Source organism: Primulina eburnea, chromosome 15 (assembly GCF_022965805.1).
Source record: "Primulina eburnea isolate SZY01 chromosome 15, ASM2296580v1, whole genome shotgun sequence".
NCBI classification, from domain to species: Eukaryota; Viridiplantae; Streptophyta; class Magnoliopsida; order Lamiales; family Gesneriaceae; genus Primulina; species Primulina eburnea.
In genome coordinates, this window is record NC_133115.1 from 9,794,342 (window position 1) to 9,866,430 (window position 72,089).

At 35.6% G+C, this 72,089-nt stretch overlaps 6 protein-coding genes and 1 long non-coding RNA gene across 8 annotated transcripts; 3 read left to right on the forward strand and 4 right to left on the reverse strand.

Annotated features, from left to right (window-relative positions):
- Positions 1–7,187: 7,187 nt before the first annotated feature.
- Positions 7,188–9,584, reverse strand: LOC140815445 (uncharacterized). The gene is made up of 2 exons (XM_073174553.1): positions 8,572–9,584; positions 7,188–7,968 (listed from the first exon to the last, which is right to left on the reverse strand). The coding sequence occupies exons 1-2, from the start codon at positions 9,582–9,584 to the stop codon at positions 7,188–7,190; spliced, it is 1,794 nt and encodes a 597-aa protein (XP_073030654.1).
- An 8,375-nt stretch (positions 9,585–17,959) lies between these two features.
- Positions 17,960–19,820, forward strand: LOC140814904 (uncharacterized). Of its 2 annotated transcripts, XR_012114202.1 has the most exons (5): positions 17,960–18,449; positions 18,515–18,657; positions 18,748–19,330; positions 19,465–19,613; positions 19,703–19,820. It is a non-coding gene; the product is annotated as an uncharacterized lncRNA (long non-coding RNA). The 2 variants fall into 2 exon arrangements; XR_012114201.1 differs by having other exon boundaries at positions 19,465–19,746.
- A 5,096-nt stretch (positions 19,821–24,916) lies between these two features.
- LOC140815446 (uncharacterized) lies at positions 24,917–25,821 on the reverse strand. Its single transcript, XM_073174554.1, has 3 exons — positions 25,725–25,821; positions 25,324–25,661; positions 24,917–25,234 (listed from the first exon to the last, which is right to left on the reverse strand). The coding sequence occupies exons 1-3, from the start codon at positions 25,819–25,821 to the stop codon at positions 24,917–24,919; spliced, it is 753 nt and encodes a 250-aa protein (XP_073030655.1).
- Positions 25,822–28,318: 2,497 nt separating this feature from the next.
- Positions 28,319–29,906, forward strand: LOC140814447 (xylulose 5-phosphate/phosphate translocator, chloroplastic). The gene has a single exon (XM_073173447.1). It carries the CDS (start codon positions 28,472–28,474, stop codon positions 29,753–29,755), a length of 1,284 nt encoding a protein of 427 aa, XP_073029548.1. The 5' UTR covers positions 28,319–28,471; the 3' UTR covers positions 29,756–29,906.
- Positions 29,907–30,958: 1,052 nt separating this feature from the next.
- LOC140813846 (uncharacterized) lies at positions 30,959–34,556 on the reverse strand. Its single transcript, XM_073172609.1, has 3 exons — positions 34,276–34,556; positions 32,433–33,087; positions 30,959–31,748 (listed from the first exon to the last, which is right to left on the reverse strand). Exons 2-3 carry the CDS (start codon positions 33,038–33,040, stop codon positions 31,076–31,078), a joined length of 1,281 nt encoding a protein of 426 aa, XP_073028710.1. The 5' UTR covers positions 33,041–33,087; positions 34,276–34,556; the 3' UTR covers positions 30,959–31,075.
- Positions 34,557–53,356: 18,800 nt separating this feature from the next.
- Positions 53,357–56,795, reverse strand: LOC140813808 (protein neprosin-like). The gene is made up of 7 exons (XM_073172555.1): positions 56,380–56,795; positions 56,195–56,281; positions 55,835–56,086; positions 55,411–55,575; positions 55,275–55,328; positions 54,999–55,145; positions 53,357–54,032 (listed from the first exon to the last, which is right to left on the reverse strand). Exons 1-7 carry the CDS (start codon positions 56,530–56,532, stop codon positions 53,655–53,657), a joined length of 1,236 nt encoding a protein of 411 aa, XP_073028656.1. The 5' UTR covers positions 56,533–56,795; the 3' UTR covers positions 53,357–53,654.
- Positions 56,796–67,619: 10,824 nt separating this feature from the next.
- On the forward strand, positions 67,620–68,923 carry LOC140815447 (uncharacterized). Its single transcript, XM_073174555.1, has 3 exons — positions 67,620–68,003; positions 68,070–68,604; positions 68,886–68,923. Exons 1-3 carry the CDS (start codon positions 67,620–67,622, stop codon positions 68,921–68,923), a joined length of 957 nt encoding a protein of 318 aa, XP_073030656.1.
- Positions 68,924–72,089: the final 3,166 nt, after the last annotated feature.

The window sequence follows — 72,089 nt, forward strand, 5'->3', positions numbered from 1 at the left end:
AGGAATACGATACTGCTTTCTGATTCAAATTCTGATGGACGGATTTCTCGGAATCACGAATTCAGGCTTGAAGAATTCCTTCCAACATTTTCGTCCCTTTTCTGAATTTTGAGGAAATGAACGATTGTATATATATATATTGCATGAAATGGTACAAATGGCTCGATATCCAAGCTGCACGTCACACCGCGGGTGCGCTCCTCTCCAAACCGCGGGTGCGGTCTGCTCTCGGCAGCCCTTTTTATTTTCCACAATTCAATGACCGCGGGTGCGCTCTTATTATTACCGCGGGTGCGCTCTGTCTACTGTAGCCACACCGCGGGTGCGCTCTGTCTGGCACCGCGGGTGCGGTGTTGCTACTGTAAAATACTCCACCTTACTGCAACTCCACCGCGGGTGCGGTATATTTCTTGGCGCGGGTGCGGTGTCACCTTATCAAAATATTCAATTTTTGCAACGTCGTTTCTCCCCGTCTGTTCTTGCATTTCTTATCCATACTATATATATATCAATTCAGACATATCAACAAGAATCTCGAGCATTACACTGGCTGAGTGATCTACGCACTTGGAAAGCAAAGATTGTTAGTGGAATGCTGGAATGGTTTTCGATATAGTCACTTCGATACTCAAGTCAGTTGAGTATTCACGCAAAGGAAATGAGAGTTCTAGATACGGAGTATATAGTGAATGCTTTGTGATAAATGTTTAGTAAATATCCCATATGATTGGGAAAACCTGACTATTTATAGATAAAAATGTAATGATAACCTTGTTTTCAGTATTCGCGTAATCATCATGATCAAACGGCCGCTCAACTTACAACGTCACTACTGACAACCTATATTGTAAGTCTTGTTACAATGCCCCTATTTGCGCTGACTGACATATTAATGATTTCGAGGCATGATGATCCATACTTGTGGGCCCAGGATCGAGGCATGCCCCAAGATGCTCTGGAACTGGTCACGTGTGTGGACATAGATGTGATGAACCGTATCTTAAAATACTAGTATTTTAATATTTGCGGGAAAATTTAAAAAATTTCTTATATTATTATCTATTATAAATATAACTCGTAAAACAAATTAACGGTCACCACACATATTAAAATAAAATTAATATTAAAACATCGTAATTTTAAATACCATAACCACAAAATCACAATTTAAATCATCCACCATAATTTGAAACCAACAAAATATCAAAAGTCTCAACTTACTAGTCACCAATACTAAGGCAATATAAACATGCATAATTAAAATGCTGGTGAACTACAAGGTCATAGGGTTTACATTGTCACTGGCTCGAGCCTGCTCACTGGTCATCACCTCCAGCCTGCTCAACTACACAATCTGCATCGATCAAGCCTAGTAAGTCTAATGACTCAACATGCATAAACCGTGAATAAAAAACAATACGTAATAAAATTCATGCAATTTAAACATAACTTGTACATAGCATAACATAAGCATAAATATGTATACCGCAATTTTCCTGCATAAACAATTTCATAAAATCATATTTTCACGCTCTTCATAATAATCGTAATTGTAAACATTTTGTGTAGAGTTATGTTCTATACAAGTTCCCTTAACATTTGATCAAACTAAACCACAGTACTGGGTCGGCAGAGATCACCACAGCCCTTGAACTGGATGTTCACTCACTAACATAACATAAATCCTCTTAAGAGGTTGGAGAGATCCTCGGACACGTTCTCCAACTTTCAAACCCGTAACATAATTTGGCCACGAAACAAATCGCATATTTCAAAATGGAAATCCCAACCTCATGGTTTCCTTTGCCATGCTTTCATCATTCAGAAAAAATATTAAATAACGAAGGACACCAAATGATAATAATAAAATCTCAATAAACATCATAAAATTAAGTTTCTCACTTTTTAGATCTATTTAACACCAAAATAAAATCCATAAAAGTGTACGACTATAGCTCATTAGGAATAAGAATTAGTTCATGAGATACATAAGAAAATAGCCTATATGTCATCTTCTTATATGCAATGCATCCTTCACTATACCACTTAACATACCTTTTCATATGCAACCAACACATATACGCATAAAATACATCAATGATCAAACCACAACTAGGTGTCTTACTAACATGTAGCTCAAGCACTTGATATAGAATGAAGAATTTATTTTCATTAAACAAATACTCATTATGATCATACAAATTTCTACATCCAACCATGCACTTTTCAAAAAATCATAAAAAAAATATAGGTCATGCAAATAGAATATCTCACATGTATTATCCAAGCAATCTCTTAACACATCACAAAATTTTAAGTCTAATGCATATAGATTCTTGTAGCCACCAAATCCCACTAATTTAGAAACTCGTGAGAAATCAAAAACAACAAGATTTAAACTCAATGTGTGAATTTCTCATAACTATCACATCTATAAAATTTAGATAAAAAGAGTGAATTAAATCACCTCTGTTAAAATCCGCATTTGCAATCTTTCTTCTAAAATCTTGAAAACAAAATTTCATTAAAGTAAGATAAAAGAGTAATACATATCTCACAGTCACATTGTTGCCAATTATTTTTTCCCCACTTTGATTTCTCTTGAATTAATGAGTCTCAAATCATTGGATTCTTCTATCAAAAAGACTTGTTTGTCTCCTCGTCATTAACATCTAAAATTCTGCAATAGATAATTAAATAAATGGAAAAATAAGATGTTAAATGATCTCTTAAAATGAGTATTCAAACAGTTAAATCAACTCTTAAAGAAAAACAATAGATAATTAAATAAATGGATCACAAAAATCAAACATCTGTATTCATAGAAAATGAGTATTTTAAGATATATATATATATATATATATATATATATATATATATATATAACATAATTCAAAATATGTAATAAAAAAGACCATTTTTAAAATTATATCTTTGAAATGGTATAGAATAACGGCAAATGGCACTTAAATTCTTATTGGAGTTCTGAACTTTACGGTCAGTACCCAATAGTTAATCTATTTATATTCAATACTTGGCAAATTGTACTTGTATGTTTAAACTCCCCAATGAAGAGGCAAATACCGAATTACCCTCATATTTTATTAAAACACATTACTACCCTCATATGTATTATATCTTCTCTCCCTTCTTCTTCAGAGCTTGTTTGGCCGAGTGAAAGGATATCACGACAAAGAGGGAAAGCTTCAACTGAGACGTAGCAAATGGGGAAAAAAGGCGACAAACAAATCTGCAGAAACTAGCACCTCGAATAAATGTCGAAGAACTCGAAATAAAAAGAAATCCAAGAAAGGTACGAACGAGAAATCCAAGCAAGGTACAAACGAGAACCACATTTTCCTCAATGTTTAGGGTTTGTTAATTGTGGAAACTTTTTTGTGATTTGAAACTGTTATTGTTTGTTTTAGGTTATTGACAACTTTTTTTCCCCAATTTATAGGCTTTGTTCTTGATATTGTTATTCATTCGATTTTTTTAGTTGTACTGTTAATATTTTAAGAAATTTTGATTAAATTCAAAAATTAGTAGTTGTGCTTGATTTCGAAGCTGCTGTTCCAAATTCCTTGTGTTATGCACAATTCAATTTTTATGTGATTATTAGGGAATTTTCCGTCTACTGTTGTGGCCCGTGCAATTAAATTTTTTGCGTCTAATATCATGGCTAGATTTGTTGATCAAATAGACATGTCTAAATACTATTTTTGTTTTGTGTGTATATGCAATTATGTTCTGTTTCTTATTCTTTTTTTGTAATTGTGTTTGTAATAGTTATTGTATAATTGTTTTATGTTTTTTAATGTATAAACTATTGCATAAGACAAACTAATTCATGATTATCATGAGATATTTTTCGTGATATTCCCCTCCTTATTTTAAAACTGTGATGGGATAATTGAAGCCAATTCTAGGTGAGCAGCATATGAGTCGGATAAATGATACTCCTTTCGCCAAATGGATTGATATGCCAGTCCTGTCACGCCCCAAGTCCGAAGCATCGGTGACATCCGGCATTGTTTAAAAATTATATTGCAAACAATAAAGCCTCGTATCAAATCAAACCAGTCTTTTTCATAAATAAAGTATCCTCTTACAATGACAATGAAATAAAAATACATCAGAGTTGCGAAATGCGGAAAACTTAAACAAAATGGATAACTTGATTCTTGCTCTTGATCATCGATCACCAACCCCAGAAAGCTTCCTGCTCCTCATTTATTTGTTCTTCATTTTTATCTGAAATTGTAAGGGGGTGAGTGTTTTTTGGAAAACACTCAGCAAGTGGGGTCGATCGATTCCAAAAATACATATAGAACTTAATTCTTTAAAACAGTTCTTCAACAATCTTTCAAATCTTATTACCTTTAACTTATCATATCGAAATGAACAAATATGAGACAGATAATTCAGAACGAATCAGATTTTTCAGAACGGTTCAAAAACATATCAGATTATAACAAACGGAACAATGTTACTCATCTCATTTCCATGGTCAAATTGTCCCCAATATGTTACTCCTCTAAGGGGTGAGGCCAGAACTCGGTTTTATACCCACCAGTGGGGGCTAGACAGAAATGGTTTTATACCCACCATTGGGGGCCAAACAAAAATGGTTTTATACCCACAATTGGGGGCCAGACAGAATCACAATTCTCGTCCGATTTCAAATTGAATCGTAACAGTGTAACAAAGAGTTCAGAGTTAACAGACAGAACTTATCAGATTTCTCAGAGTTCAGACTTTTAGACATATACAACGGAATCAAAAGAATTCGAAGATCAAACAGAACATATCATCGATCGAAATTTTAAACGTAGTGCACAGTAATTTTCGAAAATAATGACATACATTAGCATGTCATGATATTTTTATGCAAAGAGCAAAATACAATGAAATACTTAACAAAAGCCCACTTACCGAATTTGCAGATTTTTATACAACACGTCTTCTCAAAAATCGGGCAGCACTTCGGCGTAATTTTATACAACACGTCTTGTACTGGACTGCACGAACTTTCCTTCTTTCTTCCTTTCTTGCTTGGCCGAAATTTTGCAGAGTGAGGGGAAAGGGGAAAACTTAATTTCTTGCTTGCTTTTGGGGTGCCTTTCTCTCAACCTAGATGAGTGGTATTTATAGGCACAAAAACCCTTCCACCTAGCCACCCCTTGGCCGAATTCTTGGTCACCAAGAAAGGCTTGAATGTAATCATAATGTTGGTCCAAAATTTCATGCATAAATCTCCAAAATCCCATGCATTCTTCAAGTTCTAGATTAGTCATGAATGTGGCTCAAAATCTCATGCACTCCTTAATTATCACCTTGATTTTCTAAAGGGTCATTTCCTGCATCATCAATATGTCCTACCCCTTAGCTCCTCCTGCAGCTCCTTCATGGGTTAACGCAAAGGTTAATTCTTGCACATTTAATTTGTCCAAACTCTTGGCTCAACTTATAGCTCCCTTTTTGGTCTTGTTAGGACAAACTTGGTTGAGCTGCTTTGAGATGAAAGATTGAGTCCTTGAGCTGGGGTTTTACTCCTCTCGTGACAACTCTTTGATAGAAGCGGTTATTTGCAGTTAGGCCTCATGTTGAGCTAATCCCCGAGCTTTGAGACTACCTCCTCAAGTTGTATTAGTTGATTTACTTTGGATCGGAAAATCCCGGGTTCTCACATCCCTCCCTCTTTATTGAAACTTTCGTCCTCGAAACTTGCATTAGCTTGATCTTTCAAATAGGTGAGGGTATTGCGATCGCATTTTCTCTTCGAGTTCCCATGTTGCCTCTCTTTCAGTATGATTTGACCACTGTACCTTGACATAAGGTATTGTCCGATTTCTCAACACCTAGTATTTTGAGTCCACTATTTGGGTAGAGACTTCTTCGTATTTGAGTTTTTCATTGAAGTTTCCTTCAATCATCAGTGGTGCAACTTTGAGTACGTGACTAGGGTCTGGGACATATTTTCTCAGCTGTGAGATGTGGAATACATTATGTATTTTGGACATATCAGGCGGCAAAGCTTGACGATAGGCTAATGTTCCCACCTTCTTAAGTATTTCGAACGGTCCCACATATCTTGGGTTCAACTTTCCGGATTTATTGAACCGAACTACTCCTTTCATGGGGGAGACTTTGACGTAAGCTTTTTTACCAACCTCTAATTTTAACGGTCTTCTTTTCATATCTGCCCAGCTCTTTTGTCTATCTTGGGCTGCTTTGATTCTTTTCTTGATTATGACTACTTTATCAACGGTTAACTGAATAAGTTCTGGTCCGATAATAGCCTTTTCTCCTACCTCGTCCCAATATAGAGGCGATATACACTTTCTTCCATACAAAGCTTCATACGGAGCCATCTCGATACTACTGTGATAGCTATTGTTATAGGCGAATTCGATCAGGGGCAACTGTTCACTCCAATTTCCAGAAAAACCCAGCGCACATGCTCTCAGCATATCTTCGAGGGTTTGAATTGTCCGTTCGGTTTGGCCATCAGTTTGAGGATGGTAGGTCGTGCTGAGAGTAATCTTGGTTCCCATAGCCTTTTGGAAACTTTTCCAAAATCTTGATACAAATCTTGGATCTCTGTCAGACAGAATACTCGTTGGGACTCCATGTAGCCTCACTATGTTGTCCATATACAAAGCGGATAATTTATCCAAATTATAATTCATTCGTACTGTCAAAAAATGGGCAGACTTGGTCAATCTGTCAATGATTACCCAGATACCATCGTGACCCTGTCTTGATCGTGGTAATCCTACTACGAAATCCATGGAGATGTTATCCAACTTCCACTCCGGTATCTCCAATGGCTGCAAAAGTCCTCCAGGCCTTTGATGTTCCGCCTTGACTTGTTGAAAGACTAAACACTTAGCAACAAAGACAGCTACATCTTTCTTCATATCGTTCCACCAGTAATTATTTTTCAAATCCCGGTACATCTTGGTGCTTCCTGGATGTACTGAAAATCTCGATTTATGTGCCTCGGCCATTACTTCTTCTCGAATTCCATCAACGTTTGGCACATACAATCATCCTTTCATCCAGAGTATTCTATTTTCATCAATTTGAAATTCTGGAGCCTTTCCTTCTTGGATTTGTTCTTTAAGGATGCAGGTGTCTTGACTCTGCTTCAATTTGATGGTCTCTCGGAGGTTTGGTTGCACTCATAGAGAATTTAAGTTCACCTTCCCAGGGTTCCTTCGACTCAACGCATCTGCCACCTTATTTGCTTTACCTGGATGGTAATTGATTGACAGATCATAGTCCTTGAGAAGTTCCATCCACCTTCTTTGCCTCATATTTAATTCCTTTTGAGTGAAAATATACTTCAGGCTCTGGAGGTCAGTAAAAACTTCGCATTTTACTCCATAAAGGTAGTGCCTCCAGATTTGAAGTGCAAATACTACTGCGGCTAACTCCAAGTCATGAGTGCGGTAATTCTGCTCATATGGTTTTAGTTGTCGTGAGGCATAAGCAATTACCTGACCCTCCTGCATAAGCACACACCCTAATCCTCCCTTTGAAGCGTCACTGTATACAGTGAAATTCTTACCATCCTCTGGAAGAACTAGTACTGGTGTGGATGCGAGTTTTGTCTTCAGGGTTTCAAAGCTTCTTTCACATTCCTCATTCCAAATAAATTTCAAATTTTTCTGAGTAAGTTTGGTGAGTGGAATGGCTATTGAAGAAAATCCTTCCACAAATTTTCTGTAGTAGCCTGCTAAACCCAGAAAACTCCTGACTTCAGTCACTGTCTTTGGTTGTGGCCAATCCTTGATTGCCTCTACCTTCTTAGGGTCTACTGACACTCCTAATTCATAAATTATATGTCCTAAGAACGCCACACTTTTTAACCAAAATTCAAATTTTTTGAATTTGACGTATAGTTCCTTTTCTCGAAGTGTCTGGAATGTGAGACGCAGATGCTCTTTGTGTTCTTCTTCACTTCGTGAGTACACAAGGATATCGTCTATGAAGACTACCACAAACTTGTCGAGATATGGTTTGAATACCCGATTCATCAGGTCCATGAATGCTGCAGGAGCATTTGTTAGGCCAAAAGGCATTACCGTGAATTCGTAATGTCCATATTTTGTCCTAAAAGCAGTTTTAGGGATGTCTTCCGCTTTGACCTTCAACTAATGGTAACCAGATCTCAGATCTAGTTTTGAGAAGACATTGGCTCCCTTTAACTGATCGAAAAGATCATCTATTCTTTGGAGTGGGTACTTATTCTTTAAGGTGATCTTGTTCAATTCCCGGTAGTCAATACATAGCCTCATGCTTCCGTCCTTTTTCTTTACAAAAAGCACTGGGGCTCCCCATGGGGATGCACTGGGGCGAATCTGCTTCTTGTCTAATAATTCCTGCAGTTGCTCCTTTAGCTCCTTCAATTCAGCTGGAGCCATTCGGTATGGTGCCTTTGATATTGGTGCAGCACCAGGGACCAAATTGATTTCAAATTCTACTTCCCTATCTGGTATCTCTCCCGGTAGTTCCTCGGGGAAAACGTCTGCAAATTCTTGAACAATTGGAATATCTTCCAACTTTGGGACTTCTTCTTCTTTGGTTTCATTGATCACTGCCAGGTAAATTTCTTCTCCTCCCTTTATAGATTTCCAGGCTTGTGAAGCCGATAGTAGAGATTTTAGTTCTTTGGATTTCCCGTGATATACGACTTCCCCTTTTGTCGGAGTTTGAAGTCTAATATCTTTCTTTTGACAGTCTAATATGGCATGGTTTTTGGCTAACCAGTCCATTCCAAGGATGATGTCAAACTCAACCATATTGAGTTGAATTAATTCCACTTCAAAAGTTTGATTGCTGATACAAATTTTACAGTTTCGATAGACTTTGTGTGTTTCAGTTGTTTTTCTGGCAGGTGTTGCTACTCTTAACGGTTCACTAAGAATATCATGTTCAAGTTTAAGCTTCTTAGCAAATCTTCTAGACACAAATGAATGCGTGACACCACAATCAAACAAAGTATATGCAGGTATGACATGGAGTAGTATAGTACATGCTACCACCTCGTTGGTGTTATCAGCTTCCTCTTGGGTGATTGCATACACCCTAGCATTGGTCTTGTTCTCATTTTGCTTTCTGGGTCCCGCCCCTTTTTCTTTGTTCTCCGGACATTCTTTAATTCGATGACCCACCTGACCACACTTAAAACATGCACCTGACTTTCGATAACATCCCCCGTTATGATACTGTTTACAGGTGTCACACCACTTCCCTTCCCTGTTGCCAATATTACCAGAACTTCTTTGGGAAGGCCCACCTGAATAATTTGGTTCCTTAAACTTGGGACCATTCTGAGTAGGTTGATTGACCATTGGTCTTTTGTTCTTGTTCTCTTCCTCGCATCGCTTTATATCAGTTTCTGCGCTCATTGCAGCGCCCATTAAATCCGCAAAGCTGTTTGGCTTGAATACTGCCATTGCCGACTGAATTCGACTGTTGAGTCCCTTCTTGAATCGATGCATTTTTAACTTTTCATCCGATATGATCGTTGGGACATAGGTTCCCATATCGTTGAACCGTGAAGTGTATTCCATCACTGACATGTCCAGAGCCTGTTTGAAGTTTTCGAATTCACCCAACTTCTGTAGTCGAAATTCAGCGGCATAGTATTGTTTCAAAAATTCTCTCTTAAAAATCTGCCATGTGATCTCTTACACTTCTGCCAAAGATGGTGACACAGTTTTCCACCATTTCCTAGCTCGGTCTTCCAAAAACGGTGTTACAACCTCCACTCTCAGTTCTTCAGGTATTTCGAGTAAATGTAGTTGTGTTTCGACGTTCTTGAGCCAGTTGTGGCTGAATTCTGGGTCTGGGTTCCCATCGAAAGTTGGAAATCGATTCCTTCTGAGAGATTCGTAATGGTACTTAATCCCACGCGGTTGCAGTTCAGGTGGTGGTTGGATGGCGTTAGCCAATGGGTTCACGAATCCTTGTAACGTTGCAGCTACGATAGTAGCTATTGCCATCATATCCTCTTGACTGAGATTCACTCTGGGTGGTGGTGGATTTTCGTTTTGGTTGGCACAACGGGGGTTACGGATGTTTCGGGGTGGTCTGCCTGCTATTTCCTATAATAAAAATCGAAATAAAAGCATCAGAATCGTATAAAGGATAGAAAGGCACAAATAGTATAAACAAAGTTGTCGTGGAAAATTTCAGAGTTTGTGGAATGATCGAAGGGATAGATTTTTGAAGTCTATTTGAAATTAAGGAAACAGATGAAAGTTAGACTTCAAGAACGGATGAAAGTTGGACTCAAATTGGAATACACTAGGCTTTTGCCAAAATTTGACTTCGCCAAATTTTGTCTATCGAAATCCCAGCGGAATTATGAACCTGTCGGCTCTGATACCACTTAAATGTCACGCCCCAATTCCGAAGCGTCAATGACATCCGGCATTGTTTAACAATTATATTGCAAACAATAAAGCCTCGTATCAAATCAAACCAGTCTTTTGCATAAATAAAGTATCGTCTTACAATGACAATGAAATAAAAATACATCAGAGTTGCGAAATGCGGAAAACTTAAACAAAAAGGATTACTTGATTCTTGCTCTTGATCATCGATCACCAACCCCAAAAAGCTTCCTGCTCCTCCTCATTTATTTGTTCTTCATTTTTATCTGAAATTGTAAGGGGGTGAGTGTTTTTGGGAAAACACTCAGCAAGTGGGGGTCGATCGATTCCAAAAATACATATAGAACTTAATTCTTTAAAACAGTTCTTCAACAATCTTTCAAATCTTATTACCTTTAACTTATCATATTGAAATGAACAAATATGAGACAGTGATTAGCTCATAATAGTTTGTATTTTTATTGTCATATCTCTCATTGTTACCACTTTCAACGTGCTTAATTGACACATTTTTGTGTGATTTTATTGTAGGGTGAAGTTTTCTGTTCTTGCGATAAATTTGGGCTAAAAAGGGTGATTTTATATCATAATTAAAGTTGCCGATATGATCTTAGTGGAAGACGTGGAGCAGAAGAATTCAGAAGATGTTTTTGCATAAGGCGTGATCACGCCTTGTGACAATTCCTTGGCTGCCTAGTGAGATAAGAAATTTTTATATCAAGGAAGAAATAGAAGATAGGGTTTTTTTCCATAAAAAAACTCTATATTATTGAAGGATATTTTCTAGTATCTTTTAATTTTTAGGTATTAGGTTTTTATTTTTAGTTTAATGGGCTTTTATTCTTTTGAACCCATTATTTCCTTTTTCTTTCCAACCTAATTCACGTAAAAAAACAAGAGGCTGCAGAATTTTTTCATTTTTTTAGAACTCACAACTTTTTCCTCCAAAGAAAACTCACGTGAAGGGAAGAAAAGATAGACGCGAGAATTTTCTCCCCAACTCTAGGCTAAGTTTTATATTTTGATTCAAGGGATATTTTTACTATTTCGATTTATCACTGTGAGGCTTTTGTGATTTAATTTAATATTCGTGTTTTGTTCAAGTATTTGTTGATTTATGATTTATTTATACGAAAGTTGTATCTCGGTTAATCTGACAATTTAATTCAATATATAATTTTCTACTGCTATCCATGAATTCAGTGATCCGTAATTGTCATTAACGATTGGTATATGAGTAGCGATAGATTAGGCGTGTTGTGCTATCATAACATATTTAATTTAAATAAATCAACGAAACTCGATCTATCAATTGCAGCTATCTCGATTGTTAGATTTTAGGATTAACTGTTTTCACAAAACGAAAAATGCTATTTTTTATTAATATGGAACGCTATCGTGCCCAGTTAATTATCAATAAGTTTTGACTGGATGCTGGGTTTGGTCAATTAAATTAAGAAAACACAAGGATTTTAGCGGCTATCCCTATAATTCTAAGGTTAATTACTTGTAACTGCATGAATAAATATATGTTAGCCGATGAACAGTGATACAATTGAATAGTAGAAATCCCTTGAATCGAGCTTGGTAATATTAATTTACATTTAATTAGTTATTCATCTTGATTTGTTATTTCTTCTTGCATGTTAAATTAGTTCTAGTATTTTATTAGTTTTTATCAAACAGAAACCCCCTTTATTTGCATTTTACTCGAAAGAAATAAATCTCCCGTTCCCTGTGGATTCGACCCTGCTCACCATTACACTAATTTTATTTAGAGAGTAGGAATTTAAGTTTGGTGGCACAGCGACAGCACACCAAATTTTGGCGCCGTTGCCGGGGAACGGTGCGAGGTTAATTTTTTTTCGACTTTCGTTATTTTTTGTCTCATTCTTCTTGTGCAGGTGATTTTATCAAGAAAAGAAAAATTTGAGAATTTTTTTTGTTGTGAAATACTTCGAGATGTTTCATCGACAAGTATTCACAAGTTTTTCCCAACAAACCGAAGAGCCATTCTATGCAGCATGGGAGAGATTCAATAATTTAGCAACAACATTCAGGAATCCTGATTTTTCTAACTATGTTCTTATTCGAATTTTCCTTAAAGGTTTGGATGCAGTTACACGAAGATGGGTATTTAATGGAGCAATAACAACTGGAAGTCCACTACTTAGTCGAGGTGAAGACAGTGTGATATATTTGCTAAATGATATGGCCGACTTTGACTACCATCAGTATTGGGATCCTTCGCTGCAGAGTTGGAGACATCAATACACTCCAGAAATTAACCAATCTGATTTTACAGACCAACCTTTCGAGCATCAACAAGATGAGGGATGTAGTCTTGAATTAATCATAACTCGATTGAATGATATGGTAAACAAGCGCGTGGCATTGAATGAGGAAACTGTCAAGCCTCAGTCTGAAGAAGTTTTGGAAGAAATATCAAACGAAGATGAGGCACCAATTAAGTTGAGAGATGAACAAGCTCCTGAGACTATCGATTTGAGCTCATCGATAATATCATCATATATACATCTAGGAGATCCTTGTCTTTCTCCATTGCCGATTTCAACAGATTTTGTTCTTCAAGAGCTAACTATGATACACTCATCTCATGCCTATTATTTAAAGTCACGTTTTGTTGAGGAGACGAGCTTACATTGCATACATCAAACCAAACTTGAGGGCACATGGAACCAAGACCCATATATGGTGTCATATGACACGTACTTTGGGCGTCAGCCGCTCTTTGAATGAGAGTTTTTGAGGGTCAAGCCGACGACTAAAAATCAAGCGCTTTTGGGAGGCAACCCAAATTTTTTGTTCTTATTATTTTTAATTTCTTTTATTTTTATTTTTTTCAAATAGTACAATTTTTATTACCTTTGTGCAGAAGATGTCTTCTAACAAGGCGTGATCACGCCTTACAAGAATATCACTTCTGCACCAAAAAAAAACATTTTTTTTTGCCCTAAACACAGTAGATGTCTTTTGACAAGGCGTGATCACGCCTTGTCCGAAAACATCTTCTGAAAAAAAAAAAATTTGTCTTACACACAGTAGATGTTTTCTAGCAAGGCGTGATCACGCCTTGTGAGAAAACATCTTCTGATTTTGAAAAATTTTGGCCCTATATGCAAAAGATGTCTCTTAACAGCGCGTGATCACGCCTTATAAGAAAATATCTTCTGATGTTGTCTCAAGGGCAAATAAAAGTATTTTTATTATTTAAAAAATAATAATTTACGTTTCTTTTATTTATTCTATTTGTTCTCACCCCTTTTCACATCTTCTCTCGCAGGCTTCGTTAACACCGCAACAACAATATAAAGCTTTGCTCCATGATGTCCAACAATTTTCAGGGGAGTTTTCTAACTTCTTTTGCGTTTTTACTGTCTACGTTGTGCATCTAATTTTTGTGTCATTGAGAACATTGCCACATATAGGTGTGGGAGGGGGTATATAGCCTTATTTCTCGTTTCAAGTTCTATTTTTTTCAAATTTTTTTGCATGTTTATTCGAGAAAAAAAATAAAGAAGAAAGAGAGGAGAGAGTCCGGCAAAATGAATTTGTTTGATCCATAAAGCATCTAGTGTTTATTCGTTATCTCTCTCATTTGAATCTTGAATGCCTCTGATGCGAGTCTATGAAAAAAAAAAACTGATGTATTCTCTGTGTGCAACTGATTTTGCATTCTTCCTGCTACATTTATGAGAAATTGCTCTTGATGATGTGTTGAAATGACAAGTGTATGGGGTCTAACACACATACCATTTTTTTGTGAGCTTTGGGCCTATGAGCAATCATCATATCATGCTCCAATTTTTTTCTTGATTGTGTGTCAGTCATACATTATTGATTTTTCTAGAACTTGCATTGTTATACATGTCTTTTTGATACCTTGTGATGGATTAGGTGCACAAACAAAGTAAAGGGCATTAGGTTCAAACCTTTTTTTTTCGCATCATCAGTGCCGTTCTTTTTGAGCCTACCTTGATTAATTTACCCCTAGTGAGCCAAGTTCGAGCCTGAGCCTATTTGTTGGAAAATAACAACGTTACAAGCCATGATAAAATCCTTTTTTTTTTGGTATTCCTCTATTTGAACCTTGAATTGGAGAATCATACAAACTTTTCGCATTTAACAACGGTTTGAGCCAAGAAAGTGCAAATTGTTGAGATCGAGGATTAATGCTCGAAATCGTTGTCTCAAAAACTCCTTATGAAAAAAAAACAAAAATAAAAAAGAGAAAAAAATATATATTTATATTGAAAAAAAATGAAGAAAAAAAAAAGGGGTGAGAAAGAAAATAAGATCAACGAAAAAAAAAATTTCTTGGATGTTATAATGAGATTGAAGATGTTATTGTTAGCAGGATGCAATTGTTTCTGTGGAAAGTGTGTATGTGTTTTTCAGTTCCATAAACCGTTGTACTTCTTTCCTACCTGACCTCTAGCCACGGTACAACCCATTTACAGCCCTTGTTTATGCATTTTAATTCATTCACTTGGTAGAGGATATGATATATTTGCAAGCTTATGGTAAAAATTTTCAGTGTTTTGACATGAGAGCTCCTTGATACATACCTAGACACTTCCGAGTGAAATGAGCGAATCTTGTGAGGAGTGTTTGGACTCTATGCGTTTTTATTTCTACACATTCGGATGGAAGCAATTGCTCATAATGTTGGTAGTCGGATGCCCAACAATTACATTTCTTTGGTGCATGAAAAAAAATATATATTTTACGGACAAGTAAATGAAGCAGAAAGAGGATAATGAGTTGAGATAATGAATTGAACTCTATTATGCTTGAGGACAAGCATGGTTTAGGTGTGGGAGATTTGATTAGCTCATAATAGTTTGTATTTTTATTGTCATATCTCTCATTGTTACCACTTTCAACGTGCTTAATTGACACATTTTTGTGTGATTTTATTGTAGGGTGAAGTTTTCTGTTCTTGCGATAAATTTGGGCTAAAAAGGGTGATTTTATATCATAATTAAAGTTGCCGATATGATCTTAGTGGAAGACGTGGAGCAGAAAAATTCAGAAGATGTTTTTGCATAAGGCGTGATCACGCCTTGTGACAATTCCTTGGCTGCCTAGTGAGATAAGAAATTTTTATATCAAGGAAGAAATAGAAGATAGGGTTTTTTTCCATAAAAAAACTCTATATTATTGAAGGATATTTTCTAGTATCTTTTAATTTTTAGGTATTAGGTTTTTATTTTTAGTTTAATGGGCTTTTATTCTTTTGAACCCATTATTTCCTTTTTCTTTCCAACCTAATTCACGTAAAAAAACAAGAGGCTGCAAAATTTTTTCATTTTTTTAGAACTCACAACTTTTTCCTCCAAAGAAAACTCACGTGAAGGGAAGAAAAGATAGACGCAAGAATTTTCTCCCCAACTCTAGGCTAAGTTTTATTTTTTGATTCAAGGGATATTTTTACTATTTCGATTTATCACTGTGAGGCTTTTGTGATTTAATTTAATATTCGTGTTTTGTTCAAGTATTTGTTGATTTATGATTTATTTATACGAAAGTTGTATCTCGGTTAATCTGACAATTTAATTCAATATATAATTTTCTACTGCTATCCATGAATTCAGTGATCCGTAATTGTCATTAACGATTGGTACATGAGTAGCGATAGATTAGGCGTGTTGTGCTATCATAACATATTTAATTTAAATAAATCAACGAAACTCGATCTATCAATTGCAGCTATCTCGATTGTTAGATTTTAGGATTAACTGTTTTCACAAAACGAAAAATGCTATTTTTTATTAATATGGAACGCTATCGTGCCCAGTTAATTATCAATAAGTTTTGACTGGATGCTGGGTTTGGTCAATTAAATTAAGAAAACACAAGGATTTTAGCGGCTATCCCTATAATTCTAAGGTTAATTACTTGTAACTGCATGAATAAATATATGTTAGCCGATGAACAGTGATACAATTGAATAGTAGAAATCCCTTGAATCGAGCTTGGTAATATTAATTTACATTTAATTAGTTATTCATCTTGATTTGTTATTTCTTCTTGCATGTTAAATTAGTTCTAGTATTTTATTAGTTTTTATCAAACAGAAACCCCCTTTATTTGCATTTTACTCGAAAGAAATAAATCTCCCGTTCCCTGTGGATTCGACCCTGCTCACCATTACACTAATTTTATTTAGAGAGTAGGAATTTAAGTTTGGTGGCACAGCGACAGCACACCAGACAGATAATTCAGAACGAATCAGATTTTTCAGAACGGTTCAAAAACATATCAGATTATAACAAACGGAACACTGTTACTTTTCTCATTTCCATGGTCAAATTGTCCCCAATATGTTACTCCTGTAAGGTGTGAGGCCAGAACACGATTTTATACCCACCAGTGGGGGCCAGACAGAAATGGTTTTATACCCACCATTGGGGGCCAGACAGAAATGGTTTTATACCCACCATTGGGGGCCAGACAGAATCACAATTCTCGTCCCATTTCAAATTGAATCGTAACAGTGTAACAAAGAGTTCAGATGTAACAGACAGAACTTATCAGATTTCTCAGAGTTCAGACTTTTAGACATATACAACGGAATCAAAAGAATTCGAAGATCAAACAGAACATATCATCAATCGAAATTTTAAACGTAGTGCACAGTAATTTCCGAAATTAATGACATACATTAGCATGTCATGATATTTTTATGCAAAGAGCAAAATACAATGAAATACTTAACAAAAGCCCACTTACCGAATTTGCAGATTTTTATACAACACGTCTTCTCAAAAATCGGGCAGCACTTCGGTGTAACTTTAACGAATGCTATTGTTGATCGAGCAGCACTTCGACGCAAGGTTCTTGTACTGGACTGCACGAACTTTCCTTCTTTCTTCCTTGCTTGCTTGGCCGAAATTTTGGAGAGTGAGGGGAAAGGGGAAAACCGAATTTCTTGCTTGCTTTTGGGGTGCCTTTCTCTCAATCTAGATGAGTGTTATTTAAATGCACAAAAACCCGTTCCACCTAGTCACCCCTTGGCCGAATTCTTGGTCACCAAGAAAGGCTTGAATGTAATAATAATGTTGGTCCAAAATTTCATGCATAAATCTCCAAAATCCGCATTCTTCAAGTTCTAGATTAGTCATTAATGTGGCTCAAAATCTCATGCACTCCTTAATTGTCACCTTGATTTTCTAAAGGGTCATTTCCTGCATCATCAATATGTCCTAGCCCTTAGCTCCTCCCGCAGCTCTTTCATGGGTTAACGCAAAAGTTAATTCTTGCACATTTAATTTGTCCAAACTCTTGGCTCAACTTATAGCTCCCTTTTTGGTCTTGTTAGGACAAACTTGGTTAGCTGCTTTGAGCTGAAACATTGAGTCCTCGAGCTGGGGTTTTACTCCTCTCTTGACAACTCTTTGATGGAAGCGATTATTTGCAGTTCGGCCTCATGTTGGGCTAATCCCCTAGCTTTGAAACTACCTCCCCAAGTTATATTAGCTGATTTACTTTGGATCGGAAAATCCCGGATTCTCACAAGTCCTTGCTACTAGTAGTGGGCGGATTGATTATTTTCTGAACAGATTTCAGGGTGATTCATGTTCTTTTTTTGTTGGTGATAACATGACCATCCCTTTAAAATCAGCTGATTTCTCTATTGTGCTCGGCCTACATCACATTGGACAACCAGTTGACTTGGACCTGAAACTGGAGTCCAAAATTTTAACACATCATTTTGACGGCAAGGTCACCAATGCCAACTGAATAGCCATTTATGAAAATTTGATTTTCCTTGCAAGAAGTGACGATGAATGTGATATTGATGATTTTGTGAGAACTTTCATTTTGTTCTTTTTCAACTACATAATATTTTCCATGGGCAATTATATCACTCCTGGATTTATATTTCCTTATCTCGATGATCTTACGATATTTTTTGAATATGCTTGGGGAGATGCTGCCTTCCGATTTTTATATCGAGAAATATGTCAGATCGGGAAAAAACTTTATGTTGATGGATGCACGGTTAGTTTGATGGTTAGTATTCAGCTTTACTAATTATGATCTTATTATTTGTCATTAACTTTTATTTTTTGTTTTAGGCTTGGTTATATGAGACAGTCCCAGTTTTAGGAGCAAGGCGTGGTTTAAAGGTTTACCCTCGGTTGTTTTGTTGGGGGAAAGCAAGATCCCATTAAATGCAGTTGTCACTGAAACATTGTTGAAACGCATAGATTCAACTCAGGTACTTATAATTATTTTGGTTTATTAATCTAGTTGTGCAAAATTAATGTTTAGTTGATTGACAGTTGTATTTATTTTTATTTGTGAATAGGTTCTGTCGATACATCCATTTTGTGAGGAGGAGAAGTTGTTAGTGGACATGAATCTTGTTTTAATGCAAGAAACGAATAGATCTGAAGTAAAACGTTTTTAGAAAATTGTCATGAAACAAATGAATGATTTAAAGATACTGAGAAAAAGATGTGCTGAATTAGAGGGTGAAAAGCTTCGACGTAGAATGAAGGGAAAAAAGGTCTATGGCGGATAAACGTGACAATGTTGTTGAATCTGAGGAAAATGTTGATAAAACAGAAGAAATATGACTTTTGAGTCACCACATGATGCAAGAGCTAACTTTGGTGATTTTGTTGACGTAGTGGTAAAAGCAGTTGTTTCTGATTTGGCTAAAGAAAAGAAAGAGTTAGATGAATCACATTCTTTGAATGCTTGTGTTGATGAGAGCATTGGCGGTAGTTTTGTTGCTACTTCTAAAGTGGGGAAGAAAACTATTTCTGAATCTTCAATTGCAGATCATGTGAGGGCTAGGGATGATCATGTGAAGAAAAAAAAAAGGTTCCATGTTTGTGACTCCACCTAGCTCAACACCAAGACGTAAGAGGAAGGTGACAAAACAAGTAAATGAAGTGTCAATTATTTCAAAATCGATTGTACTAAGTTTAATTTAGTTTTTCTGTTTTTCAGTACTATTGTTGTTATTGATGTTTGGATTTTTTGTTATATTGTTGAATATATCGCCGCTTTTGGACAGGAAGTTATAGATGTTGAGAAGAAAGGAAATACTCCTGGCAAGGTTGCCATGGATGAGTTTCAAGGTAGATCAGATTTCTGTGGACATAAAGAAGCTGATGATGAAGAGAGAAAATTGGTGACAAACTTTCTTGCTAGAAAAGAGTTGGAGTACGTTGATCTTCAGTATGTTTCTTCTTCTTATTTTCGTAATAATGGGTCCTAATTTTTTTAATGAAATTGAATTTTCTATTTTGTAGTGTTTTCGTTTGGCAAGATACGGTTATGAGTTTAAGTGGACCGATATTATATCTTTTTTTTGTGATCCTGTTGAGTCTTAGATAATTAATGTTTACATCAGAATTATGCAAAAGAAAAGTTTGCAGCATGGATTTGAGATTTATTGCATGGACACAATGGTGCAGGTTCGTAGCAGTCCGAGTTTTGCGTTTTTTTTTTTGTTTTCATTTTACTATATCATGTCCTTACGAAGTTGGAACAACATGGGAAAATATCGATGGTACATCGAGATAATTATGGAGCTTTTCTCTCACTGATGACATCTCTCATGATGGCTAGACTGCAGGAACTGACTGGAGAATTATTTAGAAGATGCAGATACATCATTTTCCCTATGAATGACAGGTGACATTAGTTTTTGTTGGTTTACAAAAGAGATGAAGGGATATTTAAACTGTGGAACTCCATGCATGATTCATTCTCAGTTAGGAAAGCCAAAGCTTATGTAATTTTACTTTGAAATTTTCAAATTTTATGTAAATACAAATTAAGATTAAATTTTGAAAGTATTGTTTGTTGCAGACAAAGTTTTTGGCTGGTTCCATACGTCACTTATGGGGATTCGACCTTGTAAGTGAGCCAGTGTTAAGAGAACCTTGTCATGAACAAGGTGCAACCCTTGATTGTGGCGTCTATGCATGCATGTGGTTGGAGTGTCTAGCCCGTGACACAGATGAGTTCTGGAGCTATGCACAGGATGTGAAGATGGACACTTATCGAGCACATTTGGCAGCCACAATATTATCTGATAAAAATAGATTGTTGAAAAACAAGTTTGAGTAATTAATTACTCCTCACTATTCTGATGGTTAAAAAGTTACAGTAGTACTGGAGTTTGAACATTTGAAGTCTGTGTTTAATTGTTGGTTTAAATTATGTAATTTAGACACACAATTGATTATTATCGTGTTTGTGTTAGCTGTTACGCACTTCAATATCTATTTCTGTTAAAATTTATATGTTTATGGGAAAGTTTGGTGTATCATTTGTTCACTTTTCAGAATTTGGTTTACCTGGTATTTTAAATGGTACATATCAATTTAGAAGAGAAAATTGAGTACAAAAATTGCTTTATTGGGTATATTATGTGTAACTATGAGTACAAATGTTAAATAATCGAGTATATCTAATTAATCTAATATGTAGTCATACATTAGTAAACACACAATAGTATTTAACTAATCGAGGACAATGTACACACAAATTGAGCACAATATACACATGAATTGATTACAATGTACATATGTATTGAGTATAGTGTACCTATAAATTTAGTACAATGAACACATCAATCGAGTACAATGACATGTCAATCTAGCACAACGTAGAGTAATTCATCTATTCATGCTGGGATCACCAATTCATTATACTATGAAGTTCTTGTATTTTGTCAATTTCAAAGTACATAAATTGCCCGATTGAGTATATAAGTTACATAATCCAGGATAATTTAAACGTTTATTGAGTACAATATTTCTTCCATCGATCACCAAGATATAATATTATCTAGAGTTGTAGTGTGTCAATTTCGAGGTACGTAAAATGTCTAATTGAGTATATAAGATAAATAATCGAGAATAATTTACATGTTGGTTAAGTATTCAAGAATAATGTACACACGATTTGAGTACAATAGATGAATATATTGAGCTCAATATACACATGAATTGATTACAACGTACATATGTATTGAGTACAGTGTACCCATAAATTGAGTACAATGAACACATGAAACGAGTACAATGACTTGTCAATCCAGCACAACGTAGAGTAGTTCATCTATTCATACTAGGATCACCAAGTCATTATCTGGGTGAAGTTGTTATTATGTCAATTTCGAAGACCATAAGATGTCTGATTGAGTATATATATTAAATAATAGAGCATAATTCACACTAAATCGGGTATACATGTTTTAAAATCAATTAAACATGTACATAAATCGAGTACTCAAATTGAAGATGTATAAAATTCATGAAATTGACATATAACATGAATTTTAGTACTCGATTAATGTACGTGTATACCTAATTTCAACACATGTATACCCCATTTATTGTGTAATATACCTCATAACATATGATATGTACTTTCATCAAAATATAGATGAATGTTTGATTTACCCTGAAAATAACCTATGTCCACTCGGAAAACAAAGCAAGAAGAGAAGTGATCTTGTACGCTTTAGAAGTTCTTGTACAACACATCAAGTGATGGTACTATAAAATGATATTCATCCTTCTACTTTACTTGGTGAAATAGTGTATCTCATATGTATTCGTCTATCTGGGTGAAGTTGTTATTATGTCAATTTCGAAGACTATAAGATGTCTGATTGAGTATATAAATTAAATAATAGAGCACAATTCACACTAAATCGGGTATACATGTTTTAAAATCAGGTATACATGTACATAAATCGAGTACTCAAATTGAAGATGTATAAAATTCATGAAATTGACATATAACATGAATTTTAGCACTCGATTAATGTACATGTATACCTGATTTTAACACATGTATACCAGATTTATTGTGTAATGTACCACATAACATATGATATGTACTTTCATCAACATATAGATGAATATGTTGGATTTACCCTGAAAATAACCTATGTCCACCCGAAAAACACAGCAAGAAGAGAAGTGATCTTGTGCGCTTTAGAAGTTCCTGTATAACACATCAAGTGATGGTACTATAAATGATATTCATCCTTCTACTTTACTTGGTGAAGTAGAGTATCTCATATGTATTCGTCTATCTGGGTGAAGTTGTTATTATGTCAATTTCGAAGACCATAAGATGTCTGATTGAGTATGTATATTAAATAATAGAGCACAATTCACTCTAAATCGGGTATACATGTTTTAAAATCAGGTATACATGTACATAAATCGAGTACTCATATTGAAGATGTATAAAATTCATGAAATTGACATATAACATGAATTTTAGTACTCGATTAATGTACATGTATACCTGATTTTAACACATGTATACCCGATTTATTGTGTAATGTACCTCATAACATAATATATGTACTTTCATCAACATATAGATGAATATGTTGGATTTACCCTGAAAATAACCTATGTCCACCCGGAAAACACAGCAAAAAGAGAAGTGATCTTGTCCGCTTTAGAAGTTCTTGCACAACACATCAAGTGATGGTACTATAAAATGATATTCATCCTTCTACTTTACTTGGTGAAGTAGTGTATCTCATATATATTCGTCTATCTGTGTGAAGTTGTTATTATGTCAATTTCGAATACCATAAGATGTCTGATTGAGTATATATATTAAATAATAGAGCACAATTCACACTAAATCGGGTATACATGTTCTAAACTCATGTATACATATACATAAATCGAGTACTCAAATTGAAGATGTATAAAATTCATGAAATTGACATATAACATGTTAAATTGTCCTGGATTACGTAACTTATATCGAGTATTGACAAAACTACTGATGGATGGAAACATAAATCGATTATCGACAACATTATGGCATGAAAACGTAAATCGAGTATAGACAAAACTACTACTCTAGAGAATATTTTATCTTGGTGATGAATGGAAGAGATATTGTACTCAATAAACTGTTAAATTGTCCTGGATTATGTAACTTATATACTCAATCGGATATAACTTGGTGATCTTAGGCAATAAGAGATGAACTAATATACGTTGTGCTAGATTGACAAGTCATTGTACTCAATTCATATGTACATTGTTCTCGATTCTTTACCGTATATACTCAATCTGACAATTTATGTACCTTGAAATTGACACACTACAATTTCGGCCAAAAATATATCTTTTTCTCTAGCTCAAAATATACTCGATTATTTAATATTTGCACTCCAATTTACACATAGTATACACAAGAAAGTAAATTTTGTATTCAAATCTCTGTTCATATTAATGTATGAATAAATATTACATTAATTGAATAAAGTTTGAATAGTCAACAACTTCCAATTTTGACATGTATTTTGTGTTTCCGATATAATATGAGTACAGTTTTCTTGTGCACAAAATATACCTAATTATTTAATATTTGTACTCATATTTACACATAATATACCAAATTAAGCAATTTTTGTACTCAAATATCTGTTCAAAATTGATATGTACCATTTGAAATACCCCTTAAACCAAACATTAAAAAATGAACAAATATAACACCAAACCTTCCAGAAACAAATAACAATAAATAGAAATACATATTGAAGTGCTTAACACCTAACACAAACAAAACAATAAATTAAATTCTCCAACTTAAAAGATTAACATAAACAACAACCTAAAGCCCAAGTTTTTTTCCAGAGAACATATAAGAATACAAGACATCAACAAGCACTAAAACAACATGACAGTAAGGCAAACCAAACCTACTCTTTCCCAACATTTTCAAAAAAAAAACAATCACATAATGCGTAAACCACCAATGCTTCCACTCGAACGCATACGACTTCTCACTTGTATCAACATGCTTGATTTCCCTTCCAACACTCTTTTTCTTATTAAAGTTTTGAAAAATATTTCAGGTGTCAATCATAAACAAAAATACTGAATATTGAAAGATACTAACAGTAAGATAGTTATTAATAATAAAAACATTGAAACACCATTTTCATGAAACAGTAACAGCTAGTTTATAGCTTCTTTGCAGCTACATCTGTTATGTCCTCCCTTATGACAACGACTACACTTTGACACACGTGATTCGATTTGCGATGGTATCCTCTTGGTTTTCCTATGACCAGGCTAACTCCTCACATTAGGAGCGTTGATTACATTTCCATCATCAAGATAAGACTCATTAATGTCAAACTTTGGGATGAGATTAATAATTCCTCTGTACGTTTGGCGGTACATTTCAATTTTGAAATACTTGTCGCAAAAATCATAAAACGACATCGACTTCGACTCAATAGCGGCACAAGCATGCTTGCAAGGAAGCTTGTTGATTTGCCAATATCTACATGAATAGGTCATGGCTATCAAGTCAATAGCAAATGATTTTTCACCATCGACTACTTCAAACCTCCAATTACAAAATCGGTGCACTCTCAACTTCCGAGATTCCACATATACACTACCAGTAGCTTTCTCCATTTTTGGACTTAATTCTTTAACCATCATAGCTGTTGATTCACGTCATTGGTGCATCATGTTCTTGATCTGCACTCGTATATGGTCCACCATACCCACGATAGGGAGATAACGAGCTGCTTTAACCCAATTATTCCAACATTCGGCGATGTTATTATTTATAACACCCCATCTATTGCCAAGAAACAATGCATTTGCCCAACTCTGTGGTTCAGAATTTACAATAAAATCCCTAGCAAGTGGCATGGACTCCAGGATATTTTTTATATGTTGTTCATGCTCCTGCAAAGATGGAGCATAAGCAGCTTTTTTGAATACCGAAGACCAATATTTTTTGTTATGTTTTGGATAGCTTTGCAATACCTAAAATGGTTACAAAAAAATCAGATTAAATACATCTATTTATATACAAAAAAATCGGTCTAGATAAAAATAAGTAAGTGATTATGTACCACTTTCACAAAATTATCAACTAAATGTCTCAAGCAGTATGCATGGTGATTGCCCGTAAATAGTAGATTAACTACCTTGATAATCCCAGGATGTCTGTCAGAGAAAAAAGTATACTCATTGAATGGAATGCTTTGACACGAAAGCAAAACACTTCTCAGATGATAACAAAACCATTCCCAATTAATATCATTCTCCGCGTCCACTACAGAATAAGCAATTGTGAAAAGATCATCATTCGCATCCTTCGACACAGCAAGTAGGATACAACCTTTAAACTTATTCTTTATATGAGTCTCGTCCAAAAAAATCAACGGTCTACAACCAGTAACAAAACCAACTACACATGCGTGCAAACAAATGAATAGTCATTTAAATTTGTAAGTTTCGATATCAATCTCACACTCAGCAACACTTAAAGGATTCGTTTCTTTAACAGCTCGACAATACCATCTTAGTATATCATAGCATCCCTTATCTGTGCCATGAATTTCATTCATCGCTAACTATTTGCCTTTCCACTCATTGCGATAGTTTAACTCTACACCATAATCTCTTTGTAAGTCTTTTTGAATTGTACAAGGATGATAAGAGGGCTCTCCTATAAGTTTGCTTTTCACCACATTAGCTATACACGTTGCATCTGCTCTAGGATGTCCTCTACTACATAGATTATTCTCACCACATGTATGCTCTAAATTGTATTTTCGGATCGCAAATATATCGTCTGCTTTGTATTTAGAATCATAAATTCTCCATCCACAACTAGTCTCAGTACAAGTAACAATGGCTTTTTCGCTATCATTCTTTCTGTACGAAAATGAACGTCTTGTAGCAACATCATAATTTTTAACAAATCTTCTAAAGTCAGTAGCATCTTTGAATGTTTGACCTACACCACGAATACAATTAATCCAAGCATCTAGTGTATTGCTCAAAGAGGCTTCATCAGCTTCGTTACCACTATTTCTCTGTCTGTCTTCCTCATCAACCCTTACCAATATGATATAAACTTGTTAAGTGCAAGATACAAAAATAACTTAACATAAAAAATGCAAAGTATGGAATTTAAATAATATTAGTATTGTCAAATAATTCGTATCATGACAACAAAACATATTTATATTATCATAACATAGAACAAATTATATAACCACAATAATCTCAACTAGTGCACAATTTCATGCTTGATAAATTAAAATATAAAAAAATTATCAAAACTAAAAGGGACATAAATATAATATGTTTTACCTCCGAATATTTTGGTTGCGGACATGTTCGTTTTTACTCTCTGTCCTCAATTTAATCATGCTGAGCTTCATACACATATGAAGATGAATCATATTTAGGACATCATCGTCGTCGTTCAAAGTCACGTGCATCTTGTGTTGGGGGGCTATGTATTGCAGAATCATGGCTTCAGGAGTAATCTCAGCACATTTTTTTCCAAGCCACTCAAAAATGTCCATCAAAACTACAACCGCTGAAAATTGAAATCACAAACAACTGTTTCTTGCATTTACAGCTACCCAAAAACGACAAGTTGCAAGACCCACTTTCATATTCTATTTTGCACCTAATACAAAAAACATACAAAAGTAATTGATATGCACATTTCAAGACTTTAAAGAATTTTCAGAAAATTTTTAAACAAAATTAACAACTTTCTCATTCAAGAACTAAAACATAAAAATTGAGGATAAAATTGCATTAATCGATAAATCTAAAAATAATTTTTTCATTCATCTTTACACTGCTTTATATTCAAATAAGACAGCCGATTAAAGCCACAAGCAGAGATGTAAACGAACCAAACTGTATGTGAGCTATTCGAAGCTCGATTCGATAAAAACTCGTTTGAGCTCGTTTAATGAGGCTCGTTAAGATAAACAAACCAAACTCAAGCTTTACAGTATTTGACTCGTTCGCTCGTGAACATGTTCGTTGTTAAGTTCATGATTAATCTTTTAGATGAAAAAATAATAGTTTTGATATTTGATTTATTGATTTTGCATATTATTTAAGAAATATATAGAAAAAAAATCTATTAAATTTATTTATTATAATAAATTTACAAATTTTAATAAGAATAATATATATTCCTTTAAATATATAATTTATTTTTAATTAATTTAATGAAAATTTATATAATTCATATTTATTAAGTTTGTTTAGGTTCAATAAAGACCTGAATAAGCTCGTGAGCCATGCATATATTCGTTAAATAAAGATCGAGCTCGGCTCGATTATAAACGAACCAAGATCAAACATTCAAGAGTTCGGCTCGGCTCGACTCGATTACATTCCTAGCCACAAGATACTTGTATTGTTTTTACGTTATTTTAAAAATCAATCATAAAAAAAAACCCTAAATTTTTTAAATTCAATCGGTGGAATTCAAATAAATAATGAATTTAAAAAAATAAAAAACACACAATAACAATCAAAAAGACACAAGAGAATCATTAAATTGAAACAAATAAACACAAACTCACTAAAAGCTGGAATTTCACGAAATCCCTAAAAGCTAGAATTTCACGAAAAAAATGAGAAAGTTTGAGGAAAGAAACTCACCTTCACTTTATTTTCCCTTCGATGAATTTTTTCTGCACGACGTCTTCAAGATTTTGAGCTTCAAGCAAATGAGCTTTCACACAGACCCACCATGGGATTTCTTCTCACGAAGCCGATGGGGGAGATGGGGTAATAGTATTTAAATCCCAAATACAGATGGATTCAACAAAATAAATAAAGATAAAAATGGGTTTTAATTAAAAATGTGGTCAATTAAGTAATTTGATGTTTACAAGGAAGTTAAAACATATGAAATGATTTTGTCAGGGAGTAAGAATATATTTGTTTTATACTAGAGATTGAACACAAACTTAAAAAATGTATTAGGGATTTTAATACAATTATTCCATAGAATAATTAATTTCCCAAATAATTATATATAAGTTACAAACTTTAATTATTCAAAGAATTGCATGGTGGCTCATTATCTTTTTTACATTTAATTTTTTGTTAGAATTACATTCAAACCCAACGCAAAAATTTCTTGATTGGTAGGCGTGAAAGAGGGGTAGTCCCTCAAAATTTTCTTCCATTTTTGTTTGTTTCAGTGGCAGAAGGTTTCCCAATTCCTCCAAAATGCTTTCTTCGAACCTTTTGTCATCCACTAACGTCACTTTCTCCAAACCCAGCTCTAGATATCCCTTAAATGCTTCATTATTGGATCCAAATCTTGTGAACAGGTCTCAAAGTCCCCGGATTACTCGCTGTCAGTCTCCAGCTCTCCAGATTCCAAGCTTAAGCATTAATCATGGCTTCCGTTTTGGGTCCGCTGTTTCCCAGATCTCGGAATCAAGATCAGATTATGGGAGGAACTTGGGACACCCATGTGGATTTTCTTCAAGATTTTCATCCCACAAATTCGGAGCAGCCGCCGGAACCCCGGAAGAAATTAGCCCAGATGGTGAAATCGAAGCCTCAACAAAGCCGAACAAGAATCTCAAGCTAGCTGTTGTTTTTGGACTATGGTATTTTCAGAACATTGTTTTCAATATATTTAATAAGAAGGTGTTGAATATTTTCCCCTATCCATGGCTTCTTGCATCATTCCAGCTCTTTTGTGGGGCTATATGGATGCTTGTTATATGGTCATTGAAGATTCAACCTTGCCCAAAAATAGACAAATCGTTCATTATTGCACTTCTTGGACCTGCACTATTCCACACTATAGGCCATATCTCAGCATGTGTTTCATTCTCTAAAGTTGCTGTTTCTTTCACACATGTGATTAAATCTGCAGAGCCTGTGTTTACAGTTGTGTTCTCGTCGTTTCTTGGTGATTCATATCCACTAAATGTATGGCTCTCCATTTTACCAATCGTATTTGGTTGTTCCTTAGCTGCCATTACTGAAGTTTCCTTCAATTTTGGAGGTCTATGGGGTGCCATGATTAGCAATGTTGGATTTGTGCTACGAAATATTTACTCGAAAAAGAGCTTGCAGAGTTTCAAAGAAGTGAATGGATTGAATTTGTATGGTTGGATTACCATTATTTCATTGCTCTATCTATTTCCGGTTGCTATATTCGTAGAAGGGTCTCAATGGATAGCCGGATATCATAAAGCAATCGAAACTATCGGACAGCCATCCACATTTTACCTATGGGTGATAGTCTCAGGCATATTTTACCATTTATACAACCAATCCTCGTATGAAGCACTTGATGACATTAGCCCACTTACGTTCTCGGTTGGGAACACTATGAAGAGGGTGGTTGTTATTATTGCTAGTGTATTGGTTTTCAGGAATCCAGTTAGGCCTCTGAATGCACTCGGGTCAGCTATTGCAATTTTCGGTACTTTCTTGTATTCGCAGGCAACGGCTAAGAAACCAAAGGTTGAAGGAGGTGAAAAGAAGAATTAGAAAGATGATTTTCAATTTTTCGGTACTTTCTTGTGGTTCATTGTAAGCTTCTAGGAATTTTTGTTGCTTATTGCTTTCCGTTACCTACAACCGAATATTTCCAAATCATGCCAAACTTTTTAAGCTGGGAATCATGCTGAGATTTCTATCTCTTGCTTACTTTTATCTACTTGATATTGCTATAATCCCAGATCTAATCCTGAAGGCTCTCCAATGTGTTTCGATATTTTACCCGTTTCTGATTTAAACTGCTAGCTGTTTTCAGTCGGGGGATTTTTTCGTTATTCAAAATCAAATTAATCGGTCTATGATCAAGATTTAATGGTTGTTAGGGCCAAGATTTAGGCTATGTAATTTCTATTGAGGTGATGGTGTTGGACAAATCTAAATTCTGAACGAGTATGCTCATACCTGTCTTAGATTTTGTATTTTACGTTCACTTGAGACTTGCTTCAGATTAATAATATCCTATCACATCTTCTCCAAAAATGCTTATTTCTTCTTCAATCTTGAATTCAGGTATCATGGCACTTTAGCATCTCTTTCTACTTTTTTGTATGTCAATTTTTGTGTTTAGATTTTGTCTCTTTTTCCCCGGTGAGCATCCCTGATAAGCTAATGCCATACATCTTGTTTATGTTGATTTTCATGATGCATCTTATAGTCACTTGTCGGGGAATAGTAATTGTCCCTAATAGAAGTCTTGGATTACTGTATGCATAAAAATTAAGTTTACAAAGTGATAAATATTCGGTAGGTAAATCAAATATTAGATTCTTAAGAATTGCATCATGTTACAACCGTTGAGGGAGTGATTGTTTGGGAGCAACAATTGTCTCTGCTATACATTCATCGAAATATATATTGCTTGGATTGCCTTTTACGATTGGAGTTACATTGATATCATCAATTATAATATTTTATAAAATGGCGAAGTATTTGATCTTTATATAATTTCATATGAAACACTCGAAAGGTGCTTCAAAGTCTGGTCATACAATGATTCCATTCAACTCAACTCAAAATATATCGAAAAAGATTTTAACAAAAATATTTTATCATGTTTCAAAGAAAAATATGAAAATAATGAGAAATTATTTAATATATAGATAAAAAGAAATCTATTTTCATTTAAGGTGAATTAGTTGCTTCAGTGAACGCAGATTCTTAGCAGTCTCACTTACTCACTGGAAAGAAACCAAATGCCAATGCAAATCAAGTTCATTCTATGCACATTGTCAATACTGTGACAACAAGAAGAGTAAATTTGAGCCAACTATTCTTGACTCAAGAAATTAATTCTCTCCAAACACGATTGTATCATGACGAATGTCGACGACTAATTCGATTCTGCCTAGGGAAAGGTCTGCAGGCCTCTATGCTAAGATCAACAGCAGTGGCCAGAGCCATGAAAATGGCTGCATCTTCCACACACGTCACGTGCCGCATAGCGAGTTGCACAAGGGGTTTGCTGGATCTCCCTTCCCCTCGAACTCTACAGCTCATGACAAATCCACCAGTTATAGGACTTAATGCTGTAAAATCACCACTACTTTGAGGGCTTGGTAATGGGCTTGCTCCCTGCCTATCCGTATCTATGAAAAACTCGCCGCCTTTTTCGGCATCAATCAATATCTCGGACATGAGGAGCTCTCCGCCTTCAAGCCCGTCTGACAAAAGGTGGAAACGGCAGCAAATAGAATCTTTGATGCCTCGTTCACGCCATGCTTCGAGCTTTCCCCATGGCAGCCAACTCTCAGGACGGCATGCATCAGGCCGGGCAATTAACCAAGCTCCCGGGTTGGATTTAGCCACCCAATCACAACCTGTTGATGGAACAAAGGGGGTTGTAATGAAGGCGGCGGCAACAGCTGAGCCGGAGAGATCATGTATCTTCACCCTCCATCCCTTCCTCTCTCTTCTCTCGATCTCGTGGTAAGAACCATCAGCAGAAGTTGACCAGAAGTTGCCAAGTGGATCTATCTGAGATAACCTGAATTATATTTTTCATTTTTTTTATCAAACAATAAATTCATTAACAAATTTAACAAAACGATCTTACGAAAAAACAATTTTACAACCAATTGGAAAAGTTTAAGGCATGGGAGAACACCAAACCTTTGGGCAAATGTAGACAAAGATCTTAAAAATAACTTCATTTAGTTTTTAACAAATAAGATGGACATTCATATAATCTGTCCTAAATATGGGTTGTGCGTTTTGAAAGAACTTCAAATGAAAACATTTTAAATCCATGCTTCTCAAATGTGTTTAGATGTATATATTTGGAAAGAGATTTTAAATGAAAACATTTGGAAATCGATGAATTTGAAATATCAAATTTAGCTCCCAATTACGAACTAAAGATGAAATCTCAAAAACATGATGGATTTTAAATCCCTATAGCTCAAAACCATCAACCTTCAAGTTTTTGTGTTAACAATTCAGGATTTCAAATCCTCTCATATTCAAATTTATTTGATATCCATTATTCAAATTGTTTTCTTTAATACAAATCTTTCCACTCAAACATAACCTGATGGTTTAGAAAAGCAGCTAGAAGTGATATGAATCCCTCTCATTGCCTATGTCAAACCAGAATAGATGTACAGCATGTTTCACAACTATATGTAACCATCTACGAAAATGTAAAAGCAAGAAAAGAAGTCGATGTAACCTGTCTTGACTAAACTTGCAGCTGAAAATAGCCTGCTTTACAGTTCCTTGAAGCTGAACAATTTGTGGACTTAGTTTAGTCTGATCTTCAAATCGAAATACGTATCTTGGATCAGGATCCAGCTTCACCCTCAAATGAAGCTCGATTCCTGGTTTTCCATTCTCCTGCCTGTTTTTGCCAATGCTGATCCAACCACTGAAAAGAATAACCGGCTTTCCTTCGCTCCATTCGGGGCCGACATTTAACTTAAACGTCCCAAGATGCTGCCTTTTGACACCAACACCACAATGAGTGCCCTTTCGACCAGTAAAGACCAATATCTCAAGAGATGCCAGTGAAGTATACAAACATCCTGGCGCCAACAATGCTTTTAAATCCGATTCTTCAAGATAAAAGCTTGAAGAAATGCTATGAGGATTGGGGATCAACTCAGGAGAGGATAAAAGTGGGATTTGTGTTGTCTGAACAGGAAATCCACGTAAACGAATCTCACAAACACATGGAGTAGATATGGCGTGATTACTGGATTTTGCTGCCGTAAGAGCTGTCCCAGAAACTCGAAGCCCTAAGGAGCCTATTGACAATCTAATAAAAGCCTGAGGATCCATTCACATCAAAGGTCCTTTTCCATCTGCCAATGCTAGAGTTGTCCAAGCTAAAAGGTACGTCACATTAACAGATAACCATCAGAACAGTAACATGTTGAAATGCTTGTAATAGCAAAGGAAACATTTACAGAAATCTTTATCATAAACAAACATGAATCGATTATTATTTTCCAAACACAGTTAATTTTATAATTGAGAAATACAAGGCTTAAGCCATCATACAAACACATCTAACGAAGGTAAGAATCTAGCTGAACATTGTCGCATAATTGTGGCATTTCATCAAATGGATTCAAATATGATGGATACAAACAGTGGGATAATCATAAATATTATCAAAGAAAAAATAATGATCAAGTCATCCAACAAACCGCGGTTTACAAACTTTCCTGACATTTACTGAATATATAAATATGGGTATGTACCACGAATTTCAAACCACAGCTGATCATGTAGTAGATGGAATCAAAACTGTTGTTCACCTAAGTTATTGGAATCAAAGGGAACAAGTAATATATTAATCAGGCTGGACATAATTAAACACTTCATGCACGAGATAACAAAAAAGAATGCTTATCTTAACGAATATGCAAAAGCTACAACAAAATCTCAGCAATTTCGTTTCGCAAAAAACAATTGTCAATAATTTCTTGATGCGGCCTTCATAGTTTTTTCCTTCAAAGGAGACAAATTACTATGTATGTGGTAATGATAACTAACAGTCCCTGTTATCACAGAGTCTATGTTGCAACCACGATTCATCAAAATATTGGGCATTTTGCAGCAGCCAATCTACACTCAAAAAGTATATGATTTGTCAAGAACTTTAAAGTTGACTTTACTAAACTGAATTAGGAACCTCTATGAACAGATTCTTGACTCTCTTTTATGGATTACCGATTCTTAATCCCCTAACCACTCTTACTGACCATTCAACAAAGTCGATTCATATATTTCACAGACACAAAAATCATAACTTGAGAGATGAAAAGTCAGCTGCATGCCATCCAAGAAATTTAACTCAGAACATAAGTACATCACCAAAAGTGAACACCAAAAGCAAAGTCAAATTCACCGAAAACCCAAAAGAATCACACACATTTAAGCACAAAACTACAAGAATACAAGGCAACAAAAACCAAAAGGAAGTAAAGATTATTTTTTTAAGAAAGTAAACTTGCAAAAGTGAAAAGACTCGGGACAAAAACTTAGTAGAATTTGGCCCAAACACCCACCTCTGCTACAAAGAAAATTTCTTCTTCTCGGAAAAGCCACTCAAGAATTCACCCCAGAAAGCGGTAAAAATTTTCATGGCTTTGCACACAATTTTCCAAAGAAAACAGGCTCAGAGTTGAAACTTTTTCCCCCTTTTCAGCAAGATTTATGGGTTCTCACTGATATCAGATCCAAGAAAGATAATGCACACTGTGGAAAGAGGGATGTTACACACATGACGAGAAGGAGAAATGCTAGTAAATTATATTAATGGCAATATCTCATTTTGATGGATGTGTACGTATTTGTATGTTCATATTCCGCCAAATAATTTGTGAATATACTTAAGAAAATCCTCGGAGAAAATAAATTAATAAGATTGCTGTCCTATTTTGATTCAAAACTACATACAAATCATAAGAAATTATTAATTAAATTTATAAATTTTGATGAATAATATTTCACATTATAAATTTCCAAACATTAAATTTTATTTATAGAAAAATTGGGAGAAATAGAAATGAAAACGTAGTCATGCTTTTTATATAGGATAGAGAAATCTTCATAAATTTATTAGAATAATTATTTAAATTTTATTATTTTCAAAATTTATTTATTTTCTACAATATTTTTTTATATCCGATATAAAATGAGATAAAAGATAAAAAAAAATATTTAATATTTTAATAACTTATTATAACAATCAAACATCTATAAATTATTACTCGATAAATTAATAATCTCTCTAAAATAATATTTTTTCAATCTTCACTTAGGTCAATTTATTAAATTAATAGTTTTGATAAATAATAAATTAATAATTATTCAGATGACCTATATATAGTCTCATTGATATCATAAATTAATAATGGCAAAAACTTGTGTGAGACGGTCTCACGGGTCGTATTTGTGAGACATGTCTCTTATTTGGGTAATCCATGAAAAAGTATTACTTTTTATGTTAATAGTATTACTTTTTATTGTGATTATCCATATGATTGACCCGTCTCACAAATTAAGATTCGTGAGACAGTCTCACATGAGACACACTCGTTAATAATTCTTCAAAACTACAAGCATTACTGGATAATTTAATAAAATTTGATTCTATTGTTATTTGTTTTTTCTTCAAATTTAATTATATTGTTGATATTCTATTCTTGCTTGTTTATAAACTAAAATTTACTTATTTAATCAATATTATGAACAATATTTAAATTTTAAAAACCATATATATGTAAGATCAAACGTTGGTAATTTTACCAAAAGTTATATATAATTAATGATAATTGTTAGATCGTAATTCTAATAAGGGCATCATAATAAAATACCACTTACTTATTTTTGTAAATACATACAATGAATTTTAGATTTATATAAATTCAAAGAATATGATACATACAATTGTAAAAATACAATTATTTTTGTATGCAATCGAATCTTTTGTGAGACAGACCTCTTATTTGGGCCATCTATGAAGAAATATTACTTTTTGTGCTAAAAGTATTACTTTTTATTGTAAATATCGGTAGGGTTGACTGGTCTCACAAATAAAGATTCATGAGATCATCTCATAAGAGACGTACTCTTTAATAAAATCTTTATTCCCAGTCATATTTAAGTGTTTCCATATTATCGCACATCACAATTTAAAAACAACAAAATATTTTGGCACAAATACTAGAGGACGTCTCCTAAATTAAATTTGTAAGATAAATATATGATCCAACTTGAATTATAAAACTTTTTAATTTTAATTTCAAAAGGAATTGTTGTCATTGCAGGTAAAAACATAATCGACGTATTTCATGAATAAATATTTATAATATCCTCTCACACGACGCTAACATTGCCTTTCAAAAAGAGATTTTAATATATCCTTAAAAAGTTATAAATTAAAGCATATTATATATATTATCTACTAGGTTGGGGTGTTAATTAACTGGATACAGCTGTAACCAACGCTTTGGGCGTTGAAGATGACCTCATTCCCAAATCGGCCTATTTCGTTTGTATTTTTTGGTGAAAACTGCCAGAGTTAATTATGCTTTTGCCAAGTCAGATAATGTCCATCGTCATTTCTGTCCTTTTAGGTAGAGGCATACATATTAAAACTAAGCTTTCAAATATTCATATGAATCTCCAGCAGCATGATTAAATGTGTGTTTAGTTAAATATATGTTCAGTTTTTGTCTGATCGAAACTTTCTCTACAATCATTGATAATAATATGACCGGATGTTACGAGCTAACTATTGAAAAGAAGTTTAAGGAAGTTGCTCAAAGATTTATGGCGATTTATCAAATGTATGACAATCATGTTTAATGTCATTATAATGTCATTCAAGTGTTGAAGAACCAAGGAAAGAGCCTCCTGGCCGAAGCAGGTGTGCCCCATCAGTCAGAAATCAGTCGCCTCAACGTGGCAAGCAGACCCAGGCCCACCATAGCGGGTCAAAATCCCCGCCTCAGTGCTACTTAGTGGTCGAAAAGTTGCGCCCCGTGTGCCTCTGCGAGAACATCACGCCTCAGTGCCCAAAAACACTCGTCCCAGCGCGGAGCTTTGTAAAATTCAACATGGAAACACTAATTTACGAAATTTAGTACATTGTTATCTTATTTTTTTTATACATAAAAACACCTTGTAAACATTAATATAGATTTTAGATCATTACTGAATGAATTTGTGAGTTTTTTTCTCAACAAAACAAAACTTCGACTTTGTGCACGCTTTTGTGTGTTTTATCAAATCAAACTTATCAAAGTTTAATATTTTGTAGCGTTTGTCGATTATTCTTCACTCGTATTGTCGAAGACGAGTTCTTCGAAGGTTCGTTTGAGTTCAATTGTTTATTTGAGTTATTTGTTACTAAACCATGTGATTGAGGGACGATTACATGTTACTTATTTTCAAATATTAAGGATTGAGGGTGTGGGGACCTGGACGCTAATTCATGTCTTAATCATTATTAATGTCGAATATAACAATTAAGAAAAGTGGGACTAAATTTTTTTTCTTTTTAAAATATAAATGCAGAAACGTAATAGTAATCTATCTGATATACATGTCAATATCAAAGTACAATTCATGTACTACATGTCTCTATCTCAACTAGGTTCAACGACTATATATCCAGTGTTGAATCCGATTCTGCTTCTGGGCCCGGATCTCCAAGCTAACTATAATCTCTCATCCTCTTCCTGATCCTGATCATGTCTCACCTGTTGTCATGCACACATACAAACAAGACAACAGCCGGATAACTCCGGTGAGAATTACATTCCCAGTATAAATCATGTATACATGCATTTCATATAAACAGATATAACAATATGAAACAGATATTCATAGCATGTATCAAAATCAGAAACATGAATCAATACAAACTCTGAATCACACTCCGTGACTCTTCGACTCACATGAATCAATGCAACTCTGAATCACCCTCTGTGACTCTTAGACTCTGACTCGACTCATCCTAATCTAGGGATCCCGATCTGAATAAGAACATACACCCACCTACACTCCCGATCGGGGTGGTGGTACGTTCTTATTCACGGACTTTGGCTCTTTCCATATCGAATATCAATAATAGAAGAAACTCCAATTCTATCCACTTCGATATAACCAAACATCCGGTGTCTTGGCGAATAAGCCACAGACTAGGCACATCCGCCCTGGCATATCGGCCAATCATCTAGGCATATCAGCCTTGGCATATCCTGCCAAACCTCTGTGACAATGTGCAATGGCCCAGTGACGATTCCATCACTATCTGTTACCTGTGTCACGAGATCAATCGTCTACGACTAGGCGCATCCACCTATGACTCAATACATAAATCAATAGACCAAAGATATCAATCACATTGATTGCAAATATCAATGCAATAAAATGAAGTATGTGATTTTGAGAAACTCAAGTCGAATCAGACTCGAGTTGTGCAATCTTGCATCAACATCAATTTATGCCTTTCGTTTCGTTCTGTCGATCTGACTCTTTCGAAGTCTCGATCTCACTGCCTGTCAAATCAATCTGGCAATAACTATATCGAATACACTGTATCAATGTATAACTCAATTCAGGACCTGTTCTGATCAATACTCAAATCAAACATAATTTGATCCATCTCACCGGTATCATGATATAATCTCAATCAATACTGAATCTGATCAAAATCAATCTACTGATGTTTCGACGGCATAATAATATTGTCTTGATAGCCCCGTCAATCTCAACATCACAGATATAATACCCCAATTCATAATCGATATCAACACAATCATAATCTTCAATAATAACAGGTCATAAGATCAAATCTGCACAATCTCAATCATATCGCTTCAGACAATCATAACAATTATATAAAGAGTCAGTTCTTTGATCTGACTTCAGTTATACACTGATCAGTATACCCAGAACACAATATATCAGCCAAATCATAATTTCAAAGCATGTCAAAACGTAACAAAACTTACGTCCAGTTAAAGATCTTGTCGATAGGAATACAGTACTGAATTCGGATTGAAAATCAGACGGACGGATCGAAATATAGAGACGCAAGGATTTTTCTGAAGTATTCTCGTTCCTTTCTTCTTTTAAACTGAATTCTGAAGGATATATGTATATATATATATATATCCTAATGCATGTTAAGGCAACGTGTCTTCTTTTCTTGAACTTCGGTCGGCGCTCGAACAGTCAAGAATTGCCGCTCGGGCGCGGAACGTTCTGCCCTACTCTTGTTATATAATGGCGCTCGGGAGGTCAACAACTACCGCCCGGGCGCCAAACTTTCTGTCCGAGACATTTCTATGCTGAACATTGGCGCTCGAGCGGTCATTTTCTACCACTCGGGCGCCAATAGTTCTGTCCAAACATTGCACCCTTCATACGCATTGCTCAATCTGGTCCCGGAATATCCCGTCTATAATCATATCAATTCAAAATCAATCATCTCAGATTAATAGAATCAAAATCTCGGACATTACAGAGGGAATCATGTTGTTCATAGAATCGAGGGTGCGACTGAGTCTGGTTCGCATTTGCTTTTCTTGGGTAACCGGATTCACATCAGTCATTGATTCACACAAAGAAATTTATGCAATCCTTCGTCCAACAATTATTATTCGGATGAAATTTGGTGCAAAACATTGAAAAGTTGGAACATATATATGATATTGCATGATAAATTATTTTAGATCATCTTGTACAAAGATAAAAATTTTGAGTTTAAAATTAGAATAATTATATTTGTATCAATACTTTCTAATCTTGTTTATGTGCTCAAATATCATATATTAGTATCTGATCTGAATTAGTTTATAATGAAATATTATTTATTAGAACCACATTTTTAATATTTTGTACCAATGTTTATCCGAAAAAATCATGTGTCGTTAATACCAAATTTTTTTATATATGTTTGGATACTCAAAATCATATATCAGTGTTAGATATGAAACATTTAATACTCAATATCATATATTCCAAATTTTCAATATTTTGTACTGAATTTTCATCTGAAAAAATACGTTTCATTAATATCAAAATTTGTTGTGCATGTTTTTGTAATCAGAAATCATATATTAGTACCATATGTGAAACATCTAATACTCAAAATCATATAATAATAGTAGTTTTTCAAGGTTTTGTACCAAATTCATCCGAAAAAGGTGTGACATTGATTTGTTATACATGTTTGGGTACTCAAAAATCATATATTAATGACAAATCTAAAACATTTAGTTCTAAAATATCATATATTTGTCTCATATATTCAGTTTTTTGTACCGAATTTCATTTGAAAAACACACGTGGGCTCAGAGAGTGCATAAACATTTTTTTGTGTTAGTCGTGGACTGCAGAAAAAAATCGATCTGACAGATACTGAACACACATTTAACTATTGAGATATGAATTTATTGACTTTTGTATAGGGCCATCAAAATTCTATATCGAGTTTGATTTCGACTACTAATAAATGTTCATTTTTAATGCTAAATATATGGTAAACCAAGTGAGTTTCTTCTTATCTAACATAAATTAAACACTTGATGAATTATCTATCAAATGTACGGAAAATTTTATGCTACTCTTAAAGATAATTATATCAAATAGTGTGCAAACTAACCATATTCTTCAATAGATCAATAAGAGAAAAAAAAAAGTTCTAGAAATAGAAATCTCAAACACATCAAAAAAATTTAAACATCTACCAAAAATATACATATTTTCAAGAAATGATAAATATGTTGAAATTTATGAGGGACTTATGAATTCTCAAAAAAATAAATTATACTAGATTTAAATATATGCGAATTTAAATTCGATGTTTTTCAATCCGAATCAAATAGTGTTTGAATTGATTTGACTCAGTTGGTGTCTGCAAAAACTTATTTTAAGTATTTTCAAGCTTTTAGTTAATGAAATACTTGGAAATTATACGTAAAAATTAAGAAAAACTTAAAATAAGTTCTTTCAAACAATATCTTAGTAGCTAATATATATCTAATTGTTCTCACTTACAATAGGTGGTCCAAACATTAGAAATGAAGATTGGATTCAAAGGATTGAATGCAAAGTTTGTATATATATGTATATATAGCACCAACTTTAGATGAAAATAACAAGGAAAAATCAAACTTTCTTTTTTCCAAGCAATCACTAGTGCTTGGCAACATCTCCTCACATTTATGCTTTCCACTTTCCCTATTCCATACACAACAATATATACATACATATGCATATACAACCTCCGTCTCATATATTTAGGGTTTTTACGTTTCCACACGCATTAAGAGATTTATTGAAAAGCAAACTGCTAAGAACTCTTCAACCAATACTTCACATGAGTGTTGTTTTTCGAGCGTCTTCAATACAGACCAGCAACACAGCAAAGTGTTATGTCGAACACAAAATTTTTTCTAGTCGAAAATGTTCAGCACTCCATAATTTTTCTTCTTGCCTCTCAATCTACCCGACAGCGCGCCTTGCTCTTTTCTTATGTACTCTTTATTTGACCTAGCCTTTATTCCATAAAAGAAACCTACAATATATGTAAACAAATTAAAACCAATATTGTTAGTTCAAGAATGCAAAACTCTATATATATAATATTTTCATATTATAAAATCGAAAATAAATCATGGAATAAGATATTCCTTTCACTGTTCAAACAATATTTATTTGAAGATACGATCTTTATACTTACAGCAGAAAAATCCATGTTGGATTAATCAGTAGGGACGCGAGATGTGGTCAAACAACTTGCTAGAAAAAAAAGTAGGCAAGAAAGATCCCCACCAAGTAGAACATTTTTCGGGGTTTTTTTTTTCTTCTAATTTTTCATGTGAAAAATAAATAGTAATTTAAAATTAAATTAGATAAACAAATGAAATGAGTTCGACTCCATCGGTTTGTCTATAATAGATATATTTCAAAATAAATAGTAAAATTCAATAATAATAACTTAGAATCTAATTCCTTGGAAATAAATTCTTTAGAAGTTTTATATATTGTCACTTTGATAAAGAAAATACAGAAAAAGTGTGAAAGCGATTGATATTTTATATTCGTAATACTGATTGATCCAGCATTCAATATTTGGCCGTTCAAATTTTCAAAAAAATAACAAATAAATATTTGGCTGTTCAAGTAATAAATTGTATTAAATATTTTTTTAGAATATATATGAGTAAAATTCACATTTTATCTTGTATATAGTTCAAGCAATACAAAATATATATAGATGTCAAAAAAAGTTTGAGAAAATGGGTTACTACATTTATTATCTTCTTTTGCGCCATACATATTAATTTTTTTTAATCACTAATAATATATATTTAAAATTAGAAACTAAGATTTTAGTCGTTCTCTTTGCAATTTGGATAATTTTTGTCGTCAAATTTAAGTCTCAGTTCACTAATATTGTTTTTGTTTTCTGACAATTTTAATCCTTCTTTCACTTGTCAAAATTAGCATAAAGTTAAGACTCAATTTTGACAAAATAGCGAAATTGCTGAGATGCAAGCATGGAGGAAAAAAAAACATTTTATCCCTATTTCAAAATATTTCCATATACGATTTCATATTTTTCGAAAGAAAAAAAAAATTCTTATCTCGTAAAGATGAGACTGAGTAAGATGTTAGCTCGGAAAGCTATTTTAATTTTTCTTATACGAAAACTAATGTAAGATGGTTTCACGACTCAATTTTGTCAGATAGATATTCTATTTCGACAACCTATGAAAAATATTAATGTTTTTTATGCCATAAATATTAATTTTATTGTAAATAAGAGTATAGTTAACATGTCTTACGAATAAGACCGTCTTACAGTAGACTTACTCGATTTCTTAAAAAGAACGTAGATCGAAAATTGACAAAATAGAATGAATTAAAAAAGACTAACTTATGAACTGCCGATCGACTATTTCCCCAATCTCCGCCGTGCATTTGTATGGAAGCACTGATGAAGTGTAGAAGTTGAAAAGGATTCTAGACTTTGGGAAACAAGAGACCCCATAAAAAGTGGACAAAATTTTTATTAAAAAAAAAAAACTAGTAATCCTTTCATCTCAAAATGTTGTACGTAGATTTGCAATTTGGTGAAATCCGTAATTCACGTCGAAATTTCCTACCCGATACCTAAACTGGAAATTTTAATTCAGGGTAAAAACTTGTGTGAGACGGTCTCACGGATCGTATTTTGTGAGACGGATATCTTATTTTGGGTCATCTATGAAAATGTATTACTTTTTATGTAAAGAGTATTATTTTTTATTGTGAATATCGGTAGGGTTGACTCGTCTTACAGATAAAGATTCGTAAAACCGTCTCACAAAAACTTTCAGATAGGGTTTGGGAAATAGTCAATTTTTTTTTTGCAAACCCTAACACCGACCCCTATCTACTTGTATATTGATTGAGTTCAATTTAATAATTTGTGTTGTTGAACTACACTAATATAAGTCAACTACGCACTACTAATTATCATGGTTTAAAAAATATATATGGAGGATGATGAATCGTCAAGGTCAAACGTTAAGTGTTACAAGTTTAAGCGTGTCGAGTAGAAGCTTAAACATACACGACTACGAGAGTGTTTCGAGAAGCTTTTAGTAAGTACCATTTCTTAGATTTTAGTTGGGTGGAAGTGTTTCACATGTTTGTAAATGTCGGATTCTGCTTCAACTTTTGTTTTGTTTTTTGTTAATGGTTTAAAGTTACGATTTGACATTTGTATCTTTAAACAAATTTATCGTATACTGCAAGTGCTCTTACTCTTTATAAACATTTTTGAAAATTTTGTAAAATACTTAATTTTATTTACATATCAGTTTTTAAGATTTTCGAATTGAATTAATAAAATTTCAATCATATATTATTACAAATATTTATATTTTAACAAATATTTTGAATTTTTTTTATACTTTGTATTTCTAGAATTATTTTTAAAAAATATTTTTGTGCATTTGTACAAATTTTTTCATGTGTGTTTTTTTATTAATCTTATAAAAATAATATATGAAAGAATCACTTTAAAATAAGCAAAAATATTGCCAAACACTCTCTATATATCTATACTTCTATACTATTATATTAAGGCTGAGCACCTTATAAAAACTGCCAAGGAGGACACCATCTTTTTCTCCCAGTTTTACCCTTATATGCTACTAATATTACACTTTTGTTTTTTGTTTTTTTTTAAATTTCAACACACACTTTTATTTTTATTTTTTTTTATTTCAATCATTCAAATATCAATTTAGTCCCTCTATAATTTGTCAATTTTTCACTTTAGTCCATCGATAATGATAAAAAAAATTGTACCAACTTGTTTGAACATCAATGTAGTGTTCAAACCAATGACACCCACATTGCCACATAAATCAGGCGTCCACCTTAATCCACCTTTTTACTAAAAAAAAAATTCAATTTTAATTTATTAAAATATTAAATTAAAATCTAGTGTTGCCATTTTTTAGCATTCTAAAACGGTTATTTTTCTAAATAAAATGAAATATTAAGAAAAAATAATATTATTTGAAATATTTTAATTTCGTTTTCAATGATAAATGTGATGAATCCTCACAACCCGTCCACAGTTTAAACCAAGGATTCATGATTATCATTTAAAATAAGATGAACTAATTTTAAGTAAATAAATATATTTTAAAATAATATTATTATTTATTTTAAGTAATAACCATATAAATTGTGTAAATAAAATTCAAAATGTATTTATTTAATGTAAAAAAGAATAAAAATTAATATTTGGATAGTGAAACCGACACATAATGAGTGTTAATATTAAAATGAATATGAGAAAATGAAGATGTTAATATAATATATAGAATATGTTTCTTGTGAGACGGTCTCACGAATCGTTATCTATGAGACATGTCAATCCTACCGACATTCACAATAAAAATTAACATTCTTAGCATAAAAAATAATATTTTTTCATGGATGACTAAAATAAGATATCCGTTTCACAAAATACGACTCGTGAGATCGTCTCACACAAGTTTTTGCCTAATATATGTATGTGACATATGAACGCCAAACCTTTTTAATGATACATAAGGTGTTATAACACCCACCAACATGAATGTCCTTAGAATACTACCGGTTATTGAGCAGGGAGGAGTACTCACTAAATAAAGAATGTGGTGAAACCGGAGCTTATCCCCACCGGTTTCACCCAGGATTCCTCATGTGACGCTCGACTTCGAGCCTTCCCAACCCCCTAGATTTAAAAATATAAAAAAAAAATGTGGCTGATGGAAGAGCTTCATCTGATGGGAAAAATTCAAAAAATCATCGTACTCAGTGGATCTAATCAAACAAGGTTTTGATGATTTTCTAATTAGTTAATATTTGTGATCTAAGTGAAATAAATTATTCTCTCACATATTATACTGGCAAAAACTTGTGTAAGACGGTCTCACGGGTCGTATTTGTGAGACGGATCTTTTATTTGAGTCACCCGTGAAAAAGTATTATTTTTTATGCCAAGAGTTTACTTTTTATTGTGAATATAGATAGAGTTGACCCGTCTCATATATTATGATCCGTGAGACGGTATCACATGAGATCAACTCTATTATACTAATTAATTTCGACGTAGCGTTAACATGTCCATCGTATCAAAACTCCATAAAAAAAGGGATTATATTTGCAAAAAAAATACAATTATTTGCAACAATTCATAAATATAAAAAAATTAAAAATTGGGATGGTCATAATTAACTTTTTTTGGGGGGAAAAAGTGGCGTGTTTAATTAAAATGAATAAAACTATTTATAGTGTTGATAAGTGACAGGCCATGTGCATGGGAAGTAGAAGGCGCATTTGGGACCCAACTAACGACTTTACCGCCAAACGGCACATGCAACTTTAAGACCCGCCTAAAAAAAACAACCACGCTTTTAACCAATTTCAACTCCACAAAAAACAACCCCCCATAAATAAGTCAAGTGTGTTGGTGTATTTAATGGTTTTGTCTTGTTATTTACTCTAGAGAATCTTGATGTGTTACGATTTTGATCATCTATATAATCAGATTTATTTTTAGTCAGTTATTTTTTTTTCAATTTTAATCATTCTCTTAATGTGGCATATACGTAGTGCTCACGCTTGACTCCGATAAAAAAAAAAAGACAAAAAGTAACGTAACTAATACTTAATTTTGACAGCAGAAAATGTTATAAGAACAAATTTGTACTTTTTCATTTACTTTATTTATACAAGTTTATTAATGAAATTTTTTTTGTTTTATAAAAAAAATGTGAATTTTGTATCTAAAATCTTTTACTATTTATTGTAGGTTGGTCAAATTTTTTTTTTTTTGAATAGGGGTTCTAGTGATCTAATAATATATGTTTAAAATGAGTTAGAATGACTTTTTAAATAGCTTTATTTTGGTTAATTTAGTTTGTGGTTATGTTTGAAAATTATCATGAATTAGAATAATTGTGGAGACATTGGTATGTTAAGTGTTTTAAAATTTTTTAATTTTGGTGATTTTGTTGCGTAATTATTTTGTGGATTATCATTGGATAAAATAATTGTTGTACTAGAGGACTAGAGGTATTTTGAATTTTTCAAAAAAAAAAAAATTGACGAAATGGGTAGTTAAAAAAATAAAGAAAGAAAAAGAAGAAATCTTTCAAGCGAAAATTTTAATGCATGTCATATGTAGCTCAATGAATTAAGTCTTTCTTTCTCAAGCATTAAGTTGTATGATCAAGTACTACTTTGGTCTTTTTTACCTTTCTTTTTCTATTTATTTTTAAATTTATATATCAAAATTACAACGTAGTCTCTTTCTATTTCTTATAATTACATTTTGATCTTCATTTAAATAAAAACTATATAAATTATAAAAATTATTGTATACATAACGCGCACGCCAATACACTAGTAAAAAAAATGTCCCAATAGTCAATAAAAACCGCACCATGTCTAATTCATCCGTTGCAGAAAACATCTCGCCAGTTGTGGTACGATACTTTAGGCCATTTTTCGAGTGCCTAAAATAATGGTGGGCCGATGATAATCCGAGCATTAGACGAGGTCTCGGGTTCAAGACACGATTTCGACAAACCTATTCCTAACTCAAAAACAACAATAATAAATCATGTCGGCCACAAAGTCGCGTGAATTTTAAATTATAGAACAACAAATGCATACACATCCATCTGCCCCAACAGTAGAGTCAAGATCCTTCTATACATATACTATATTGAATCAATGTTTGAATTATACACAACGCCTTAATTAACTCTATGAATTTCCCTTTAAATTGTCTCCAAGTCAATGCATCTATCATATTCTAGTAAGTATATATATGCTGCACGTGAAGAACAGATGGGGAAGCTCGTTACCGAAATTTGAATTTAAATATAACAATTTTTGTATATATAGTCTTTACAGTTTTGATATGCTGGACGTTAAGAAGAGATCGAGAAGCTCGTTACCATAATTTTAGTTTAAATATAACAATTCCTGTATATATAACTTTACAGTTTTGATATACTGCACATGAAGAAGAGATCGGGAAGCTCGTTACCAAAATTCTAATTTAAATATAACAATTTTTGTATATATAGTCTTTATAACAGTTTTGATATGCTGCACGTTAAGAAGAGATCGGGAAGCTCGTCATCATAATTTTAATTTAAATATAACAATTCTTGTATATATAATCTTTACAGTTTTGATATACTGCACATGAAGAAGAGATCGAGAAGCTCGTTACCAAAATTTTAATTTAAATATAACGATTTTTGTATATATAATCTTTACAGTTTTGATATGCTGCATATTAAGAAGAGATCGGGAAGCTCGTTACCGAAATTTTAATTTAAATATAACAATTCTTGTCTTGTAATCTAATTTTATCAATGAGATCTTGGTATAACACCATGTTCCTTGTATTTTTTTTTTTTTTTTTGAAGAGTTGAAAGGAAAAAAGAAACTCATGCATTGAAATAGTTTTGAATTTTGATTTATGGTTTGCACAAATTGGAATCTGAATTGATTATCCAAATTGACTTGGAGACAATAGCACATGGAGGATATCGAAGCATGACAATAACAAGGACTTGAATTTGGAATTGGGATAGCGGCTTCATATATATAAAAGGGCAAAATGAAAGAAATTTAATGAAGACAACGACCCCAAAGATTTAGCACATAAATCAAAATTTATGGTTCTATATAATATATGACAAAAACTTGTGTTACACGGTCTCACGGGTCGTATTTGTGAGACGGATATCTTATTTGGATCACCCATGAAAAAGTATTACTTTTTATACAAAGAGTATTATTTTTTATTATGAATATGAGTAGGGTTGACCCGTCTCACAGATTATGATCCGTGAGACGGTCTCACATGAGACCCACTCTATATATATATGCATTGAAGGAGTTTTACTCTTCTTTGATACTAAATTTCTTAAGCAACTATTGAAAAATGTTGGAGTTTTCAAAAGTGATTGTTTTTAGTGATATATTTGGTAAAGATCATTTGATAATCCATTCGTCTCATATATTCAAGTTGAATTTCTTTTTTCGTCCGTCCCAACTACATTAAATAAAAGGTAAAATGAGAATCTTTTTTTTTTCTAATAACTTTCTTCATCTGTGTGAAAATACATACAATTTGTGATAATGTCTCAGGAATCAATTTTATGAGACGTATCTCCTATTTGGGTCATCTATAAAAAAAATAATTATTTTTTATGTATTTCAAAGTACTATTTTAAGATCGTTGGAGAAATTGGTGGTGTAGCTTTAGTTATGAGCATTTTCGGGGATATATGGTGGTAGTTCTGAGATTAGGCTGCCGATAGGTTTAGGGTGTATTGTGTGGTGTGCAAGCCTTGCATTACATACAAGGAACTCATTAGGGTGTACCTAATTTTTAGAGCATCAATTCTTCTCGTTTGCCCATATATTTTTCTTCTTCATTTTTTAACCCCATTTCGAATTTCTAATTTCAATATCTTTCATCCCAATTACATAGGATTTATTTATATTTGACAAAAAATTGTGTGAGACGATCTCACGGATCGTATTTCGTGAGACAAATATCTTATTTGGGTCATCCATGAAAAATTATTACTTTTTATTATGAATATCGATAGAGTTGACCCATCTCATAGATAAAGATTTGTGAGACCGTCTCACAAGAGACCTACTCTTTATTTTTTCGGTTGTGTCAACTCCCAAATGTATTTATAGAGTAAGTAACATTTTTTCTCGAATTAAATGAGGACAAAATAAGAAGTTTTTGGAAATTTTGTTTCTTCAATAATTTTTTTAATCCTCCGTGAAATAACAAACGAATCTTTATATTTGGGACAAATAGAACTATCTTCCCCCATTTATTTAGATTTATTAATATATAATATAAATTGTTGTTTACAATTTAGACATATAGTTCCCTGTCATGCAAGGAAGATCATTTAAATCATGCTCTTGTACCTGTAAATAGCAGCCCAAAACCTTCATTCTGAGCCCACCAAGAAGAAAAATAAATAAAGAAAAATAACATAATCTATTCTTCAGAAAAAAAAAGAAGAGAATCTTGATTTTAACAAGAATAAGAGTAGGTTTTTTGTAAGACGGTCTCACGAATTTTTATATATGAGACGAGTCAATCCTATCGATATTGACAATAAAAAGTAACTCTTAGCATAAAAAGTAATATTTTTTCATGGATGACCCAAATAAGAGATCTGTCTCACAAAATACGACCCGTGAGACAGTCTCATACAAGTTTTTGCCTAAGAAATAAATTTAAACTAGAAATAAGTGATTTCTACATGATAAGTTTAATATATCAATAGGGATAATATCTCGATCGAATACACAAATGAATAAATTTAAAAATAAAACAAATATATACATTGTGCAATGGAATAATTTTTCTATATTATATTTATCCACATAATTCTTATGTAACTCGTCGATTATATATATAATATATTTATATATGTTAATATTTTTTGGTTTTGTGGATTTAGTAATATTTTGGCTAAATTTATTGCCATTCAACATTAACATATGGGCCAATAACCATACATAAAACGATTGGAACATGCCAAATATATTAATTAAGCTCGTAGCCCATATGTATAAAGACAAAAACTTGTGTGAGACAGGTCTCTTATTTGGGTTATCCATGAAAAAATATTATTTTTTATGCTTAGAGTATTATTTTTTATTGTGAATATGGGTAGGGTTGACTCGTCTCACAGATTAAGATCCGTGAGACGATCTCACATGAGACCCACTCATATATAAATTAAATCCAAGGGCGACGGGCAAAACTAGCCCTATATAATAATACATATAAATTGGTATGAATTCATATATTTACTTAATTTATTTACTATATTATAAGCATATAACATGCCGAATAATTAGTTTGGTCTCTCTGGTATTATCATGCCAAAATTGAAAATACAACCCCTTTTCAGTTAATTTACAATTTATTTGATCACATTTAATCTTGGAAAAAAACAATTAAAAAAAATGCTTCATGATATGGGTAAAAGAAAACTGCATATCAGAAGAATTAAAAAAAAAAAAAACTGCTTGTTGTATTTATATGGTATTCTTTATTAATTTTAATATTCGACGTGACACATTTAAAACATTGCCCACCTCTTTAGAAATCGACTTCCGCGACGACCCATATTAGAAGAATTTCATATACTTTCAGTTATCAAATAGTTCTTTGATACAACTACGGTGGAGCATGACTCGATTTTATGCACTATCGAGCCTTCTGACAAGGAGTGAGTCTCATGTGAGACTGTCTCACGGATCTTAATCTGTGAGACGGGTGAACCTTACTCTTATTCACAATAAAAAGTAATACTCTTAGCATAAAAAGTAATACTTTTTTTATGGATGACCCAAATAATAGATTCGTCTCACAAATACGACCCGTGAGACCATACTCACACAAGTTTTTGCCTCTGACAAAAGCTATTTGCAGATACATTTGAGCTACCCTCTAAGGGTTTGGCAGATTTTTCCGAGCTACTGAATGGTAACGTAGCACTTTGGAGAAGCCAGTACTTCTCTCTTTCTGGTAGTCTTCACCAAGGGAATGAATCCTCGACTATTTGCCCTCTGAATTTGCTTACTAGGAGAAACTTATACTCTATGCATATTGGAGCATACGAGATGAGTTCGAGTATCATACTACTCAAACTCGGTTCGATTTTAATTTTGTGGGCTCGTGCTCCACTCGAACTCGACCGAATATTAAATTTCAAATCCGAACTCAACTCGTGAAACACGAGTTGCTCGAGTCCGAAAAACTTGAAAATGTCAGTATCATAATTTTAAAACTTAAAATTTATATTTATATGAAAAAATTATCATTAAATCACATATTATTTAAAAATAATAATAATATATAGTTACTTGAGTAGTTCGCGAGCTATTCAAGTAGAACCAATTAAAACTCGAAATCAACTCAAATGAAAAATCGAGCTACTAAAGCTCGATCAAATCAAGTTCGAGTCGAGTTTTGATCAAATCGTTTATGAACTACTCATGAACAGTTTGAATCACTTGCACCTCTTGACATGACGGTTGACGCATGAGCGTATGTGATGCTATTTCTTTTGGTAAAGAGTGCCCCTCCTCCATTTCAACAAATTTTTCGCAGGGTCTTCAATTTATTTATTTATTTATTTTAAAATTAATATAAATACTTTAATTTGATAAATAAATAATATAAGAGTAGGTTTCTCCTGATACATTCTCACGAATCTTTATTTTTGAGATATGTCAACCCTACTAATATTCACAATAAAAAGTAATTATCTTAGCATAAAAAGATACTTTTTCATGGATGACACAAATAAGAGATCCGTCTCACAAAATATGACTCTTGACACCGTCTCACACAAGTTTTTTAAAATATTTTGTGAGACAGATATCTTATTTGGGTCATCCATGTAAAATTATTATTTTTTACGCTAAGAGTATTATTTTTTATTGTGAATATCGATAAGGTTGATCCGTCTAATAGATAAAGATTCGTGAGACCGTCTCACAAGAGACCTATTCATTTTTAAATCTAGAAAATTTAATGGCAGCATATTAATTATAGCTCGTTTTTGCTTTTTAAAAAAACTTCTGTTTAATTAACATATCATATAACAATGAGATACTAAAGCAAAACTTTCTGCACACGAATTTATTGCACCATATATGTTAAACTTCCAGCGCAATTAATTTTTCCACAAACATAGATAATATCTTTAAATTTTATATATACTATAATGCTCATGTGATGTGATACATACTTTTTTTTGGGTATATATATATATATATATATATATATATATATATATATATATATATATATATATATATATAATTTTAATATCCTGCACACCTACCGTGCACACTTTTGTGAGCACCAATGAGGTGTCACTCACCCATTGGATGCATAATTTTTCTATATTTCATCACATCCAATGAGTGAGTGACACATCATTGGTGCTCACAAAGGTGTGCACGGTAGGTGTGCAGGATATCAAAACTGTATATATATATATATATATATATATATATATATATATATATATGTGTGTGTGTGTGTGTGTGTAAAAGTAATATTGTTAAAAAAATAGATTTAAATTTGGAAAAATATTTAAAATACACTTTAAAATTTTCTAACTTTTATCCAAAGACAAAGATCTTGAATAAGCAATGACACTTGGTTGAAGTGATTTTCTTGGTTAAAGAATTGAGTGCTTCTTTACGAGAATCTTTATTGATTATTTAAAAGTTTATTCATGTACTCTACTTTTATTTATTTAAATACTACACAAAAATAATAAAGATGGAGCGAGAATAAATTTTTGGAATGTCAATAACAATTTTCTTGGTTATTGTTATATAAAAAAGTTGGATAGTTCTCTTATTAGACGGTCTCATGAATCTTTATCTGTGAGACGAGTCAACCTTATCGATATTCATAATAAAAAGTAATACTCTTGGCATAAAAAAGTAATACTTTTTATGGATGACCCAAATAAGAGATTCGTCTAAAAAATACGACCCCGTGAGATCGTCTCACACAAGTTTTTGCCATAAAAAATAAAGGTATTTTAAGGATTCTGAAAAACAAATCACAAGGTATATATTTGTCCAATTGTAATATGTAATATATAAGATAATGTGTGAATTTTTTAAATGCATGAAATATTTTATAAAATAATAATAATGCAACTATATTACATATATTTGTAATTTATTTATATAATACATGTATTTGGTTTTTATTAGGAAGTGAATCAAATATAGTAGATATGGATATTTCTTTTCAAAATTGATATAAATACATTTGTAAAAATCATTTGGTATCACAAAATTGAACTTGTACTACTAAAGATCTCAGCTTTATACATATAGATATGTTCACGTTTGCCTAAGAAAAAAGTAGTAAAATGTTTTAATTTTGAGCAAAGAATACAAAATTACAAAAGTTATAGAAAGCAAAATTCTAAAAATAATGTGCCAAAAAATTAAAATAAGATGATATTGGGAAAAAAAATGAGAATAACTGCTCGATAATTTTTTATATTTCAAGAAATTTCACCACCACAATTCAATTTCCAATCTTTTCTACAGACAAAACTTTCTAACATTCGAATTCAAGAATTCGTAATTTTAATTACACTACACCAATCTGCCTGAAAAAGAAACTCTTTTTTCTTCAACATGGCAGGGGAAGAGAAGGTGCAAAGCCTAAAACAAGAATTATACAATATCAAAACCAACATCAAGCCTAGTTTCTACCATAAATTTCACGTACAAATCAATAACAACGAACATTTCCCCGACGACTCAATCACGGGCAATTCGTGTTCCTCCCAGGCCCTCCATAGTAAAAATAGTTGCCCCATTCACCATTCTTGCCGAGTTGAATATCATAGCAACTGGACTGTTCGGTGAAAATGCCAACATCTTTAGGAGTCCTCAAATTGTTCGATTCGTCAACAATCTGAATGTTTCTGAAATAACTTGATTTTCCGAATCCCTCTTCAGGAAAATGACCGCTACCCATTTGTGTAGTCGTGTGTAGTCCATCGGATGCTGAGTTCACTACTTCACCTCCCCATTCGATCATCGAAGCACTGTCTGATAAGTAAGAAAACAAGAAGGCAGGCCAGTATCCTAGTACATAGTCATTTCCGAATTGCATCCACCAGTTCCCTTCTTTAGGATCCTACCAAGATTTTACCTTAATGATGTTAAGACTTAGGCATGTAAATCAACAAAATCGTTTCGTTATTCATGCTAATGGCAAGCAATAACTTCATACAGCAAGGTCAATATTTAAATGCATCACTTATTCAATATATAGCTAGAATGATAGTAAAATCAAGGGTAAAACTGTGAGTTAATCAATATTTTCAAATGATATAAATTAAAAGATTTATCAAGCTCGAAATAGGCTCAAGAGAGTACTCGAGCTTTGACCGAGCAGCTCACCTCTGTTACAGGCATACGCAAATATGATATTTAATATACTATTTTAGAACGAAAGCAACAATTTGAGGAAGTCATAACGAAATTGACTTCATTTCAAGAATGCAGTTTTTCATCCATCACAACGTGCATCACATGACAACGTTGAAGATTCAATCAGCCGTCTGCTTCAAGTAAAAAACTTGAGATGATGTGCACTTTCAGCAAGTAAATGAGTGGTTTTAAACATTATTTGCAAAAAATGTAGTGTGAATGTCAAACTTACAGTACAATGTTCTCGTTGTATATTTGTTATAAATGACCCAAACCTGGTGACTTACTTATAGACATGCCTATTGAATAACATTTAGCTCACTCAACTCTAAGCAAAAGAAATAACAGATTGCAAAAAGGTTAGCAACTCTGTTCTTCGCACACTGTTGTTTTAGTTATGCGTGCTCAATGTAAAAAGTGCACCAGCAAAGAATAAGATCAAATCAATGTTATATAATACTGAAACGAAGAACACAACAAAAAACTAGAGAACCATGTTACCTAGATACTAATGTCAGAGATTCGATATAACTATGTTTTCAAGAAACTAGAATCAATGAAACTCATTTATCTTTATACACCAAATCACTCAAAAGCAGACACATCACATTTTTAAGATTGTTCATCACATAAAGTTGAGAAGAGACGATGCTTTTTGGAGGAAAATTACCTTCCAGACAAGTATGCTGATGTCATATTGATTATTGAGATAACGAGATATTGGATAGATGCTGGCCCCCATTGCTATTTCATTGTTAATTTGAATAAAGCCAGAGCATAGCAAGTTGTAGCAGCCCGTGGCTTGGTATGCATCACTCTGCCATTTAATTATTCAAAGTTACAAAAAACCATGCAATAAACTAGATTCTTTCCCACATGCTAGCTGTAAATTATAATAAAGGGACAAAAACATCAATTTCTTGAGAAAAGAAATTTGAAAACTTACAGTCCAATAGGTAAAAAGTCTTGTATTGTTGTCACCGTATAAATCTGGGCTAACCTGTTTTTATGGTAAAAATATATTACAAAAGGAGATGAAATTTTTGTTTTAAAAACCCATTGAGATTAAAATAAATATTTACCTGCCAACCAGCCTCGATGCTATTAAGATCTGAGGCAAAAGAACCTCCGAGAATCCACAACTGGGATAAGCTAAATTCATTTGGCTGTTGAATGCTAGGATCCCATACATTGATTGTTGCCTTTGCTCCATAATACTGGTCTCCCTCAACATAGGCTATGGCATGCTGAAGAACTCCAAAACAACAAAATCCCACCAAATGAACAAGAACAGTTCAAACTAGTATAATAAACATTCTAAACATTTTCAAGCAAATTCACAAAACTTTGGCACTATCGAAGATAAGAAAAGGGTCTCCTTTCGCTTCTGCCTTTTTGTCGCTTTACACCTTACACCATGGATAAAATTGAAACTTTCCAGAAAATTGAATCAGTCCACGTTTCTCATTTCATATTAGAAAAGAATGGTAAATTTGTTTGGCATACCTGGTGCCCATTTTGTTTTATAAGGTCAGGTTCTGGAGCAGCTGGCCTTGGTCTGGGTATACTTCTGTGCTTTTTCTTGCCATATGTTTTAACAGAACTTGCTCTAAGAACATCTTCTTCCCTATTTCTTCTTATAGGAATAGTTCCCTCTGGACACCTCCCATTCATATGCCACATCTGAATAATTTCCTCTGAACTCCCCACTTTTTTGGTCTCACTAAATATCCCTTCAGGACTATAATTAGGCCTCATCTACCAAAAAATAAATCAAACCCACCATTAAGAAATTCAAGTACAAACAATAAATAATGAAAAATATCGGTCTCCTAAAAGCAGAAAAGAAAAAAAAAAAACACTCACCTGAATTGTGTGATTCTTGAGAAAAGGATGATCAAAAGCTGGTTGTTGAGAAATAAGAACACAATCTATAATATCACCATCTGGGCTCTGGATTTTCAAAAATAAAAATAATAATCAAAAAAAAAAAAAATCAAACTTTCACACACAAATACACACACCACAAGAAAATCCAACAAATATAAAACCTCGATGGACTTGAGAGCGGGTTTGTTCAAACGATTCAGATGCTTCATAACTTCAAGATTGCGGCGAGTTATACTCAAACCAGCAGCAGTTCCCCATAACAGTACCAAGAACAAGTAAACACACAAACAAAAGTCCCTCAATTTCATATCCATAAACACTATAACTGAAAGCAGACTCGCACTACAAAAGATTCAAACTTTTCAACTCGAGGCTGTGGGCTTTCTGAACATGAAATTTTGGGCTGGGAAAAAGGCCAAGAAAATCTGCCGACGCTATCCTATATTAAATACAGGTAACAGAGGAATCACGAAAAGGGAGGAATGGAAGGAAGACGAGCTCATGAACGGTGGTTAGTTTCCATTGTATTTCAACAGAAGAATTGGCTTGTCGTTTCAGTTGCACAGTTGCTTTTGGGGTGTGTACATGTGACTATGGGTTTCGTGGTGTTTGGGTCCCTTTAGATTTTGGAGGATACCTTCGTCCAATGAAATTATCTTTTTAGAATTATCTTTTGTTTGATAATGAAATTAAAATAATAATACTATTTGTACAAAGATTTTTTTTTTAAAGAAAAAAAATTATTTTTTAAATTAATATTTATGCATTCGAACTCTTGGTGTACACGAGTTGAATCAAGATCAAGTTCATTATATTCCAGCTCAAATCGATTAATTTTATTAGGCTCGATTGAATATATAATTTCAAGATCGAGCTCGTGGTGAAAATATTTTAAAATTACTCTTTTCCACTCGTCCGATTTATCTTGGCATCACTATTGGTGTCGTTTGTGAGAAATTAGATCTATAGATGTAGATATGATTTCTACTCGAAAATCCGTTTGAAGGGATGACTCCAGAAAAGATACCACAAACTTAGAGGTCTCCCAAGGAAATCCACCCCCTCAGAAAAATTTCACAATCGATCTAGAACAGCTGACTCAGTGGATAGCAATGGCTGTCCAAAGGCCATCACATATAATTTACACCCCGCAGCAGCCGCATATCTCGAGAAGAAGAGTCTGAGGATGAATATCATCCTCGGGATGAAACAAAAAAAGAAGAAAGTTCCTAAGAATGTTCCAAAGCCCTTAACATTAGCCTATTTGAAGTAAAACACAGTGGGGACAAGTCATTGCGAGTGTACATCCTTAAGTTCAACTAAGAAGCCCTGGAGGTACCATCATGTGCTCCAAAAACAAAGATCACAACTTGCAACCAGAGACTTTGGGAAAGAGATTTCTTCCGATCTCTGTGGAGAATTTACCCCGGAGTTTTGAAAATCCATTGTCTCGAGCAGAAAATTATAGAAACATGGAGGAAGTGTTGGAAATTTTAATAAAAATTATGTCTCATTAATGTGGGAGTGTCTTTTGGCTCTCCACATTCTTGAGTTATTTGAAGACTTTTGGCTCTTCATATTGTTGAGTTAACGGGAAGATTAATTGAGTTGATTAATCTTGCATGACTCTTGGTGTGCATTTTGGGGCTTATAAATAGTATGTTGATTTCCTCATTTCAAATATAGAAAATTTTTATCTCTTTCAAGCACTCTCTTGCATTTCATATAGTTTTCTTTCCATTTGGTCTCCGTTAAATCTCGGTGTTAAAGTAGAGGTACGTTTTCAGTTCACGGTAGTAGTGTTTTGTGCTAAGTCACTGTTGATTGTTTCATTGTATCCTGGGAAACAGACGTCCGCTGAAACCTCGAAGCACATACCGGAGAGGGCGAATCTGTTTTAAAGAAACTCTACACGCTACAGGCCTCGGTTTATTTTGATTTCTTTTACACAATAGTAAACATCACACTTGTTTCGATTATTGCTTTATCTCTACAAGTTCGTTTCTACGCTACTGTTGTTAGCATTTATTCTAACAAACTTAAAACATATTCCTCATTATGTGGTTTGTTTAAGATATGGCTACTGAAACCAGCGTGCAAAGGGAAACTGGTTATATTGTCCCTACTGTGGCTCAAGTTATCCCTCATGTTACCCCACGTGCTGCTGTGGTTGCTGTCCCAGCCAGTCACGGTGAAAAGCCTGAAAAGTTCACTGGTGTTGACTTCAAAAGGTTGCAGCAGAAGAGGATGTTCTACTTGACGATGCTGAACCTAGCCAGATTCGTGTCTGAGGATGCTCCTAAACTCGAGGAGGGTGAGGGAGGTGTTGAATCTGTTAGTGCTGTGGAGGCATGGAATCATTTTGATTTCTTATGCCGAAACTGTGTGCTAAAAGGATTGGCCGATTCGCTCTACAACGTGTTTTGCGAAAAAAAACTGTTAAAGAGCTATGGGAATCCCTTGACAGAAAGTACAAAACTGAGGATGCCGGAGCCAAGAAGTTTCTTGTTGGCTACTTTCTGGACTTTAAAATGGTGGATTCAAAGTTATCAGCCAAGTTCAAGAGCTCGAAGCGATTCTTCACGAGATTCACAGTGAGGGGATGACTTTGAGCGAATCATTCCAAGTGGCTGCTATTGTTGAGAAACTACCACCAGCTTGGAAGGATTTCAAAAATTACTTGAAGCACAAGCGGAAGGAGATGAATGTTGAAGAGCTCATTGTTCGACTTCGCATCGAGGAAGACAACAATAGTTCGGAAAGACGATTGTTCTCTCCTGTTGCTGCTAAGACAAATGTTGTCGAGCATGGTCAAAGCTCGAAAAAGAGAACCTTTTCCTCCTCCAACAAAAGGTTGAATATGGGACCCAAAGTAGGCATTTCAAAGAAGAAGTTCTCTGGAAAATGCTATAATTGTGATGACATGGGTCACAAGGCATCTGAATGCAAGAAGCCAAAGAGAAACCGAGAGGTTAATGTGGTGGAGAACATATCTCAAGAGGTTTATAACATGAATCTATGTGCTGTAATATTAGAAGTTAATCTGGTGGGTTCGAACCCAAGGGAGTGGTGGATCGACACTGGTGCCACTTGCCATGTTTGCTCGGACAAGGAGATGTTTGCTACTCTTGAGGAATTTGTGAACGAGGAAAAGCTATTCATGGAAAATTCCGCTACTTCTGAGATCAAGGGTCAAGGAAAAGTAGTTCTAAAGATGACATCTGAGAAAGAACTTACTCTGAACAATGTGCTGTATGTACCTGACATCCGCAAGAACTTGGTGTTCGGGTCGCTTCTTAACAAGCATGGTTTCCGCATTGTCTTTGAGTCAGACAAGGTTGTCTTGTCGAAAATTGGAATGTTTGTTGGCAAATGTTATGTTTGTAATGAGTTATTCAAACTCAAATGCAATGGCTATTAAGCCCGTGATGAATAAAGTTGCTACTTTTGCTTACTTTCTTGAGTCTTCTTGTTTGTGGCATGGTAGACTTGGTGTTGACGCAGCCTAGAGAAATCTTAGGCTAATTGTTAGAATAATTGCAATAGTTTAGGTCTAGAGAAATCTTAGGCTAGAATAATTGCAATAGTTGTAGTAGCCCGAATTCCAAATTGGGTAATTAACGGAGTAATGGTGATTAAGAAGGTTTAAGGTGTAATTTTGGCTATGGTCATGATCGGACGGACCGAAGAGGGTTCGGAAGCACCGAAGAGTTCGGACGATCCGAAGTGTAGTTCGGTGAATCCGATCATAGGTGTCAAGTGTTGATCGACACGTCATTTTCCATGCATGTTCGGACGGTCCGAAGTGTATGATCGGAGGATCCGATCATGAGCTGTCAAGAGCCAATGGACACGTAGCGTTCGGACGTTCCGAAGTGTTGTTCGGAGGATCCGAACATGGCCTATAAATAGTGCTCGGATTTCCTCATTTTGACTTGCCAATTTCTTGAGTTTTGCCTCATAGTTGAGAGGATTTGGAAGGTTTCTAGGGTTAGTTGTTGGTCGAGCGATAGCCAAGAGCTGCCAGGAGTAGTAGCGTAGCGGCGCCTGAGTTTCAAGGCAATCGACATCAAAGGGCTGTCGACGGACGAAGGTAAACCCTAAACCTTTGGTAGTACTAGGGAGTACTGGTTTTGCTAGTCGAGCATGGTAGTATTGATTGAGTATGCTTTTGATGCGTAGGCTTGGGCTAGACTTGATTAGCGGTGTTGCGTAAGGCTAGGCTTGCTGTGATAGAGGTACGAAAGTACTATCCGAGATATCCTGGTTGAGTATACATTCTTATATGTGTTGCATGAGTATTTGCTGCATTGTTATATGTCATATGATGCATGCTATTATGTCACGAGTTATGATGCATATTGCATATCATGTTGAGCCGTATCTCCTTCGAGATAGCCTTTACTGTTGAGCTGTATCTCTTTCGAGATAAGCTATATCTTGGGGCCGCTCAGCCCTGTCTTGTGGACGCATGGACACCGAGAGTACACAGTGGCCGACGGGTCGGGAGGGCTTCGGTGGTCCGGGACATTTTAGGTCCACGTCTGTCTTGTAGTGGATGCAGTGACCCAGAGGTTGGACCGCGCGGCACTATCCACTTGGCGCCTCTAGACTGAGCATTTTGAGATCCTTTGTGATTCCTGTTTCTTGACTACCCTGGTATCATATCATAGCATGTGCATTTCTTATAGGTTTGTATACTCATACTTTTGTACTGGGCGTTCTTATCGCTCACGTCCTCGGTTTTGTTTATTCTTGGACACCCCATTCCCACGGGGCAGGCCTCAGGTTGGATGGCTCAGGAGGAGCAGGAGGAGGACGTTGAGTAGCTGGTTGGTTTAGTTTTCAGTGTTTTCCATTTGATTCGATATGGTTGTACTGGATATTTCATTTTGAGTTAGTCTAGACTTCGATTTCGATTGGGTTGTATAACTATTGTTGTTGGCCATATTTCCGCTGTTTTCTCTGATTATAATTGATTAGGTTAATTGCATGCTTAGTTTTTGATTAGTAGGTGATTCTGGAACGGGTCACTACATTTATGGTATCAGAGCATGCGTATGATTTTGGGATATAGATTCTGTTTTGGGATTTCCGTTGACCATTTTACCATTTTTCCCTATTCTATCTTGTAGCGATGGCTGACCATTTTGATGACGGGAGTAGTCAGGGGAGTGTAGGTCGATGGGGTGACCAGGACGATCATAGACGTCATCATGAGCATCGTCATCGTCGGGATGGTCCTAGGCGTTTCGATATGCATCGTTTCATGCAGATGGGGCCTAAGCCTTTAGTTGGCGGTGAGACTCCCGATGATGCGGAGGATTGGTTAGAGCGCATGGAGAGTTGTTTCCGCGCATTCCAGTGCACCGATGAGCAGAAGATGGAGACCCTTAGTTTTCTTCTCGAGGGCCGTGCTCGCAGGTGGTGGCGATCGACTTCTGCGCCGATAGTTCAGTCGCAGGGTAGAGCGACTTGGGTCGATTTCCGTGCAGCGTTCATGCAGCTGTACTTTCCTCCAGCCCTTCGCCAGGCCAAGACGATTGAGCTCCTGAACCTTAAGCAGGGGAGTATGTCTGTTGATGAGTATCAGCAGAAATTCTTTGAGTTGTTACCCTTCGCTCCTCATATCAGTGGCAGTTCTGAGGCCAAGTATGATCATTTCCTCCAGGGCCTTAATCAGGAGATCTTTGATCGAGTCACTGTCTGTGATAATCCTACTTCTTATGATGGGTTAGTGAACCGGTGTCGCCAGGCAGAGATCAGTCTCCAGCGTGGTAGGGCTATTCTTTCTTCTTCTAGACCTCCGAGTACTTTGAGGCCTCGATCTCAGTCATTCAAGAAATCTGGTTCATCTTCTTCTGGATCTGGATCTCGATCTAGTGGTGTTTTCCGCTTTGGTAAGAAGAAGGAGTCTTGTGCGCATTGTGGGAAGAACCATCCAACGGAGCAATGTCGAGTAGCCGCAGGAGCTTGTTATCAGTGCGGAGAGATGGGGCATATTAAGAAGAATTGTCCTCAGTTGCGAGGTGGAGCAGGATCCGGTTCTGGATCTCAGACGACTGTTCAGCAGAGGAGGCAGGGTCAGGCAGTGGGTAGTTCGAATCTTCGACCTCGTGCCCAAGGTCAGGTTTTTGCGCTGAACCAGGATCAGGCTGCAGATGAGACGGAGAGAGTCATAGCAGGTACTTTTCATTTATGCGGTATTCCTGCTTTTGTTCTTATTGATACAGGAGCCTCTCATTCCTTCATTTCTGCACGATTTGTTAAGCGTCATAGGTTACCCTATGTTTCTCTAGACGTCATTCTTTCTGTTTCTACTCCGATGGGTCATTCGGTGTTAGCGAAGCGTCTAGTGATGGGTTGTCCTTTAGATTTTGAGGGTAACGAGTTGACTGCGAATCTTATGATCCTAGAGATGGAAGATTTTGATTGTATCTTGGGTATAGACTTATTGACTACCTACCGAGCTACTGTGGATTGTTACCAGAAGCTTGTTCAGTTTCGTACGACTGAAAGCTCTAGTTGGTTTTTCTATGGTGAGGGAGCGCGACCTCCGATGCCAGTGGTATCTGCTCTGAAAGCCTGTCGTGCTTTAGAGTCGGGCGGGGAAGGCTACCTCATCTATGCGATTGATTCATCCACAGGTAGTGTTGGTCTAGAGGATATTCCAGTGGTTTGTGAATTTCCTGATGTTTTCCCAGATGAGATTCCTGGTTTTCCTCCGGTTAGAGAGGTGGAATTTGGCATAGATTTAATGCCAGGGACTGCACCTATTTCTCGTGCCCCCTATCGTCTTGCTCCGTCAGAGATGAGAGAGCTGAAGCAGCAATTGCAGGATCTTCTTGATAAGGGTTATATTCGCCCGAGTGTTTCGCCTTGGGGAGCTCCAGTCTTGTTTGTCAAGAAGAAGGATGGATCGATGCGGTTGTGCATTGATTATCGCCAGCTGAATCGGGTAACGATCAAAAACAAGTACCCTTTACCCCGTATTGATGACTTGTTCGATCAGCTTCAGGGTACTTCTGTTTACTCCAAGATCGACTTGCGATCGGGTTATCATCAGATGAGAGTCAGAGATGATGATATTTCCAAGACTGCATTTCGTACTCGTTATGGGCATTACGAGTTTCTAGTTATGCCATTCGGATTGACGAATGCGCCAGCGGTGTTCATGGATCTGATGAACCGAGTCTTCCAAGATTTTCTGGATCAGTTTGTGGTGGTTTTCATTGACGATATCTTGATCTATTCCCACAGTGTGGAAGAGCATGCCCAACACTTGAGGATTGTGTTGCAGATTCTTCGCGAGAAGCAATTGTATGCTAAGCTGAGTAAGTGCGAGTTCTGGATTGATCGTGTGGTATTCCTTGGTCATGTGATTTCCAAGGAAGGAGTTTCTGTGGATCCCAGCAAGATTGAAGCAGTGCTGAATTGGTCACGTCCGACGACGGTGGCTGAGATCCGTAGTTTTCTAGGTCTGGCAGGGTATTATCGTCGCTTCATCGTGAATTTCTCTCAGATAGCCAGACCATTGACGCAACTTACTCGGAGGGATGTTCCATTTGAGTGGTCATCCGAGTGCGAAGATAGTTTCAGAGAGCTTCGTCGACTTCTGACTTCTGCACCTGTTTTGGCGTTACCGTCAGGATCTGATGGTTTCAGTGTTTACACCGATGCCTCCACTCAAGGCTTAGGGTGTGTGTTGACGCAAAACGGTCATGTGATTGCTTATGCTTCCAGACAGCTGAAATCTCACGAGGAGAAGTATCCCACTCATGATCTGGAATTGGCAGCTATTGTGTTTGCGCTGAAGATTTGGCGTCATTATTTGTACGGTGTTCAGTTTGAAATCTTTACTGATCATAAGAGTCTGAAATATCTGTTCACTCAGGCTGAGTTGAACATGAGGCAACGTCGTTGGATGGATTTGCTGAAGGATTATGATTGCGAGATCAAGTACCATCCAGGTTCTGCGAATCTCACAGCTGATGCGCTTAGTCGAAAGGTGAGAGCCTCTGCACTTCAGACTTGTGCTATGACTAGTGCCATCCAGGATAGTTGCTCGTTGGGGTTTAACTTCAAGCATCGGAAAGGTATGGAGAGCATTCGTGTTGCTACCATTTTATCTGAGCCCAATTTGTTCACTCGGATTCGAGAAGCTCAGATGTCTGATCTCAAGACTCAGAGATTAGCTCGGTTAGTTGGTGGTGATAGTAATTTCCATTATCAGTCCAATGGTCTTCTGTGCTTATCTAATCGGGTTGTAGTACCAGAGGATGACACTTTGAGGGACGAGATATTGTCTCAGGCGCATCGAAGCAAGTTAAGTGTTCATCCAGGAAGCAACAAGATGTATAGAGACTTGAGGATGCGGTTTTGGTGGAAAGGGATGAAGCGCAGCGTGTATCAGTTTGTCTCCAAGTGTCTAGTTTGCCAACAGGTTAAGGCAGAGCACCGTCGACCGGGAGGATTGTTGTTGAACTTACCTATTCCAGAATGGAAGTGGGAGCATATTACGATGGATTTCATTACTCACTTGCCATTATCTTCGAGGAACAACGATGCTATCTGGGTAGTGGTGGATCGACTCACCAAGTCTGCTCATTTTCTGCCGTATAATCGTGATTTCACTTTCGATCGTATGGCTCGATTGTACATTCAGGAGATTGTACGTTTGCATGGAGTGCCTGTCAGTATTGTTAGTGACAGAGATCCTCGTTTTACCTCACGGTTTTGGGGTAGTTTCCAGTCAGCTTTGGGTACTACACTGAGTCTGAGTACTGCTTATCATCCGGAGACTGACGGTCAATCAGAGAGGACTATCCGTACGCTTGAGGATATGTTGCGAGCCTGTGTTATGGATTTCGGACCCGCTTGGCAGGATCATTTGCCTTTGATTGAGTTCGCGTACAACAACAGCTATCATCGTAGTATTGGTATGGCACCATTTGAGGCGTTGTACGGGCGACGTTGTCGTACTCCATTATTCTGGGATGAAGTCGGGGAACGACAGGTAGAGGGACCGGAGTTAGTCCAGCAGGCTATAGATAAGGTTGCAGTAATCAAGAAGCGGATTAAGACTGCTCAGGATCGACAGGCTAGTTATGCGAACACAAAGCGTCGACCTCTTCATTTTCAGCCAGGTGAGAAGGTGTTTCTCCGAGTTTCGCCTTTTCGCAGGATTTTGAGATTTGGTCTCAAGGGTAAGCTGTCTCCGAGATTTATTGGTCCATTCGAGATACTAGAATGTGTGGGAGATTTAGCTTACAGACTTGCGTTGCCGCCGTACCTATCAAGTATTCATGATGTGTTCCACGTATCCTTGTTGAGACGTTATGTAACAGATGAGTCACACATCTTACATCCATCTGAAGTTCAACTTGATACGGATTTGTCTTACATGGAGCGACCAGTTCAGATTCTAGATCGCAAAGATAAGGTGTTGCGGAATAAGATCATTCCTCTTGTCTTAGTGCAGTGGCAGCGTCGAGGCACTGAAGAAGCCACTTGGGAGTTAGAGAGTCGTATGCGTTCGGAGCATCCAGAGCTCTTTTGAGTTGTGCTTTGTATAAGTTTGTGTTTTCAGTTGTAATCATAGTATCAGTTGTATTCAACAACAATTGAGATGTATTAATGATGTTGTTATTTCATTTTGTTCATTCTCTAAGCCTGATTTCGAGGACGAAATCTTTTGAGGGGGGGAGAATGTAGTAGCCCGAATTCCAAATTGGGTAATTAACGGAGTAATGGTGATTAAGAAGGTTTAAGGTGTAATTTTGGCTATGGTCATGATCGGACGGACCGAAGAGGGTTCGGAAGCACCGAAGAGTTCGGACGATCCGAAGTGTAGTTCGGTGAATCCGATCATAGGTGTCAAGTGTTGATCGACACGTCATTTTCCATGCATGTTCGGACGGTCCGAAGTGTATGATCGGAGGATCCGATCATGAGCTGTCAAGAGCCAATGGACACGTAGCGTTCGGACGTTCCGAAGTGTTGTTCGGAGGATCCGAACATGGCCTATAAATAGTGCTCGGATTTCCTCATTTTGACTTGCCAATTTCTTGAGTTTTGCCTCATAGTTGAGAGGATTTGGAAGGTTTCTAGGGTTAGTTGTTGGTCGAGCGATAGCCAAGAGCTGCCAGGAGTAGTAGCGTAGCGGCGCCTGAGTTTCAAGGCAATCGACATCAAAGGGCTGTCGACGGACGAAGGTAAACCCTAAACCTTTGGTAGTACTAGGGAGTACTGGTTTTGCTAGTCGAGCATGGTAGTATTGATTGAGTATGCTTTTGATGCGTAGGCTTGGGCTAGACTTGATTAGCGGTGTTGCGTAAGGCTAGGCTTGCTGTGATAGAGGTACGAAAGTACTATCCGAGATATCCTGGTTGAGTATACATTCTTATATGTGTTGCATGAGTATTTGCTGCATTGTTATATGTCATATGATGCATGCTATTATGTCACGAGTTATGATGCATATTGCATATCATGTTGAGCCGTATCTCCTTCGAGATAGCCTTTACTGTTGAGCTGTATCTCTTTCGAGATAAGCTATATCTTGGGGCCGCTCAGCCCTGTCTTGTGGACGCATGGACACCGAGAGTACACAGTGGCCGACGGGTCGGGAGGGCTTCGGTGGTCCGGGACATTTTAGGTCCACGTCTGTCTTGTAGTGGATGCAGTGACCCAGAGGTTGGACCGCGCGGCACTATCCACTTGGCGCCTCTAGACTGAGCATTTTGAGATCCTTTGTGATTCCTGTTTCTTGACTACCCTGGTATCATATCATAGCATGTGCATTTCTTATAGGTTTGTATACTCATACTTTTGTACTGGGCGTTCTTATCTCTCACGTCCTCGGTTTTGTTTATTCTTGGACACCTCATTCCCACGGGGCAGGCCTCAGGTTGGATGGCTCAGGAGGAGCAGGAGGAGGACGTTGAGTAGCTGGTTGGTTTAGTTTTCAGTGTTTTCCATTTGATTCGATATGGTTGTACTGGATATTTCATTTTGAGTTAGTCTAGACTTCGATTTCGATTGGGTTGTATAACTATTGTTGTTGGCCATATTTCCGCTGTTTTCTCTGATTATAATTGATTAGGTTAATTGCATGCTTAGTTTTTGATTAGTAGGTGATTCTGGAACGGGTCACTACAATAGTTTAGGTCTAGAGAAATCTTAGGCTAATTGTTAGAGTAATTGCAATATTTTAGGATGTGATTAATTAGTTTTATTCTTTCTTTTTTTATCTCTTGTAACCTACAATATAAATAGATAAGTCTGTATCTTAATTTTTTCATGAATGAATGAAAAATTATCATCTCATGTTCTAGTGCTTTTATGGTATCAGAGCAATAAAAGCCTTTTTTGAATATTTTTTCATCTATGGAAAAATCATATGCAACCTGTTCTCAGTGCCTCTGATAACTCCCTTCCATTCCAAATTACCAGCTTTAAACTCAGTGGCCGGAACTACTTACAGTGGTCTCGTTCCGTCCAACTCATTATCCGCGGGAAAGGACGATTTGGATACCTTGATGGTTCCATTTCGACACCAAACCAATCCGATCCTTCGTTTGCAGCGTGGGATATTCAGAATTCCATGGTTATGGCCTGGCTTCTTCACTCTATGGACGACTCCATTGCAGAGATCTACCTCCATTACCCAACAGCAAAGGCTATTTGGGACGCTGTTGCCTTAGCCTACTCAGATCTTGAAGACTCGAATCAGATGTTCGACCTCCGGACTCGCTCTCGTAATCTGCGACAAGACGATGGTACTGTAACTCAGTACTTCGTTTCGCTAACAAAGCTGTGGCAATAACTCGATCTCTTCACTCAACCTGAGTGGACCGATGCTGCCAACCGTGAGATCTACCAAAAATTGCTCGCCAAAGAAAGAACCTATGACTTCCTCACCGGCCTACATCCATCCCTGGATGATGCTCGTGGACGGATTCTTAGTTTCAAGCCATTACCGAGCCTTGATACCATTTTCTCCGAAGTCCGTCGAGAAGAACAGAGGAAACAAATTATGCTCGGTGAAGCTACCATACCCGTTGCCACCAATCATGATGCCTCTGCCAAGGCCGCTCGAGGATCCCGCAAACCGCAGCTGTGGAGTGAACATTGCAACAGACCTCATCACACTAAAGCCACATGTTGGAAGCTCCACGGCAAGCCAGCTGACTGGGTGCCACGCAGCCAGCGTAACGCCGAGTCCACCAAGCCAGCCGTACCGGTGAAAGTCGACAACAACACACCATCATCCGCTGCAACATTCTCTCAAGCACAACTCAATCAACTTGGCCAGTTCCTTTCCACCTCGACTTCACTGATGGCGCACGGTACTTCTTCCTCTGTTACCGACCCTGGTAACTCTGGTGAGTGTTGATTTATTGATTCAGGTGCATCCGAACACATGTCCGGAGTTCGCACCCTTTTCTCATCATATCAACCACGCCAAAGATCTAGATCAATAACTTTGGCAGATGGTTCAATTTCTCCTGTTCTTGGTATTGGCACTGTTTCGTTGAGTCCCCGTATGATATTACGGAATGTCTTGTTTGTCCCTGAATTGACTTACAACTTGCTGTCGATCAGCAAACTCACCCTTGACTCCGATTGTATTGCCAATTTTTCACCTAAGTTGTGTATTTTTCAGGATCGGGCCTCGGGGAAGATGATTTGGCGTGCTGCTGAGGTGTCGGGCTTATATCACTTTCTACGAGCTGATTCTACTGTTCTGTGCTGCCAAGTGGTCCATGATTCTACACATCAATCCCGTCCCCAACAAATAATGTTACTTCATCAACTCCTTGGTCACCCAAGTTTTTCTTATTTAAAACATTTGTTTCCTTCGTTGTTTCACTCTTGTGATAGGTTTGTATGCGAAGTATGTCAGATAGCTAAACATACTCGCATACCTTTTCCCATTCATCTTTATCATGAATCTAGGCCATTCTCTCTCATACACAGTGATTTGTGGGGTCCGTCTCGAGTCGCTTCAATTTCTAATAAAAAATGGTTTATTACATTTATTGATGATCACTCTCGTGTCTGTTGGATTTTTCTCCTTCCTAACAAATATGAAGTTTTGAAAATTTTTGAACAGTTCTACAATATGATCCTTACTCAATTTAACTCTAAAATACAAATCCTTCGGTCTTACAATGGCACCGAGTATTTCAATTCATCACTCAATGAATTTTCTTCAAAACATGGTATTATTCATCATAGTTCATGTGTTGATACCGCTTAACAAAATGGGGTTTCCGAAAGGGAAAATCGACACCTTTTAGAGGTCGCTCGCGTTCTTCTTTTCACAAACAATGTTCCAAAAATCTATTGGGGGGATGCTATTTTAACCGCATGTTACCTAATCAACAGACTTCCGTCTCGGGTGTTAAAATTCCAAACACCATTAAATACCCTCAGAAAATCATTCTCAAAGTCCAAAATATTCACTGATCTTCCTCTACGTACGTTTGGATGTTCCGCGTTTGTTCATATTCATGATAATTCTAGGTCTAAGTTGGATCCTCGTAGCCACAAATGTATGTTTGTTGGTTATTCTTCTACACAAAGGGCTATCAATGTTATTCTCCATCCAAAAGAAAATATTTTATTTCACGGGATGTCACATTTCTTGAATCGCAATCGTTCTATCCCCCTACTCCGAATCCAATTATCATCTCCCCTCATAATTATGCTCCCGATCCTACTTCCTCGCCTAGTACCAAAAATTGTTTTTGGGAATATTTATGGGAACCGAATCCAATACAAGAGTCACAAATCCCACCTCCATTCCAACTTAACACTCAAATCCCACAAAATCAGGAATCTCCCTCTTCCTTAGAGCCAGAATTATTTTTGGGATTTCCGTCCACCTTGGAGCCACATTTAACTCCAAAAAATCCTCAGCCTTCACCCAGTATACCACAAAATCCGCCTACTATTCCTGCTCCAAATCCAATTCCACCTTCAAGTCCACCCGCTGAAATTTCTGTAACACCAACTCATCCTCCTCGTGGAACCACTGACCGCTTTGCAGCAACTTACAGCAGACGCAAGCACAAGAATATCGAGCCTGCACCTTCTGCATCGCCCCCGTCAAACCCAGCGCCCGATCCGGATACCACCGAATTGGCAAATTTGGATATCCCGATCGCCCACCGCAAAGGTACTTGGATATGTACTCAACATCATATTTCACATTTTTTGGGGTATTCTAAGTTGTCGCAGCCGCTACAAGCCCTGATCACTAACCTGTCACATTCCACCGTTCCCTCAACCATTGATGAAGCCCTTCACGATGACAAGTGGCGTACAGCAGTATTTGCCGAGATCAAAGCCCTCGAAAAAAATGGGAGATGGGAGATTGTTCCGAAACCCGATGGCAAGAAACCGGTTGGTTGTAGATGGCTGTTCACCATCAAGTGCAATAGTGATGGGAGCGTTGACAGATATAAAGCGCGACTTGTGGCTAAGGGATACATGCAGACCTATGGTATCGACTACCTAGAGACATTTGCACCAGTAGCCAAAATCAACACTATCCGAGTTTTGCTTTCTCTCGCAGCAAACTTGGATTGGCCACTTCACCAACTCGATGTCAAGAACGCGTTTCTCAATGACGATTTCGTTGAGGAGGTGTACATGGATCTACCACCTGGTTTTCACAATCAGGGAAGTAGCGACAAGGTTTTCCGGCTAAATAAAGCTCTCTACGGTTTGAAACAGTCTCCGAAAGCTTGGTTCGACAGATTTTCCACCACTGTTCATCTTCTCGGGTACAAACAGGCTCATTGTGATCATACATTGTTCTATCATCGGGTCAAGGATAAGATTGCTATTCTTATTGTATATGTTGATGATATTATAATCACCGGGAATGACGTTGCTGAAATAGAGCGAATTAAGAAGAAATTGGCCACTTCTTTTGAAATGAAAGACCTCGGTCGCTTGAGATACTTTCTCGGAATGGAGGTAGCTAGAAGCAAGGCTGGAATCTGTGTTTCACAGCGACAGTACGTCATTAACTTACTCAATGATACCAAATTGATGGGTTGTAAACCGACCGATACCCCCATGGATCCGAACATCAAACTCGAGGCCAAACCAGATGATACACCTGTCGACAGGGGGAGATTTCAACGGTTAGTCGGCAGATTGATATACCTCTCGCACATCCGGCCGAATATTTCCTTCCCTGTGAGTTGCATTAGTCAATTTATGCAATCACCATACCAATGTCATCTTGATGCTGCAATCAGGATATTACGGTACTTAAAGGGCACTCCGGGCCGTGGTCTCATGTTCAGAAAGCAAGAAAAGAGGTGTGTTGAAGTCTTTGTTGATGCCGATTGGGCTGGATGCCCAAATGATCGACGCTCCACGTCTGGTTATTGCTCCTTTGTCTTTGGAAATCTGGTTACTTGGCGCAGCAAGAAGCAATCAGTTGTTGCACGAAGTAGCGCGGAGGCAGAACTTCGATCAGCGGCTCTTGGAATTTGTGAAGCTCTTTGGATCAAACTGTTATTGGAAGAACTGAAAATAGAGAAAAAGAGCCCTATGCTTATCCTATGCGACAACAAAGCTGCCATAGCTATTACTCACAACCCGGTTCACCATGATCGTACCAAACACGTTGAAATTGATCGGCATTTCATAAAGGAGAAGATTGATAAGGGGATACTTGAAGTGTCCTATATTCCTACGTCGCAACAAACTGCTGATATCTTAACAAAGGCTTTGTTCAAGCCTATGTTCGAAAGACTGATTGACAAGCTTGGGATGTACAACATTTACCATCCAGCTTGAGGGGGAGTGTTGACTCAGTCTAGAGAAATCTTAGGCTAATTGTTAG

What these genes read in the sequence shown, in the direction of transcription:
- LOC140813846 (XM_073172609.1), bottom strand. Translation starts at nt 33,040, where the DNA reads ATGGATCCTCAGGCTTTTATTAGATTGTCAATAGGCTCCTTAGGGCTT. An exon ending in TGCAAGTTTAGTCAAGACAG is followed by an intron (nt 31,749 to 32,432) that starts GTTACATCGACT and finishes AATATAATTCAG; the next exon opens with GTTATCTCAGATAGATCCAC.
- LOC140815445 (XM_073174553.1), bottom strand. Translation starts at nt 9,584, where the DNA reads ATGGAATACACTTCACGGTTCAACGATATGGGAACCTATGTCCCAACG. An exon ending in AAAGAAGAAGAAGTCCCAAA is followed by an intron (nt 7,969 to 8,571) that starts GTTGGAAGATAT and finishes GTACTCACGAAG; the next exon opens with TGAAGAAGAACACAAAGAGC.
- LOC140813808 (XM_073172555.1), bottom strand. Translation starts at nt 56,532, where the DNA reads ATGGATATGAAATTGAGGGACTTTTGTTTGTGTGTTTACTTGTTCTTG. An exon ending in CCGCTCTCAAGTCCATCGAG is followed by an intron (nt 56,282 to 56,379) that starts GTTTTATATTTG and finishes TTGAAAATCCAG; the next exon opens with AGCCCAGATGGTGATATTAT. An exon ending in GACTTTTTACCTATTGGACT is followed by an intron (nt 55,146 to 55,274) that starts GTAAGTTTTCAA and finishes ATTAAATGGCAG; the next exon opens with AGTGATGCATACCAAGCCAC.
- LOC140814447 (XM_073173447.1), top strand. Translation starts at nt 28,472, where the DNA reads ATGCTTTCTTCGAACCTTTTGTCATCCACTAACGTCACTTTCTCCAAA.
- LOC140815447 (XM_073174555.1), top strand. Translation starts at nt 67,620, where the DNA reads ATGCAACCTGTTCTCAGTGCCTCTGATAACTCCCTTCCATTCCAAATT. An exon ending in TGCGACAAGACGATGGTACT is followed by an intron (nt 68,004 to 68,069) that starts GTAACTCAGTAC and finishes ACTCAACCTGAG; the next exon opens with TGGACCGATGCTGCCAACCG. An exon ending in TACCGACCCTGGTAACTCTG is followed by an intron (nt 68,605 to 68,885) that starts GTGAGTGTTGAT and finishes TGTATTTTTCAG; the next exon opens with GATCGGGCCTCGGGGAAGAT.
- LOC140815446 (XM_073174554.1), bottom strand. Translation starts at nt 25,821, where the DNA reads ATGAATGAAATTCATGGCACAGATAAGGGATGCTATGATATACTAAGA. An exon ending in TCCTTTAAGTGTTGCTGAGT is followed by an intron (nt 25,662 to 25,724) that starts GTGAGATTGATA and finishes ACGCATGTGTAG; the next exon opens with TTGGTTTTGTTACTGGTTGT. An exon ending in TTGATAATTTTGTGAAAGTG is followed by an intron (nt 25,235 to 25,323) that starts GTACATAATCAC and finishes TAACCATTTTAG; the next exon opens with GTATTGCAAAGCTATCCAAA.